Source organism: Podarcis muralis, chromosome 10 (assembly GCF_964188315.1).
Source record: "Podarcis muralis chromosome 10, rPodMur119.hap1.1, whole genome shotgun sequence".
NCBI lineage: Eukaryota > Metazoa > Chordata > Lepidosauria > Squamata > Lacertidae > Podarcis > Podarcis muralis.
In genome coordinates, this window is record NC_135664.1 from 77972270 (window position 1) to 78042868 (window position 70599).

The 70599-nt window shown below is 51.6% G+C and overlaps 1 protein-coding gene across 2 annotated transcripts; it reads left to right on the forward strand.

Annotated features, from left to right (window-relative positions):
• The first annotated feature begins 1612 nt into the window (after window positions 1-1612).
• On the forward strand, window positions 1613-33021 carry LOC144329026 (putative cation-transporting ATPase 13A5). Of its 2 annotated transcripts, XR_013394463.1 has the most exons (3): window positions 1613-3471; window positions 3926-4100; window positions 32525-33021. XR_013394463.1 is itself a non-coding variant. In XM_077935427.1 (2 exons), exons 1-2 carry the CDS (start codon window positions 30228-30230, stop codon window positions 32723-32725), a joined length of 240 nt encoding a protein of 79 aa, XP_077791553.1. In that variant the 5' UTR covers window positions 29831-30227; the 3' UTR covers window positions 32726-33021. The 2 variants fall into 2 exon arrangements, 1 of the variants encoding a protein (XP_077791553.1); XM_077935427.1 differs by lacking the exons at window positions 1613-3471; window positions 3926-4100 and adding an exon at window positions 29831-30266.
• The last annotated feature ends 37578 nt before the right edge of the window (window positions 33022-70599 follow it).

Here is a 70599-nt window from a genome sequence, read left to right on the forward strand (position 1 = left end):
ACCTGTGCTGCTTCCACTGCCTCCTCTGCCTGTCAAAGCCTCAACAACATGTGCTGCTGCCGCTGCCCCTTCTGGATGTCAAAGCCTCGACGACCTGTGCTGCTGCCACTGCCTCTTCTGGCTGTCAAAGCCTCGATGACCTGTGCTGCTGCTGCCGCTGCCTCTGCTGGCTGTCAAAGCCTCAACGACCTGCGCTGCTCCCTCTGCCTCCTCTGCCTGTCAAAGCCTCAACAACATGCGCTGCTGCTGCTGCCGCTGCCCCTTCTGGATGTCAAAGCCTCGACGATCTGTGCTGCTGCCACTGCCTCTTCTGGCTGTCAAAGCCTCGATGACCTGTGCTGCTGTCACTGCCCCTTCTGTTTATCAAAGCCTCGATGAGCTATGCTGCTGCCACTGCCTCTTCTGGCTGCCAAAGCGTCAACAACCGGTGCTGCTACCACTGCCTCTTCTGGCTGTCAAAGCCTCAACAACCTGTGCTGCTGCTGCTGCCTCTTCTGGCTGTCAAAGCCTCGATGACCTGTGCTGCTGCCGCAGCCCCTTCTGGCTGTCAAAGCCTCAACGACCTGCGCTGCTGCCCCTGCCTCTTCAGGCTGTCAAAGCCTCAACGACCTGTGCTGCTGCCAATGCCTCTTCTGGCTGTCAAAGCCTCGATGACCTGTGCTGCTTCCACTGCCTCTTCAGGCTGTCAAAGCCTCAACGACCTGCTTTGCTGCCGCAGCCCCTTCTGGCTGTCAAAGCCTCGACGACCTGCGCTGCTACCTCTGCCTCCTCTGCCTGTCAAAGCCTCAATAACATGTGCTGCTGCCGCTGCCCCTTCTGGATGTCAAAGCCTCGACGACCTGTGCTGCTGCCACTGCCTCTTCTGGCTGTCAAAGCCTCGATGACCTGTGCTGCTGCCACTGCCCCTTCTGTTTGTCAAAGCCTCGATGAGCTATGCTGCTGCCACTGCCTCTTCTGGCTGTCAAAGCCTTGATGACCAGCTCTGCTGCCGCAGTCGCTTCTGGCTGTCAAAGCCTCGATGACCTGTGCTGCTGCCGCTGCCTCCTCTGCCTGTCAAAGCCTCAACAACCTGCGCTGCTGCCGCTGCCCCTTCTGGCTGTCAAAGCCTCGATGACCTGTGCTGCTGCCACTGCCTCTTCTGGCTGTCAAAGCCTCGATGACCTGTGCTGCTGCCACTGCCTCTTCTGGCTGTCAAAGCCTCGATGACCTGTGCTGCTGCCGCTGCCTCTTCTGGCTGTCAAAGCCTCGATGACCTGTGCTGCTGCCACTGCCTCTTCTGGCTGTCAAAGCCTCGATGACCTGTGCTGCTGCCGCTGCCTCTTCTGGCTGTCAAAGCCTCAACGACCTGCGCTGCTACCTCTGCCTCCTCTGCCTGTCAAAGCCTCAACAACATGTGCTGCTGCTGCTGCCGCTGCCCCTTCTGGATGTCAAAGCCTCGACGACCTGTGCTGCTGTAACTGCCTCTTCTGGCTGTCAAAGCTTCGATGAGCTATGCTGCTGCCACTGCCTCTTCTGGCTGTCAAAGCCTCGATGACCTGTGCTGCTTCCACTGCCTCTTCTGGCTGTCAAAGCCTTGACGACCTGCTTTGCTGCCGCAGCCCCTTCTGGCTGTCAAAGCCTCGACGACCTGCGCTGCTGCCACTGCCTCTTCTGGCTGTCAAATCCTCGATGACCTGTGCTGCTGTCACTGCCCCTTCTGTTTGTCAAAGCCTCGATGAGCTATGCTGCTGCCACTGCCTCTTCTGGCTCTCAAAGCCTCGATGACCTGTGCTGCTGTCACTGCCCCTTCTGTTTGTCAAAGCCTCGATGAGCTATGCTGCTGCCACTGCCTCTTCTGGCTGTCAAAGCCTTGATGACCAGCTCTGCTGCCGCAGTCGCTTCTGGCTGTCAAAGCCTCGATGACCTGTGCTGCTGCCGCTGCCTCCTCTGCCTGTCAAAGCCTCAACAACCTGCGCTGCTGCCGCTGCCCCTTCTGGCTGTCAAAGCCTCAACAACCTGCTCTGCTGCCGCAGCCCCTTCTGGCTGTCAAAGCCTCGACGACCTGCTTTGCTGCCGCAGCCCCTTCTGGCTGTCAAAGCCTCAACGACCTGCGCTGCTACCTCTGCCTCCTCTGCCTGTCAAAGCCTCAACAACATGCGCTGCTGCCGCTGCCCCTTCTTGATGTCAAAGCCTCGATGACCTGGGATGGCCAGGGATTCATTCAGCCCAGCCTTTCGCATGATGAATTTTGCATATAAGTTAAATAAGCCGGGAGACAATATACAGCCTTGTCGTACTCCTTTCCCAATTTTGAACCAATCGGTTGTTCCATATCCAGTTCTAACTGTAGCTTCTTGTCCCACATAGAGATTTCTCAGGAGACAGATGAGGTGATCAGGCACTCCCATTTCTTTAAGAACTTGCCATAGTTTGCTGTGGTCGACACAGTCAAAGGCTTTTGCATAGTCAATGAAGCAGAAGTAGATGTCTTTCTGGAACTCTCTAGCTTTCTCCATAATCCAGCGCATGTTTGCAATTTGGTCTCTGGTTCCTCTGCCTCTTCTAAATCCAGCTTGCAGTTCTGGGAGTTCTCGGTTCACATACTGCTTGAGTCTTCCTTGTAGAATTTTAAGCATAACCTTGCTAGCGTGTGAAATGAGTGCAGTTGTGCGGTAGTTGGAGCATTCTTTGGCACTGCCCTTCTTTGGATCACGTTTGGTCCAAACTCTCCACTATGACCTGTCCATCTTGGGTGCCCTGCTTGGCATAGTTCATAGCTTCTCTGAGTTATTCAAGCCCCTTCGCCACGGCAAGGCAGTGATCCATGAAGGGGAATTCTAACAGTAAATTCAGCCAAAGGCCAAATGGTGGGTGACTGACAGCATGTGCCCCTAAACTGTAGTTCTAACTTGGAGGTAGACAGTGGCTTCAGTTGAAGAGAGTCCTTTCTTTCCTTATTTTTATTACTGTAATTAATTAATATACTAATACTATTAATTACATTCCCTCCAAGGAGCTCAAGGTGGTTTCTATCTTCTCCTCCTCACCCACAGCGAGCTGCATTTCTGAGTGAGGGATTTGGAACCCTGGTCTCTCCCCAGGTCACAGCCAGATCCTTGATCCACAGTGGTTCTCGTCTTTATAAAAAGCCTCCACCTAAAGGAGAAACGGGTTTGTTGCCTGGGATCCTGTAAGGCAGGGAAGTGATTTTGCCGCAATGGAGCGTGGACCCGTGTGTGAATCCAGTCCCAGCAAGACATCTTTGGGTGCCGTTGCAAAGCCCCGTAGACTCTCCCACTCGGTCTGAGTTAATTCCGTAACAATCCGAAGTAACAATCTGGGTAACAATCTGTCCACAAGCGGCAGGACTGAGAGCCCTCCGTGAACTCATTCTCTCTCTCTCTCTCTCTCTCTGCCCCACTTTTAGCAAATACAGATCTTTGGGAATATCCAGTACCTCCTTCAAGATCACCCTAGTCGTGTGCCTAACAAGTAAGCAGATCACTGTGTTATGGGGTTTGGGTTTGGGGCAGCTGCTACAAGGAAGGTGCACAGTCAGATGTGAAACACGCCAATTCCCTCTTGAGCTGAAGGGAGCCTGAATTTGACTTACCCCAACCTGAATGAGCAAGGGACACGGGTGGCGCTGTGGGTTAAACCACTGAGCCTCTTGGGCTTGCCGATCACAAGGTTGGCGGTTCAAATTCCTGCGACGGGGTGAGCTCCTGTTGCTCGAAAGCATGTCAAAGTGCAAGTAGATAAATAGGTCCCACTCCGGTGGGAAGGTAAACGGCGTTTCCGTGCGCTGCTCTGGTTCGACCAGAAGCGGCTTAGTCATGCTGGCCACATGACCCGGAAGCTGTACGCCGGCTCCCTCGGCCAATAAAGGGAAGGGCAACCTTTCTAAACTCTTCGCTTTCCCCATGCCATCTCTTCCTCCCCACAGTGAGCCTGACCCACGCCTACCCCAAGCTGGCCCCCAACCGACCCCTCAGGCGGCTCCTCTCCCCACCGCTCCTGCTCTCCATCATCCTCAACGTCCTCTTCACCCTCACCGTCCAGGTCTTCGCCTTCCTGTATGTGAAGCAGCAGCCCTGGTACTCTGTCCTGCGCAGCCACAGGTGAGGCCCCCATCCAAAGAGCGCACCTCCCAGGGAGAGGCTTAGAGGTGGGCTGGGGTGGGTGGCCAGGGGGTGCCATTTCCCTCTTGCTGGTGTCTAAGAATAGAGGCTCCCCTTATTCCCAGAGGCAGCAGTGGGAGGGTGGGGGCAAATTTGAAGCTCACCCAGGCTTCCTCTGCTCATGGAGAATACCCCCAATTTGCTCAAGGGGAAGTCATACGAGATCCTCTCTCGGTGGAGCCTTCCTTCTGATCTGTTTGTGGGGAGCTTAGATGCCTCATCCTTTTGAGCTGCAAAGTATCTCCTTAAAAGAAAGAATTGGGAGGTGGTGCTGGGTGCTGAAGGGGCAACAGGGTTTAGTGAGCAGGAAGAACCTGTGACAGGGGACAGTTCAGACTCTGAGGCTGGAGCAGAGGAGTGGGTTCAAGAGTCTGCTGCAGAATCCAGAGAGGCTGTGATATGTGATCCATGAGAGGCAGTCAAGTACAATGTTCATTCTAGTGCTAGAGAAGACATGCAGGGGAATGTTTGGTCCAGCCAGTTGAAACTTCCTGTTCCTCCTGGCTGGAGCATCCTTGCTTTGCATGTGACTAAAGGTGGGCTTCACCAAACCTGTCCAGGTAACAAAAGGACAAATCACCTCTGTCCTTTCGATTCCCATCTTTGTTTGACCAGCTTCTAGCTAGGACTGCTCTGCTAGCTCTCAGCTAGCAGAAGCACTGGGATTATTCCCCCATATGGGGTAGATCCACATGTACATATTTGTAAATAAGTCTGCCTTCAGGAATCCAACTGTGAACTGATGTGAGTAAACGTCTTTCATCATCTTTGAATAAGACTGTGGCATCTTTATACTTTTAAGAGGGATTCAAGGGAAGTTACCAGGAACGTACAATTCAATCTGAGACAGACTGAATTGTATGTTGGAGGGGGAGATTTCCAGCTGGTGGCAGAGGACAGAGTGACTCCAGGAGACATAGGTGTAAAAACCCAAACTAAAACGAAGACTTTATTACAAAATAATAAACACAAACTCTGGTGGGTGTTATTCCTGCAGGCAGGCTACAAAACTCAGCTTTTTTCCTTTATAGCAACAGCCAGCTGCAGCCAATTAATCCCAGAAACTTCTTAAAGGTATACACACATGTTTCTGTGCCGAATGTCCCCTAACACCCCCTCTCATTCAAACAGAAACAGAAACAGTACTTTAAACATAAACAGACATATTTACACATCACACACAACAATTCCTAATTTTGTCACCAGTTGTGCATGTTTTTCAAAAGTTAGTGCTTTTGTAAATACATCAGCCACATTTTGCATACTCTCACAATACTTCAGCGTTATCAGGTTTCGCTTCACATTCTCAGCCACATTTTGAAATTTAATTTCTAAATGTTTGGATTTGTTTCTAAACTGCTCAGACCCAGCCAAAGTTATTACAGCTTGATTGTCTTCCCATATTTGTTTTTTATATATATATATATAAATTTTTATTGGATTTTCACATACCAAGTCAATTTTGTTAACATAAAGAAAGAAAAAAGAAATAAACAGAAAGAAAAAATAAAAAAAATCAACTTTTCAAATAATTTTTGCAAAACCAACTGGACTTCCCGACATCTTCCGAGTCCAGCGTTCTTTACAATAAAAACATCAGCAATTTGTTACCTTGTTTCATACCTTACTGTATCTTTCAAATATTATGTTTCTAGATTCAAAATACTATTTCTCCATTACTTATACCTTAAAATAAACATAATAAAGTTGTTTCAAATCTCCACCTTGTCTTTCTTATAACTTAATTTCCAATTCACTAAATCAGTTTGCTGAAGCTATAATTTCCAAATCATGCACATTCTTAACATTCATACAATTTATAATGTTTTTGCAAATAGTCCTTAAATTTTTTCCAGTCCTCTTCCATTGTTTCCTCTCCCAAATCTCGGATTCTGCCAGTCATTTCAGCCAGTTCCATGTAGTCAATCAGTTGCGTCTGCCACTCCTCCAGCGCCAGCGTGGGCAAATCTTGTGTCTTCCAATACTTTGCGATAAGAATTCTTGCTGCTGTAGTTGCATACATAAACAAAGTTCTATCCTTCTTTAACACTTTCTGGTCGACAATGCCCAGAAGGAAGGCCTCTGGTTTCATAGGGAGGGTATACCTAAATACCGTTGATTGTCTTCCCATATTTGAACTGGATAATCACATAGTATATCTAAATCCTTGAGGATCTGAACATAATTTTTTATTTCATTACACAACTCTGATAAAGCACAGTATTCAGCCTCTGTTGAAGATGTGGCCACGATACCTTGCCTTTTGGACTTCCAACCTATCAAGGAATCCCCAAACTGAAAAACCATTCCAGAAATTGATTTTCTATCAGGCAGGTTGGCCCAATCGCTGTCAACGTAACACTGCAATTTTGTAGACCCTGAAGATGGTAGTCTTAAACAATAATCAAGTGTTTGCTTTAAATACCGGTGTCAGAGCTGGCTCCTGGTCCCAGCTCACAGAGGACCAACGCTAGCCGGTAGTAGTATACAAAAGTCTTTATTGAAGTACAGTTTCCATTTTCAAACCGGAGCGCCCCAGCTCTACGTCTTAGAGGCTAGACCGGCGAAGCTCCATCTGAGTCTCCACCCCCTGTACACCAACTCAAGACTCTAACCTTACTCCACCTCTTCCGTTTCTCCTTTCTCCTCTGGGTCCTTCTGCCCCCCGGGGTCTCCTCCTTTCTGGACTCCTCTGACGCTGACCCCCCTGACTCCTCCCCCTCTTTTTGGCGGGCTTTGGGACCTGGCTCTCTATCCGGGCTGCCAACTGCGCCGCCTTCCTGTACATTTGAACTTGGCGCTCGCGCCCAGCCTTCAACCTTCCTCTTGACCGTTTCCTCGCTCCCCGATGGAGGCGTGGCCAATCCTGACTCATGTCCTCCCGCTGGCGGTGAGCCGCCTGCTCCCGATCCCTGGGACTCCTCCCCCCTACTGCGCTCTGGTGGGGAAGCTGGTCCTGATTTCCAACTGCTGCTCTCTGAGTCCCCTCTGGCCCCTTCTTCCTGGGGTGTCCCCCTCGGCACCCCCCTTGCCCTGACCATGGGAGCCTCTTTCTGTGAATCTTCCGATTCGCTGGAAAGACTCAGAGACCTTGGGCCGCTGTCATCGCTAACATTTCCTTCGGATTCCTCCCCCTCGCTCTCTGTTTCCTCCCTTTCCTGTGCCTCTGCTCCTGAGCCCCTGACAACCGGAAAATACGTTTTAAACCTTTCCAGGCATTTTCTGTGGGACAGCTTACTAGTCTGCTCAGTATTCCAATTGCATAACTCAAATCTGGTCTACTCCACAATGAAATGTATAGTAAACTTCCAACTATTGAATGGTACATTTCAGGACTTACAGGTTCTGTGCATTCTCCTTCATCCTTGAAAAAACCTATTTCCATTGGGGTTTTTACTCCCTTGCAGTTTTGCATATTGTTTCTTTCAAGTAACTCCATTATTTTGTCTTTTTGACTCAACAAAAAACTTCCATCGTTTGTTCTTTGAATTTCTAGACCGAGATAATTTTTTACTGGACCCAAATCTCTTACTTTAAATTCCTTTCTTAGTTGTTCTGCAAACTTTTCCACTTGCTTGTCACCTTTTGTAGAGTAAAGCAAATCATCAACATAAGAAAGACATAATTCTTGTTTATACCCTTTCCTTTAGTGTACAAGCAGTTATCAGCTAAGCTTCTTTTAAAGCCAAGATTTTTTAAAGCATTATCAAGACATTCGTTCCAATTTCTAGCTGACTGTTTGAGCCCATAAATTTTTTTAACAGGCCAATCACATCACATTGATTCCAAATTATACAGCCAAATTTTAAATTTTGTTGGGGGTACCCATACATCAAGCTCAGCTCGAGTCCAAAACAGCATCACTTATCTTACTGCATTAATTAGACAGTTCTGTCCAGTTTGATCCGGAAAGTCCTTTGTTACTTCTCAGGGTGTCCTTCTAAATTCAGTCCATATCTTAATTTAATTCTCCATTCCTTAATTCAAGAGAAGAGAAGGGAGTGGTTAGTACTCTAGAAGCTTCCCTTAGAGTAGGATTATGACTTCATTCCAGTCTAATAATTATTGAAGCTTCTCTCAGTATGAAGCACTCTGTAGAGGTGTCTTTTTCAGCCTTCATTCAAAAAAAAAAAAAAAGACAGGGGAAAGGAGCTGAATAGTTGATAGTTACAGCTCAATTGAGGGCTTCTGTATTGTATTATGAGGTTTCTTCCTCTTTATTCTCTTCCCCTTAATACTCCATTATTGTTACTTTTAGCTTCTAGGAAGTTACTTTCGTATTCCCTCCGTTCCGTTTCCTACTTTGTTTCCTTCTTTGTTGCCAAAGTCTTTTCCTCCCCAAAAGAGGGTACAAAGTCTCTAAAAGTCAATAAAATCCCTTCTGTTATTCAGTTTTCCTTTGCCTCGTTTTCAAAAGAGAAAAAAACAATTACCGAGGTCTTTCTCTTTTCTCTTCTCTACAGCAGGTAATTGCTCATTTCCTCTCTCGCTCTTGCGACTGAATGTCCTGCGCCATTTTGCTCTGAGAGACAGGTCGGGTTCCTTATTTAACTTCTTTTACCTCCCGAATCCCCGTTGGAGTTATTTAGTTTAATTGTTATGCTCTTATAATCCTCAAACATAGGGGATTCGGCTCTGGAGTTACGGAGATTTGTCGCTTTAATCAGTAGGAGCTAGAGGCATCACTTCACGAGGTCCGCAGAGCTTACCATTCGCGTTTCTCAGTCCCGTCGTCTTCGAGCCCTTTTAAAAAAAAAAAAACCCGAAAAAACTTCGGGACTCCGCCGATGCTGCTTGGTAGCTTATCCCTCAAGGACGCCCGCCTTGAGCTTTTCGGGGGTCGCAGTGCCTTTGCGTCGCCCCCAAACCCCCGTGAAGTTCGGAAAAGCTCACAGCGACTTTTCCGCGCTCCCTGCTGCTTGCGATCCCAAACTGGAAGTCCCTCCTTCCTTTGCGATCTCTGATGATTTTCACAAGCAGGTTAACAGCTGGCATTTTATGTGGATTTTGTACTTTTCCAAAAATCATATCGATCCGGGACAGCCTCTGTACAACACTTCCATAAACAAAATTAATCTCCAGTCTGTCCTTTATTTTTCTCAGGCTTACCAAATAAATCAAATGAGTCTGGGGGTTCTGTCAGGTCAAACTTACATTCCAGCATTCCTTCTCTTTCAAACAATCCTGATTCTCCTCCCCCAGTCCTTCTTCCTCGGCAAACCTGTCATGGCGAGACGCAATTTTTTAAATGCGTCATGAAAATTTTCTTCTTTTCTCACCGTTCTCCAGTCTTCTTTCCTGCTATACTCCGTCCCACATAGTTCTTAAAATCCTGCCTGTGATTCATAGAACCGCAACGATCTTGTTTCTATCTGGGGTGAAGGGTTATTAATGTCACATCATGCAGAAAAAAAAGAGTTTTTTCCTCCACCCCCCCTTCATTCCAAACATACAGTCTCCTTATGGTGATTCATCAGAAGATTTACTTATCCATCCGTCACTCCTGGTCGCAGAGATCCATTAATCAGCAGCCTTATCAGTCGAGCTTTACTTGATGTATGTGCTTTCAGCTTCGTTTCCAAACGTATGTTTCCAATTATAATTCCAAGCTGCAGCAACCAGCACGCGCTAATTGGAATCGGCGTCAGGAAGATCTGACTTCACCAAGGGCCTTTTGCCAAGTGTTCGGCACCCCCATCACTCGTTTCAGGGGGTGCATTGTGAACACTGCTGGCAGGACAGTTCTCCTCCACATCCTGGGGGAGAATAGGAAGGCTGCATACTTCCCATATCAGCCCCTTAGTACCTCGTATGGGTCAGAGAGATGTTATTGTCGGCCATCTTCCAACGCGCCACCTGGTGGCCCCTGTTTGAGCCCATAAATTGCTTTGTTCAGCCTATATACAGAATTCTGTTCGCCTGTCTCAAAACCTGGCACTTGATTCATAAAAATTTCTTCTTGCAGATTTGCGTTAAGATAAGCTGTCTCAATATCAAAATGGTTTACCTTTAACCCACGTTGTGCTGCAAGAGCTAGCAATAAGCGCACACTTTCCTTGCAGTAGGAGAAAAGGTTTCATCAAAGCTTTCACCTTTTATTTGAGTAAAGCCTCATGCTACCAGCTTAGCTTTGTACTTAACACCACCATCTGCCAAGTGTTTTATTTTATACACCCATCTACAGCCCACTGCCTTTTTTCCTTCTGGCAATGGCTCAATGGTGAACACATTGTGTTCTGCCAAAAATTTCATTTCTGCTTTCATTGCATTTTTCCACCTTACTATTTCCTGGTGTGGTAACTTTAAAACCTCCTCATAATCACAAGGTTCTTTCTTCACAGCAACAGTTTTAACTTCTTGTATAGTAAACCTTTCTGGAGGTACCCCCTTATTGCTTCTTTGTGATCTTCTAACTTGAACACTCTCCCCCTCTGAACTATCTTCCCCTTCTGATTCATCCTGCTCAGGAGAAATTGGTTCAGCTTTAGGAGATTGTGTACTGGGACCCTCATCCCTTGAATCCTCATCACTGCCTCTTTTAGAACTTTCTTTAATTTGTGGCTTTTCTTCCTCAGATTTCACAAATTTATCTGTATCATCAGAAGATAAAACAACTTCTGAATTTCCATGTAAACGGGCCCAACCATCTTGCTCACAAAACTCTGCATGTCTTGATATCACAACTCTGCCATGCCCTAGTGCAAAACGATACCCCTTTGACCAAGTTTGATAGCCAACAAGCCTAAGTTTCCTTGCCTTGGGTTCTCCTTTCCTTCTCTGTCCTTTTGGGATGTGAACCCAAGCCCAACAACCAAAAGTTTTAACATGGTCTAAAAAGGGTTTTCCCCCCCCATAAAGCAAAAAATGAGGGGTATTATTTATGGTAGAATGAAACAACCTGTTCTGTATGTAGTTAGCACACAGAATTCCTTTCCCCAATACTTCCTAGATAAGCTAGAATCACATAGCATAGAATCTAGCATTGTTTGTAAAGACCTTATCTTGCGTTCTGCAACTGAATTTTCTTCAGGCGAAAAAGGACACGATTTACGGTGACTAATACCACGCTTTTTTAACCAGACCTGGAGGGCTTCAGACATGAACTCGCCTCCACGGTCACTCTGCAATTGGGTAACTTTGTAGGGAAACTGCCTTTCTATATAGTTGACCCAATTCTTAATCAGATGACCAGTTTCACTTTTGTGTTTTAACTAGTATACCCAAGTATACCGGCTATAATCATCCACAAGAACAAAAAAAAAACTTTGCTCCTCCTTCAGACTCTGCAAATGGCCCACAAAGGTCTGAGTGTACTAAAGCAAATGGCCTCTTGCTAATTCTAGTACTTTCAGGATAGGACCCCCACTTACTTTTAGACTCCTTGCAGGTATTGCAGTCCAGAAAAACTGAGCATTTTTTCATTTTAATTTCCTTACTTAATTCTGGCATTTTTGCAATACTGCAGAAATTGGCATGCCCCAAACGACGATGCCACAGATGCTGGCACTCATCATGCAAGGCTCTATTACAGGCTTTAACACATGCCCCAGACTCACTTACTAGCTGGTCTTTCAAAACAAACAAACCATTTTTTAGTGACGCTGTAACCACTTTTCCAGCTTTCTCTATTTTGCAGCCTGAACCAGAGAAGGTTACTTTAAATCCCTGTTTAACAATACTTGTAACTGAAAACAAATTATTTTCTAAACTTGGTACACATAAAACATTGGTAAACTTGGTACTTAAACAGTTGATATTCACACTACCCTTTCCAGCTGACTCATGCACTGTTCCATCAGCTAGTACTACATTTACAGATTTACAAGGGTTTGTGCAGACTTAACAAAAATGTTTGTCGCTGCTGAGTCTAAAATCCAGTCTTGTCCAACGTCGTGACTGGTGCCTCGAACTGCTGCAGAAACATACTGGACTCGACTCTTCCTGTCTCCTCGCTTCCCAGAAAATGCAGGCCGCCCTTTTCTTGTGTTTTCTCCCACAGACACACTGACGTACTAAATGCTTAGTTGACCCACAACGATAGCATCTTCTGACTGTGAAAGCTGCTTCCTCTCTGTGGTCAACAACCTCTTTAGGTTGCCGCTCCTCATCAGTTGCATATCTTTTACTGGACTGCCTCCCATTTCTGGAGTTACGGTGAGGGGTTGTGGCCTTCCTCTCATGGCGTCTTTGTGAGGAGAATCAGAACTTACAGGGTTAAACAGTTCTGTGTGACGTCTCACATTCTGAGGCATGGTTTGGTTCACATACGGGAATCTTTCTTTGTGTGTGAGTTTCCTTTCGTTTTTGGCTGAGAGACGAAAGAATGTCCGCTCTCTCGCCTGGCTGATTTATGATGTTTTTCTTCTCATTAAAGGCTGTGGCACTGAGGGTTGCAAGATGAAAGCATGTGATAAATTTTTGGATTGTAGGGCATGCAAAAGAGCAAAGATAAAAAGGTGCAGTTATCCCAGATCAGAGAGGGTAACCACAAGGCCTTTTGAGCTTGTGCATACAGACCTTTGTGGACCCATGCCAGTGCCGAGTCTGGGCGGAACCAGGTATGCGCTCACGCTGACAGATGATTTTTCGAGGAACGGCTGGATCTTCTCGCTGAAACAGAAAAGCGAGGTGGCACAACTGATCAAAGACTGGGTTGCGGCGGTGGAACTACAGTTTCCCACCAAGGTGCAGAGCTTTCAGAGCGACTGAGGCGGAGAGTTCACCAGGTCTGCTCTGCAGAGTTTCTTCCGCCAGAAGGGGATAAGTCACAGGTTGACGGTTGCTTTTTCTCCTCAGGAGAATGGCGTAGCAGAACGTAGGAACAGAACGCTAGCTGAGGCAGCTGACGCTCTACTGTTTGACTCTGGTTTGCCTCAGAGCTTTTGGGCTGAAGCTTGGAAAGCTGCCAGCTTCACGTTGAACAGGTCCTATAGCTCTGTTGTAGGAGACACGCCCTATTTTCTGCTGCACCGGAAGAAGCCAAAGGTGCATTTCTTCCGTGTGTTTGGTTGAGAAGCTTGGGTGCTTGTGCCAAAGGCTCAATGCAAGAAAGGTGACCCGAGGTCCCGGAAAATGATCTTTTGCGGGTACGAGCCTGGGACAAAAGGGTGGAGGTTTGCCTATCCAGAAGGCGATCAGTCCAGGATTCTAGTCAGCAGAAGTGCTGAGTTCTGTGAGCAGAGTGGTTGGTCAAGGATCCATGCAAATCCTGACGTTCTCTCAGAGTGTCTGTCTGATTCTGCTGAGGAGGGAGAGTTAGAAGCTGAACCTGTTGATGAGGACCAGGTCTCTGACCAGGGTCAAGAACAGGGAGGGGCATCTCCACAGGCTGTTAAAAGAGAGCCCAAAAGTGAGCCTTCATCTCCCGTTAGTCAAGTGCAGAAGGCCAGAAGACGCAGTAAGTCAGAGGGGGAGTCTTCTGATAACAAGGACACACTTGCTGGCCCCAGTGGGTCAGAGGGAGCACCTGAGACAGTGCTCAGACGTTCCACACGCACCACAAAGGGGGTACCACCTGAGAGGTTTGAGGTCACCAGTGTGTGGGTTGGTTTAGCGCAGTGCGAACCAGAGAGTTTTGAGGAGGTTCAACAGTTGCCTGAAGCAGAAGCCAGGAAGTGGCAAGAGGCAATGGGAAAGGAGTTGAACTCAATGAGGTCCTTAGGTGTGTTCTCCACCACGAAGCTGCCAGAGGGCAAGCAGGCCGTGAGCTGTCGTTGGGTTTACAGGATTAAGCCCACAGCGTCTGGAGAACCACAGTATAAGGCGAGGCTTGTAGCCAGAGGGTTCACGCAGAGAAGGGGGCTGCATTACACCGAAGTGTATGTTCCTACTTCCTGGAGTGAGACTGCGCGTGCTTTTAGCAGTAGCTGCTCAAAGAGGGCACCAAGTGCACCACTTTGATGTGGATGTGGCTTATTTGAACTCGGATCTGAAGGAGGATCTGTACATGCTACCTCCTCCAGGGTTTGAGGGCAATGAGCCAGGTGTTGTGTGGAAGCTGCACAAGTCAATTTATGGTTTGAAACAGTCAGCCAGAAATTGGAACATGTGCCTGAATGAAGCTCTGGAAGGTTTGGGTTTCCAGAAGAGTCTTGCAGACAGTTGCCTGTTCCTGAAGGGGTCAGGAGAGACACAGGAAGCGATTCTGGTGTTCGTAGATGATATTCTGTACGTGGCACAGACAGGTAGACAGGTGCAAGGTTTTGCCAAAGAGCTTGGTAAGAAGTTTAAGCTCAAAAACCTTGGTCCCATTCAGGTTTATCTAGGCGTTAGGATAGACAGGTCAGAGAATGGGAGTTTCTTGCTCAGTCAGAAAGGCAAGATTGAGCAGTTGCTTGAGAAGTTCCGGATGTCTGACTGTGCAGGGGTCAGAACTGTTATTCTAAAGCACCAATGCTGCAGCAAGCAAAGGCTCCAGCAGTTCAGTCTGCTGATTGTGGCTGGAAAGCCAGACAGGATGTTTGTGACTGTTGCCATGGGAACAAAGGGGCAGTCCATTCTGTACTGAGCACCGGATGTTAGCTCAGTGTGTGTGTCATATGACCAGTACTGGATGTACTTGGGAGGAGTTTCTTCTTACTGTTGCCAAGTGCAGACATGTTTCTCTGTACTGATATGAGAGGCAGAAAATAAAGGATGTAAATAGTTTTCTGTCTGCTTCTTTCCCCTCCCTGGGGACACCAAAGGGGAGAGAGGAAGAACGGTGTGTTCCTCTCAAACATCTGAGAAGAATCGCCGGGACCTCGCCTGCTTATCAGAGAGTGGAGACGCGGGGAGGTCGACAGGAATATCTGCCGGTGCCTACGCTATGGCACATTCCTTTGACCCAGGCAGAATTCCAACAGTGGTAGCAGAGGATGGTTGCGATTCATCGGACATCTGGATGAGAGGCTGGTGAATTGTCCTCCATTGCTCCATGGAAGCCTGTTGTGAGAGGCTGATTCTCTGCAGCCAGAAGCTGACAAGAAGAAGCTGACAGCAAAGCCACGATGCCCAAGGTATGAGATTTTAAGGGCTTAAAAGAGTGAATGCAGATTGATTCATTCTCTGCTTCACGGAGAGCGTGTGTGGGAAAAGCAGCTCCACCTTAGAAGAGGCCCGCATTCCAAGCATTCTTGTGGTTTCCTGTCCGAGGAAAGATATGCGCTGTTGCTAAAGCAACGTCCTTCAGTGAAGGAGAACTGGAAAGTTGATCGAGAGGGCTGGGCAGTCAGTCTATGCCTCAGAGAGGCGAAAACAAAGTTTTGTTATGACTAGGTCCTCACGAACTGCTGGAAGGGACTTTCCAACACAGCCAGTGTCAGAGCTGCCAGGTGTCAAGAGTGTAAACAAGCCAGCTATTGGATTTTAGAGGCTTGTGTTTTAGAGTCAATGCAAGGACTCAAAATGGATGCTAAGAAGGGGGGAGGCTTGCCTTCTCCACCCCTCCTGACCAATGACAATTATTCATCTTGGTCTGTAAAGATGAAGGTCCTGTTGCAGAATCAGAGACTGTTTGGGGTGATTGAGAACCCCATCCCTGCAGCACCAACGCGTGCTTGGGAAACACAGAATGTGAAGGCTAGGACTGCTATAATTCTGTGCGTCTCAGATGATCAATCGGTGCATATTCAGCATTTAGAACATGCGCGAGAGGTTTGGGATACGCTGCGTACAAAGCATCAGAGAGATGCCGGTTCTTCAGCGTTGCTGTATTTTGAGAAGTTGACCAATCTGAGATTAGCGCCTGATGGAGATGTTCAAGCGCACCTGACAGAAATGAAGTTTTTGCGTCAACAGATGGTGGAACGCAATTTCCGTCTACAGGAGGAAGTGTTTTGCTTCATGATGATAAACAGCCTGAACCGGACTTACAAATCCGTTGCCAGTCAGCTTGGTTCGCTACCGGCTCAAGACCTGACTTCGGAGAGAGTGTGTGCGGTGGTCCTCAACGAACACGACAGACTTGCTGCACTGGAAGTGAAGGACAGGGGGAGGCAAGAACAGAGTTCAAATCTTCCCACTGCTGATGCTACTGGAGAGCATGCTGTAGCATTGAGCGCCGTCAGATGCTACAATTGTGGACAGACTGGGCATCTACAACGGAACTGTAGAAAGCCGCGACAGTCAAAAGGAGCCAAGAACAGCTCTACGAAGCCTGAGGCGTCAAGCAAAAGCCGTACCAAGTGCGAGGTGAAACCTGCAAAGGCTATGATGGCGAAAGGAACCACGCCAGATGTTGGGAACGCATTCATAATCGATACGGGGGCAACGAAGCATCTCTGCCCACACAGACAACTGTTTTCGACGTTGAAGAAGCAAAGCTTCACTGTGAAACAAGCCAACGGTCAAGAACTGGAAGCGACCGGAATTGGAACTGTGTATCTTGAGAGTCTGAACTTGACTATAAGTGATGTTTACCTCAGTTCCAGAACTGAGATTTAGTCTGCTGAGTGCTTCGCAGATTGCAAAGAAAGGGCTAAAACTGTACTATGATGCTAATAGATGCAAGATCTACAAAGATGGAGAACTGTTTCTTACCGCTAAAGAGAAAGATGGACTGTATGTGGGGGTGGGATGGATGTTTGGTTGGGCTTGGGGAATTATTTTTTATTTTGATGTTTTTGTAATTTTTACATTTTTTGTTTGTATTGTTTTATTGGTTTTGTTTGTTTGTTTAAGGTCTTATTTTGTTCTTAGGGGGAGGGGTCAGGGCTGCCAGGGAGTGGGCCCCAGCCCACAAAATGGCTGGGGCATGTTCCACAGGGGGGGATGCACTGGGGCAACCGATCTCAGTGATCACAGGTAGGAGGAGGAGTTACGCTAAGACCAGACCATGTCATTACAGAGGAGGCAGGTTTAGTCGTTGTCTGAGGACTATCCCTGCCTCCGGGTCTGGTACTGACCGGATGGATACTAGAATCAGCAAGGGATACCCACATGACCTGAAGGTGCTGCTGTGCAATGCCAGGTCAATGATTCATAAGACCACTGCCATCCATGACTTGATCATGGATGGAGGACTTGACCTGGCATGTGTAACAGAGACTTGGTTGGATGAAGCAGATGGGCCTGTCCTTGCCGCTGCTTGTCCACCAGGTTTCTCTTACGCACAGCAACCCAGGTCATGTGGGCGGGGAGGGGGGGGTTGCAGTGATTTTTAGGAAGTCATTAGTTTGCACCAGGCGTCCTATTGGGAAGACCCAGTTTTCCGAGTGCATGTTCTGGAAGTTGGGCAATAGGGGCAGTACAGGATTCCTTTTGGTGTACCGACCTCCCCGCTGCACCAAGGATTCCCTGCCCGAGCTGCTTCAGGTCGTAGCGGATGTTCTCCTGGAGACACCTAGCTTGGTGGTCCTAGGGGATTTTAACATCCATGCTGACACGACCTTACAAGGGGCCGCTCGGGACTTCGTGGAAAGCATGGCCTCCATGGGGCTGTCCCTGAATAAATCTGGCCCAACCCATAGCCACGGACATGCCTTGGACCTGGTGTTTACCTCTATGGATGTTGGTGATCTGACACTAAGTAAAAGCGAAATGAAAGAAGTGCCATGGTCAGATCACTTCCTGGTGCAACTGGACTTCTCTGCGACCCATCCCCTCTGCAGGGAGGTGGGACCGATTCGGATGGTCTGCCCCTGCCACTTAATGGATCCAAATGGTTTCCAGAGAGTAGTAGGGGATGCTCTATCCCATGTTGATGGCCTTTCAGCCAATTCCCTGGTGGCCCGCTGGAATGTGGAGTTAACCAGGGCTATTGACTGTTTGGCTCCGAAGCGCCCTCTCCGATTGCATGGAGCCCGGAGAGCCCCGTGGTTTTCCACGGATCTGAGGGCAATGAAACAATCGTTGAGACGGCTAGAGCGCCGGTGGCAGATAACTCATTCCGAATCTGACCGGACACAGGTTAGAGCTCAACGTCGAGCCTACCAAGTGGCGATAGCGACGGCGAAGAATTTCTTCACCGCCTCTATAGCATCTGCAGAAAACAGCAGCAGGAGACTTTTTCAGGTGGTTCACAATTTAGCGGAACCACCTGCAACATCGGGGCCCAGTACGGGCCACATGTTCTCCTGCAATGATTTTGCAAAGTTTTTTGCAGATAAAATCGCTCAGATTCGGGAAGAAGTAGACTCCACCGTGGGAGCAGGGCCAGGGCGGGAGAGTGCTAGAGTCCTGTCTAGTCAAGTTGTGTGGGATCAATTCCAATCTGTTACCTCTGAGGATGTGGACAGGCTGCTTGGATGAGTGAAACCAACCACCTGTCTCCTGGATCCTTGCCCATCCTGGCTTATAAAAGCTAGCCGGGAAGGACTGGGCGATGGGCTTCGTGGGGTGGTGAATGCTTCCCTCCATGAGGGAGCCTTCCCAGACCCGCTGAAAGAGGCGGTTATTAAACCGCTTCTTAAAAAACCATCTTTAGATGCGGCCACAATGGCCAACTATCGCCCAGTCTCAAATCTTCCATTCTTGGGCAAGGTGATTGAGCGAGCGGTTGCCGAACAACTCCAGGCACGCCTGGAAGAAGCGGACCATTTGGATCCCTTCCAGTCGGGATTCAGGCCTCATCATGGGACTGAAACTGCCTTGGTCGCACTGGTTGATGATCTCCGGCGGGCTAGGGACAAAGGTGAGAGCTGTTTCCTAGTTCTGCTGGATCTCTCAGTGGCGTTTCATACCATCGACCATAACATCCTTCTGGACCGTCTTCAGGGGCTGGGAGCTGGAGGCACTGTCCTACAGTGGTTCCGCTCCTTCCTCCTGGGCCGTGTTCAGAAAGTGGGGGGGGGGATGAGTGTTCAGACCCCTGGGCTCTCACTTGTGGGGTGCCTCAGGGTTCTGTTCTCTCCCCTATGCTTTTCAACATTTACATGCAGCGGCTGGGAGAGATCATCAGGAGGTTTGGGCTGGGTGTTCATCAGTATGCGGATGATACCCAGCTCTATCTCTCTTTTAAATCAGAACCAGTGAGGGCGGTGAAGGTCCTGTGCGAGTGTCTGGAGGCGGTTGGAGGATGGATGGCGGCTAACAGATTGAGGTTGAATCCTGACAAGACAGAAGTACTGTTTTGGGGGGACAGGAGGCGGGCAGGTGTGGAGGATTCCCTGGTCCTGAATGGGGTAACTGTGCCCCTGAAGGACCAGGTGCACAGCCTGGGAGTCATTTTGGACTCACAGCTGTCCATGGAGGCACAGGTCAAATCTGTGTCCAGGGCAGCTGTTTACCAGCTCCATCTGGTACGTAGGCTGAGACCCTATCTGCCTGCGAACTGTCTCGCCAGAGTGGTGCATGCTCTGGTTATCTCCCGCTTGGACTAAAGCAATGCACTCTACGTGGGGCTACCTTTGAAGGTGACTCGGAAACTACAACTAATCCAGAATGCGGCAGCTAGACTGGTGACTGGGGGCGGCCACCGAGACCATATAACACCGGTCTTGAAAGACCTACATTGGCTCCCAGTACGTTTCCGAGCACAATTCAAAGTGTTGGTGCTGACCTTTAAAGGCCCAAACGGCCTCGGTCCAGTATACCTGAAGGAGCGTCTCCACCCCCATCATTCTGCCCGGACACTGAGGTCCAGCGCCGAGGGCCTTCTGGCGGTTCCCTCATTGCGAGAAGCAAAGCTACAGGGAACCAGGCAGAGGGCCTTCTCGGTGGTGGCGCCCGCCCTGTGGAACGCCCTTCCAGCAGATGTCAAAGCGATAAACAACTACCTGACATTCAGAAGACATCTTAAGGCAGCCCTGTTCAGGGAAGTTTTTAACGTGTGATATTTTACTGTATTTTTGGTTTTTATGGAAGCCGCCCAGAGTGGCTGGGGAGGCCCAGCCAGATGGGCGGGGTATAAATAATAAATTATTATTATTTTTATTTGTCAGAGCTGCCCGAGGTCCCAGCTCACAAAGGACCAACGCCAGTTCGTTGTTATATACAAAAGTCTTTATTGAAGTTCAGTTTCGCTTTCACAGCCGCAGCGCGCAGCTCTACGTCTCAAACTCTAGACCGCTGAAGCTCCGTCTGAATCTCCTCCCCCCAGACACCAGTTTAAGACTCTAGCCTTGCTCCACCTCTTCCTTTGCTCTTTCCTCCTCTGGTTCCGCCTGTCCGCTGGGGTCTTGCCCTTCCTAGACTCTTCTGACGCTGAGTCCCCTGAGTCTTCCCCCTGCCTCCGGCGGGCTTTGGGACCTGGTTCCCAATCCGGGTTTTCTGCTGTCCCGCGCGCCTGTACATTCGAACTTGGTGCGCGCGCCCAGCCGGCAACCTTCCTCCTGACCGTTACACTGCTCCTGTCACTGCTTCCCCCTTCGGGGAGGCTAGCTGGACCTGACCTCCCCTCCGTTCCCCCACTCTCCGATAGAGGTGTGGTCAGCCCTGACTCATCTTCTCTCCCTGCTGGAGGAGACGCTGGCCCTGACACATGGGACTCTTCCCCCTCACTACGCTCTGGTGGGGAAGCTGGTCCTGATCTCCCACTGCTGCTTTGGGAGTCCCCGCTGGCCCCTTGTTTCTGGTGCGTCCCCCCTGGGACCCCCCTTGCCCTGACCATTGGCGCCTCCTTCTGGGAATCTTCTGATTCGCTGGAGAAGCTCATGGAATCTCTCGGGTCACTGTCATACTCCCCTACGCTGCCCTCAGATTCTTCCCCTTCGCTCTCCATTTCCTCTCTCCCTTGTGCCTCTGCTCCTGAGCCCCTGACATTATTATTTAACTGTGAAAATAAATCACGCATTCTTTGAAGGTGTGTTGAAACACATTCACCCTCACTTAGTCTGGCTCGGTACAGAGCTCTCATTAGAGTAATTTTGCTGCCAGCAGTGTCTGTAATGTGTATCGTTCTCAGTGCTTGCCAAATCTCACTTGCTGTTTCAAGGTCTCGCACATGAGATAACTCAGATTTCTCTAAACTCAAAATTAAATTGGCATAGGCTTTGTCCTCCAGCCTTTGGTCTGCTTCATCTACTTCTTCATCCTCCTCTTTTACAGGAGGGTTAACAATAACAGTCCATCATTGTTCTTTCTTTAAAAACGCCTGCATCTGTAAACTCCATGACATATAATTGGACTCTCCCAGTTTCTCTACTGGAAAATATGAAGCTCCCCCTTGAGCTCCAGCTCCAAGTCCAGCCATGGCTCCACCCAGCTTTCAGCTTTCCACTCAGTCCTTACTCACACATGGCTTGAAGAAATGTTCGGCTCCTGGTCTCAAACAGACACTCCCTGCCGACGCCTTCACATAGCCAGCCGTTTGAGAAACGCTGAGTCGCTTCCAGTCTCTGGGTTCTTTTCATGCTCTGTCTCTGCCCACTCAGGACTGGGGACTGGCCCCATAACCTGTTGGAGGGGGAGATTTCCAGATAGTGGCAGAGGACAGAGTGACTCCAGGACACATAGGTGTAAAAACCCAAACTAAAACGAAGACTTTATTACAAAATAATAAACACAAACTCTGGTGGGTGTTATTCCTGCAGGGAGGCTACAAAACTCAGCTTTTTTCCTATATAGCAATGGCCAGCTGCAGCCAATTAATCCCAGAAACTTCTTAAAGGTATACACACATGTTTCTGTGCCGAATGTACCCTAACATTGTATAATAGTGAGAGGCTCACACGAGCCTGCAACCAGCTATCTGCTATGCGTGTAAGAAGGGGAATGTAAACTCTGCTAAGTAAAGGATCTTGCTAGCACAAGTTAGGAAGGATATTAATTGTCAGAGCTGGCTCCTGGTCCCAGCTCACAGAGGACCAACGCTACCCGGTAGTAATAAACAAAAGTCTTTATTGAAGTACAGTTTCCATTTCCAAACCGGAGCGCCCCAGCTTTACGTCTTAGAGGCTAGACCGGCGAAGCTCCATCTGAGTCTCCACCCCCTGTACACCAACTTAATACTTTAACCTTACTCCACCTCTTCCGTCTCTCCTTTCTCCTCTGGGTCCTTCTGCCCCCCGGGGTCTCCTCCTTTCTGGACTCTTCTGACGCTGACCCCCCTGACTCCTCCCCCTCTTTTCGGCGGGCTTTGGGACCTGGCTCCCTATCCGGGCTGCCAACTGCGCCGCCTTCCTGTACATTTGAACTTGGCGCTCGCGCCCAGCCTTCAACCTTCCTCTTGACCGTTTCCTCGCTCCCCGATGGAGGCGTGGCCAATCCTGACTCATGTCCTCCCGCTGGCGGTGAGCCGCCTGCTCCCGATCCCTGGGACTCCTCCCCCCTACTGCACTCTGGTGGGGAAGCTGGTCCTGATTCCCAACTGCTGCTCTCTGAGTCCCCTCTGGCCCCTTCTTCCTGGGGTGTCCCCCTCGGCACCCCCTTGCTCTGACCATGGGAGCCTCTTTCTGTGAATCTTCCGATTCACTGGAAAGACTCAGAGACCTCGGACCGCTGTCATCGCTAACATTTCCTTCGGATTCCTCCCCCTCGCTCTCTATTTCCTCCCTTTCCTGTGCCTCTGCTCCTGAACCCCTAACATCCATCCCCCCTTGAAGCCCACCCTTCCCCCTCCCCTCCTTCAGGTGTGGGTACTGGGTGCTCCGTTGTTCTGGGGGTGAGTGCCGGATACAGTTCGTCCCCCGTGGCGTGCATCCAGCCGGATAAGTCCGGCTCGTCCTCCGTGCTCTCGCCGACGTCGATCTCCTCCGCTTCCATCTCTTTGCCTCCGTGCTCGAACCCCAGGTCCTCCCCCAACACGTCCATGTCCGTCTCTCCCCCGATCTCCTCTGGGGACGTTGCCTGCCAAGGACCCCCCAGCCACTTCTTGCGCCACTGCTCCTCTGGTCGATCGTCCCACCAATAAGAGCGGTCTGAGGCAGACCCCGAGGGTGATCCCTCCGGGGAACGTGTGCCTAGTGCCTGTTCCTCGTCCGAGGTGAACCCCTGGAATGTGCTGGCTGAAAGTGTGGGTGTGAAAAGCCAGTCGTCGAAATACTCGGCTGGCATGGGCCTGTGTGGGAAAAGGGCATGAAACTCGTCCTTGAGCAGCGGCTCGTCCAAAGCATAGTCCGGCACCCAACTGTTGGCGCTGGCCGGGGTACCTTCTCTGGCTAGCAGATATTCTACTCCTTCTTCCCCCCATCTCGAGTCTAAAATCTCTGTGACCTCGTTGATGGGTTCCCCCCTTGGCGACCCCCCCTTGTGGGCGTTTCCCTGAGCGGGTCTGGTGCCGTGCCTGGCTCCTGAAATCTGTGAGGTGCTTTGTAGGGCGTGAGCACTGATCTATGGAAAACTGGGTGCATTCTGGATCCCTCCGGAAGTGTCAACCGGAAAGCCACTGGATTAACCTGTGCCTCGACTTGGTAAGGCCCTAGCTGCTTATGTCCGAGCTTCTTCTTCGCTAACGATCTGGCCGGCACTGCCTGGGCTGCTAACCAAACCCAGTCTCCCACCCCTATGTTTTCCCCAACCCTTCTGTGTCTGTCAGCCTGCAGTTTGTATGCGTGCTTTGCTAGTTCTAACTGCCTCCGAAGCTGTTCGTGGACCTCCTGCAGCTCTGATGCTAAGGCTTCCGCTGCCTGTGGCTCCCCCTCCCCCACTCTCTTCCCGGGAAGGTTCTGGGATGCCTCCCGTTGTTGGTGAAGAACGGTGTCACCCCCGTGGACACGTGCTTCGTGTTGTTGTAGGCGAACTCGGCGAGCGGCAGGTAGTCCACCCATGTTGCAGGCTGCTGATTTGCGTAGCATCTCAGGTACTGCTGCATGACGCCGTTGACCCGCTCCGCTTGTCCGTTGGTTTGCGGGTGTCTCGCCGACGCTAGGTTGATCTTGACGTTCAGGATGCCCATCAGCTTCTGCCAGAAGTTTGAGATGAACTGTCGCCCCCGGTCGGACAGAATAGACCGTGGTAGACCATGAACCCTGAACACGTGGTCTATGAACAGTTTGGCGGTCTGTTCCGCCGTGGCCACCTTCGCACACGGAATGAAGTGGGCCATTTTGGTGAACATGTCCACCACCACTAGCACTGCTGTCTTGCCCCTCGAGCTGGGCAGATCCGTGACAAAGTCCAGGGCCACCCTCTCCCACGGTTCGATCGGTGTCTGCAGCGGTTCCAGCAGTCCCGCTGGCGGTTTGTGCACTGACTTGGCCCTTTGGCAGGTGTCGCACCTCGAGACGTAATCCGCGACTTCCCCCCGCATCTTGGGCCACCAAAAATCTCTGGCTACTAACTCTACAGTCTTCTCTTTGCCAAAGTGCCCGGCGGTGGGTGCGTCGTGCAACTGCTGCAGTACCTTCGCGCGGAGGTGGTCTCCCGGTACGTAGAGGGCCCCTTTGCGGATGAGCAATCCATCGCGTATCTGGAACTCGGCATCCTTCGCCGTGCCCCTGTGCACCTCCTTCATCTTGGCTTGTGCGAAGGGGTCTTCCTGCAGCGCGCGACCTACAGCATGCAGGTCCACGGTTGCCGAAGCGCACGCCCACGCTTTCGGTGCGAAATGTGCTTGGCCGCCGCTGGTGCCGCCTCCTCGAGGTATTGCGGCTTCCTGGACAGTGCATCCGCCATGACGTTGTTGTCGCCTGGGATGTACTCTATCCTGAAGTCGAAGTCTGCAAAGAACTCCGCCCAGCGTATGTGCCTCTGGTTCAGGAACCTCGCCGTGCGCCAGTACTCCAGGTTCTTATGGTCTGTGCGGACCTGCACTGTGTGTTTGGCTCCGATAAGGAAGTGCCGCCACGCCTTGAATGCTGCATGAATGGCTAGCAACTCCCTGTCCCAGATGGTGTAGTTCTGCTCTGACTTGCTGAGCTTCCTGGAGTAGAAGGCGCACGGTCACCAGTCCCCCTGCGGGTCTTGCTGCAACAGTACTGCTCCCACGGCCCTGTCTGAGGCGTCCGTTTCAACCCTCATCGGTCTGCTGGGATTCACGTGCAGTAGCTGCTCTTCTGACGAGAAGAGACGCTTGAGTTTCTGAAAGGACTGCTCCGCTTGCTCCGTCCAGATGAACTTCTTCTTCTTGGAGCTGAGCGTGTCGGTAATGGCCGCCGTCTGCATCGCGAACCCCTTGATGAACTTGCGGTAAAAGTTAGCAAAGCCAACAAACCTCTGGACCTCCTTCCGATTGCGCGGGCTCTTCCAGTCCAACACTGAGCGAACCTTGGCGCTGTCCATGGCGAGCCCCTTGTCCGACAATTTGTAGCCCAGGAAATCCACCTCCGTCATGTCGAACTGGCACTTCTCCAGCTTGGCGTACAGTCTGTGCTCCTGCAGCCTCTGCAGGACTTCCTTGACGTCTCTCTCGTGAGCCTCCTGCGATTCTGAGAATATCAGGATGTCGTCCAGGAAGCAGACGCACTTCTTGTAGAGGAGTCCCGCTAACAGGTGATGCATGAAGGCTTGAAAACAGTGGGAGCCTTTTTGTAATCCAAAGGGCATGACCCTGTATTCATAGGTGCCCAGGGGCGTGAACATGGCCGTCTTCCACTCATCGCCTTCCCATATGCGAATCAGGTTGTACGCCCCTCGCAGATCCAACTTGGTGAAAACGCGTCCTTTTCTCACCGTCGCGAGCAGGTCGTCGATCTTGGGTATGGGGAAGGCTGTGGGCTTTGTTTTCGAGTTCAAAATTCGATAGTCCACTACAAGCCTTTTTTGGGGCGTGTCCTTTTTCTTCACAAAGAATACTGGACTGCCCCCCACTGCCCTGGATTCCCGGATGAAGCCGCGCTTCAAGTTGTGATCTATGAACTCCCTGAGTTCCTGCAGTTCGTCTTCAGACATGGAATACAGTTTCCCTGTCGGCAGCGTCGCCCCCGGCAGGAGGTCAATCTTGCAGTCATAAGGTCTGTGGGGAGGTAGCTTGTCCGCCTCCTTCTCGCAGAAAACCTCCAAAAACGCTGCGTACTTGATGGGCACTGCTTGCAGCGTGCCTAATTGTAGCTGCGGGTCATCCTCTTCCCCTTCCGTGCTAGGCAGAATGCAATGTTCCGCACAGTAGGATGAACCGAAAGTCAGTTGGCGCTGGTACCACGCCAATGTAGGGCTTTGCCTGTGCAGCCAACTCATGCCTAATACTACAGGCGTGTCCGACAGTTGGGTGACATTGAAGCTGATGACTTCTCGGTGATTCCCAATTTGCATCACCATCGGAGGCGTTTGCTTCACCACCTGCCCCCCTAGCAATTCCCTGCCATCCACCGTGACAACCTTCAGGGGCAGCGTGGCTGGCAGTAGCGCTATGCTGTGTTGTTGAATGAAATCCAGTCCTATAAAGTCTGCATTACTGCCAGAGTCAATGGTAATGGGTACTTCCATAGTGAGTCCATTGGGTAGCTGGAGCGATGCGGTGAGCTGCACCACTGGTTTGGGCGGGAGGGGGTCTGTGGGCTGCAAAATCTCTGGGGACTGCTTCACTGACTCGTCTGGCTGGGCCCCAGTGCCTCTTCCTCCAGCCAGACTCCGTCGTTTCCCTGCTGTGGTTCTCTCTGCTGGGTTGCTTCTGTTACTGCTGCGGAGGCTGCAGTGTGCCTGTGGAGCCTCTGGGGACACTCTTTCGCCATGTGCTGCGGATTGTCACAGATGTAACACTTCCTGTTCCCTCTAGGAGGCTTCGCTTTGACTGCTCCCGGTGCTAGGGCTCTGGTAGCTGACTGAGCCCTGGCGCCTCCAATCTCCATTGGTTCCTCTCCCCCTCCCTGCGGAGGCGTGGATTGTGCACGCGCTGCATCCTTGGGAAAGAGGGGAGGTGCTCTCGCTGGCGTGCGTCCCCAACGCCCTTCTTCTCTGCTCCATGGACGTTCTTCCAGGCGCACCCCAATTGACAGCGCCCTCTGTACCACCTCCTGAGTGGTCTGTGGTCTCTCCCCCCTTGCCATTTCGTCTTTCACATTTGCATTCAAGCCTTCCCAAAAAAGGTCTCTGACTGGAACGGAATCTTTCTCCCATCCCAGCGCATGGACTAAGGCAAAAAAGCGGGAATGATACTGCCTTACACTGGCTCTCCCCTGTTTCAGCCCATGTATGTCTTTTCTGGCGATATCAACGTCTATATTTGATAAAAAACACGAATCCATCGCTTTAATGAATGCATCCGCACTTCGGAGCGCCGGATCCTTATCTCTCCACAGATTGCGCAGCCACGCTTTAGCTTCTCCATGCAAATGGGATAGGATAAACCCCACCTTCTCTTGCTCATCTCTAAAGTCTTTATCCAGCAGTTGCAGCGCAAACAGCACGTCTGCTCGGAAGTTAGGGTACTGCTGTAAATTCCCATCGAAATGAGATACAAGGCTGCCTCCTCTCTTCCCCAGCCCAATCCCCTCTGATTTGGGTCCCTGTTGTCCCTGCTTAGTAAGCACTTCCAACCTGGCTTGGAGATCCTTGCAGGCTGCAGCCGCTTCATCTTCCCTCTTCCTGGATGCGAGTATCTCCGCGTTGAGTTGTGTCACTGCATTTTGCAGGGCTGCTATTTGCTGTTCGGTAGTCATCTTGCCTGACTTTTGTGAGCTCGCGAAGCACCAATCTTCTTCCCTCGCTGCGTCCACTCACGCTGCGAGGTTTTCGGTGCAAAACTAGAGATGGAGCTTACTGTCAGAGCTGGCTCCTGGTCCCAGCTCACAGAGGACCAATGCTACCCGGTAGTAATATACAAAAGTCTTTATTGAAGTACAGTTTCCATTTCCAAACCGGAGCGCCCCAGCTCTACGTCTTAAGAGGCTAGACCGGCGAAGCTCCATCTGAGTCTCTGTAGCACCCTGCTTGTGGTTAACGCTTAGCTGGAATGAAATATTCAACGCAGCAATAGAGAAATTAAAATAATAATTTATTTGTCAGACAAATAAATGAGAGGCTCAGTGGTATATGGTTACCAAGCTCTGGCCTGGCCTCCTGCCATTATGGCCAGCACTTATATTCCCTCAGCCCAGCTCCCTTGCTCCTCCTTTGGCTGCCTCTGTCCAATCAGCCTGGTTGAAATTCCTATTGGCTGCCTGCTATATCCAATCACAAAAGATACACCCATATCCTCCTGTCCTTATATGGAACACAAAGAGCTATATATTGTTACATCTATAAATGACAAATAAGTAGTAATATATCTTACATGTGTCTCAACAAGGAATCTTAATTACCAGCTCACCTCTTGCCCTCCTTGCCCTATTGCCTTCTAAAACAAATGGTTAATCTTAAATTTTTATCTTAAACATATGTCAAGGATCTTGAGTTCACATCAACATTGAAAGATCTCCTTCATTTGAAGGTTTCCAAACAAATGCCTGACAACCATATATCAGGAGCGCTTGATGGCGTCCCCTGTCCGGCAGGGGGGCTAGGCTGGTGGCTGACTTAATTTCAGGATAAATACAACTCTTACAACTATATGAAATAAGAATCTAGCATTTCTTAAATCCTTTGCATAATTACATTTAAGCCAATATATTTAATACATAACATAGGTAGCCTTTTAAAAGGAATAAGGCCTTTGTAAAGTAAAAAAGGAACTCAGTAAAAAACAGCTTCAAAAGGAGCCTCTTCAGTTTACACCCCCCCTTCAGCCAGCGGCTTTTCCCATTAGCTCTTCCCAACATTTATTGCCCTTTAACTCTCTCAGTTTAAGAAAGAAACAGCTTTAGAAAAGACTTCCCAAAAATGCTCTCTTTCTGCCAGCTAGATGCTTCTCCATTGCTCTTGGCCTTTTTAACCTTAGGAAGAAGATCTGGCTCATTTTACTGGGAGGCACATTGGTATTATTTTACTATTTACCAACTCTTAATTATGTAGGGTCTGTAACCTTGCTCTTAGCCTGTAATTCCCTTTTTACGACTTTGAGAATTGTTTTCTGCTATAAATCAAGGGGCCCCTTGTCTAGGAGGAAAACATTGCCAAGGTTCTCTAAGCAGCTGGTCTTCTGCCTGGCATGAAACATTTGTGAATTTAAGCCCATTTTAGACTTTATGAACCTGATCAAAATATAAGTCAATATAAACCTTGATTAAAAATACAGTCTATATTCAGATGCCTCATCTCCACCCCCTGTACACCAACTTAATACTTTAACCTTACTCCACCTCTTCCGTCTCTCCTTTCTCCTCTGGGTCCTTCTGCCCCCCGGGGTCTCCTCCTTTCTGGACTCTTCTGACGCTGACCCCCCTGACTCCTCCCCCTCTTTTCGGCGGGCTTTGGGACCTGGCTCCCTATCCGGGCTGCCAACTGCGCCGCCCTCCTGTACATTTGAACTTGGCGCGCGCGCCCAGCCTTCAACCTTCCTCTTGACCGTTTCCTCGCTCCCCGATGGAGGCGTGGCCAATCCTGACTCATGTCCTCCCACTGGCGGCGAGCCGCCTGATCCCGATACCTGGGACTCCTCCCCCCTACTGTGCTCTGGTGGGGAAGCTGGTCCTGATTTCCAACTGCTGCTCTCTGAGTCCCCTCTGGCCCCTTCTTCCTGGGGTGTCCCCCTCGGCACCCCCCTTGCTCTGACCATGGGAGCCTCTTTCTGTGAATCTTCCGATTCGCTGGAAAGACTCAGAGACCTCGGACCGCTGTCATCGCTAACATTTCCTTCGGATTCCTCCCCCTCGCTCTCTATTTCCTCCCTTTCCTGTGCCTCTGCTCCTGAACCCCTGACATTAATTAACAATATATCCTCTCTTGCTACCCTGAACATTCCCACAAGCTCCCCTTCCCCTGTTCTCCCAGAATAAGGAGGGAAGCAGAACAGAGACCAGAGGTTCTCAGGCGCAGTTTGAGGCGGCTTGGGAAACATCCAGGAGAGGAGGAGCCTTAGGTGGAAGGCAGGGACCTTCAGCCTGGCAACTGCTCCATGGGGCCAAGACCTGCTGGGAAGGGTTGCTGAGACCACTAGGCTGAGTTGCCTGCCATTTCCTTGAATGAAGATTTAACTTGGCCAGCATCTGCCTCTGCCTCTTCATTGTGACCTGCATCTGACCAGGACAATGAGGCAGAGGAAGTAACTCCGGGTGGGGTGTGTGTCTTCCTTCCAGGGGGTGCCCTACTGCAGACCACCCTGTGTCCCTGGGCAATGGGACAGCCAGGAACGCCCCGGCCCCGGAGCACTCCGTCCTGAGCTATGAGGACACCACCCTCTGGCCACTGGTCACCGTCAACTGCACCCCAACCATCTGGAGGGTTTATGTGCTGCTGATGCTGCTGGTGGCCTTCTCCGTCTCGTTCTTCATGGAGGTGAGCAGGCGAGCATGATTTCAGGAAGCTGCCTTGCGCCAAGTCTGGCTGCTGGCCCATCTAGCCCAACGCTGTCTACACGGACGGGCAGCAGCTGTCCACAGTTTCAGGCAGGGGTCTCTCGGTCCCAGCGGGGATTGAACCTGAGAGCTTCTGCTTGCAAGGCCAACGCTCAGCCTCTGAGCTACAGCTTTTCATTTCCCCAGGAACTGGCTCAGAGTTTTCCCTTCCAGCAGAGCGCTCCCTCCTCCCAGTGCTTGTGGGAACCTGCTGGTGGTGGTTCAGGGGATGTGGAGGAGATTTGGGGGGTTAAAGAGGGTCGGGAAAGCGATCCCTCGGGCTCAGCATCCTCCTCCTGCTCACCAACAGATGATGATGATGATTAATTAAATTGATATACTGCCCTTCATCTGAAAATCATAGGGCGGTTTACAACATAACCAATACAAAATGAAGACACAAAATCCTAATCCTAATAATAACCCCAATAAGCCCCCTACCCCAAACACATTTTAAAGGGCATAGCATGTTGTTCATCCCAATGCCTGGTTGAAGAGGATCCTTTTCGCCTGGTGCCTAAACACGTGTAATGGAGGTGCCAGGTGAACTTCCCTGGGGAGAGCATTCCACAAGCGGGGAGCCACCACAGAAAAGGCCCTGTTCTCATGGGGCCACCCCTCTTGCGGAGCAGGCACACGACAACGGGCCTCAGAAGATGATCTTAGGATCCAGGTTGCTTCACGTGGGGAATATGGTGGTCCTGAGCCATTTCAGGCTTTAGAGGTCAAAAGCGGCGCTTTGAATGATGCCCGGAAACTAAGTGGCAGCCGGTGCAGTCGGGCCAGGATCGGTGCAATAGCCTTAAACCATCTTGGCCCAGTGATTAAACTAGCCACTGAATTCCCAAAGTGGCAACTTTCCCCCCATAAAACGCTGCAGCCTCGATGCCTCCAGATGCTTTTGGGATCAGAGGCAGCTCTGCTTTGGAAGGCCAGGAGGCTTGAAAGATGCTCTTGCGCTCGGACCCTGCCTGTGGGTTTCTCTCAGGGGCATTTGGTCAGCCACGGTGAGAACAGGATGCTAGACTGGATGGGCCCCTTTCTCTTTTATATATATACATTTTTATTAGTTTTTTAACATGTCATTTTAATTAAACATACCGTATTTTTCGCCCTATAGGACACACTTTTCCCCCTCCAAAAATGAAGGGGAAATGTGTGTGTGTCCTATGGGGCGAATGCAGGCTTTCGCTGAAGCCTGGAGAGCGAGAGGGGTCGGTGCGCACTCTCCAGGCTTCGCGCACCTCTCCGCAAACAGCGGGAGCCCAGCGCTGGGCTCCTGCTGCTTGTGGAGAGTTGCCTGCATGCTGAAGCCTGCCCGCACTGAGCTCAGCACGTCCAGGCTTCGCGGACCTCTCAGCAAGCAGCGGGAGCCAGCGCTGGGCTCCCACGGCTTGCAGAGAGCTGCCTGTTTGGGGGCTGGGGTCGGGGGAAGCTCGGGCTTCCCCCGCCCCAGCCCCGCGCCTGGGGGGATAATAATTTCCCCCCCTTTATTTCCCCCCCAAAAAACTAGGTGCGCCTTATCGGACAGTGCGTCCTATAGGGCGAAAAATACGGTACTTTTACATCTTCTTCAATTTTTTTGACTTCCATCAGTCCTGCCTGAAAATTTTCCAATCTAATCTCTTAGTATGAATTTCTTATTTTCCCTATTACATTTCAAACTCATAACCAATATCTCTATCTTTTTCTACTTTGTAAGACTTTGTATATTTCTCCTTACAAAACTTCTTGTAGTCCTACTAGCGTAATTTGTTGATTACAGTTGCTCTTCAAATAATTCATATACTTCTTCCAATCTTCTGTAAATCTCTGGTCCGGCAAGTTTCAAATCCTTCCTGTCATGTTGTCCAGTTCTGCGTAGTCCATTAATTTCGTCTGCCATTCTTCTTTGGTCGGAATTTCTTCTTACTTCCATTTCTGGGCTAACAATACTCTTGCCGCTATTGTTGCATATAAGAACAGTTTGACATCTTGTCTATTAATACCTTGGCATATAATACCAAGTAAAAATGCTTCTGGTTTTTTTAAGAATGGATGGGCCCCTTTCTCATGCTCCCATGTTCTTCACTGGAAGCTGCCCAGTGTGGCTGGGGAAACTCCGCCAGATGGGCGGGGTATAAATAAATTATTATTATTTATCATTATCATTATCATTATCATTATCATTATCATTATCATTATCATTATCATTTGTAGGATGGCATCCTGCAGAACCACCGCCTCTGGCTTCTGATCAAGGCCCTCTTCCGCTTCCGCTCCTCCAGCCAGTACCGGAAGCTGCAGTGGCAGCTGGAGGAGGACGCAAAGTGGCCGCCCACCAGTCAGAAGGACTTTGCAGAAGAGCCCAAGAGTGGCGCTTACGTCAACCCCGTCTATGATGAGGCGGGAGAGAACTAGCTGGGGAGGCCGGAGGCTGGCCCAGGAGGACTTGCCAAAAGGGACTTTTTGTGTGCAGAGAGACTGATGGAAACCCACGGGAGATCGTGCTCCTAGGAAGCCCCTCTGACGGTGCGCACAGAGCCTGCCTTTGCTCATCCAGCTCAAGGAGGTTTGCCAGGGGGGCATTTTGCTGTTGGTTCTGCCTGAGTGGAGAAATCTAGGGCTTGATCCCTGTGCCCACGCAAGAGATTTCAGGCTCTTCCACAGGGATCCAGGCTGCTCCAGCGGAAGGGACACCCGAGGGAACACCATCCACTGTGTGGAAAATAAAGACAACTCTGTATTTTTGTTTTCCCAAAGAGAATAAAGTGGGTTTCCCCCCCCCCCCTTTTATGATCGTTGCCAGCCATTTATTTTGAGTTCTGCTACTTGCAAAAATGTGCCGCAGAGTTGGTGCATCTGTGTGTATATGGAGGGCAGGACAAGATTTGGGGGGTTTGGGGAGGAGAGGGAAGACTTCACGGGCATTAAGATGAACGTCATTGAGTTGTCGGGTTGGAAGGGACCCCAAGGGTCATCTAGTCCAACCCCCTGGACGGCAGGAATCTCAGTGACAGAATCCCTGAGAGATGGCCGTCCAACCTCTGCTTAAAAGCTTCCAAGGAAGGAGAGTCCTTCATCTCCCAAGGTCATCCGTTCCGCTGTCAAACAGCAATCACTGTCAGAAGCCTGATCCTGATGTTGGGTCGGAATCGCCCTTTTTGTAACTTGAAGCCCTGGGTTCAGGTCCTGCCTTCTGGGGCAGCAGAAAACCTTCCAAGGGGCAGTCCTTGAAGTGTTTGAAGACACTGGCTCTCGTCCTGCCTCTCAGTCTCCTTTTCTCCAGGCTTATCCCGACCCGACTCCTAATAAGGCTTCGGTCTTAAATTCAGTAATTCTCTCTCAAACAGTCAGAAAGTTGGTGTTTAGCGTGCTCATCCTCTGTGTAGAAATTCAAGGGTCTCAAATATAGAATAGGTAAAGGCAAAGGGACCCCTGACCGTTAGGTCCAGTCGTAGCTGACTCTGGGGTTACGGCGCTCATCTCACTTTACTGGCCAAGGGAAGCAGCGTACAGCTTCTGGGTCATGTGGCCAGCATGACTAAGCCGCTTCTGGTGAACCAGAGCAGCACACGGAAACGGCGTTTACCTTCCCGTCGGAGCGGTACCTATTTATCTACTTGCACTTTGACGTGCTTTTGAACTGCTAGGTTGGCAGGAGCAGGGACCGAGCAACGGGAGCTCACCCCGTCACAGGGATTCAAACCGCCGACCTTCCGATCAGCAAGCCCTAGACTCTGTGGTTTAATCCACAGCGCCACCCGCATTGATAATTGCACAAGGCAAACACACATACATAAGTATAGAAACCACATGTCTAGAGCAGTGCAGCAGAGAAATCCAAAAGCCATCTTGGCTCTCCGAAAGACCCCACGGAGGCAGAAAGCCATCCAGGGAAGTTCCTGAAGGGATTCCTCTCCTCGGCCTTAATGGTTGTGGTTTGCCCATTGCAAATGTTTTGTGTAAACTGTGGCTGGAACTAGGTGAAACTTGCTTAATCCTCAGGAATATCACCCCTTGGCCTGCCTGAGCCACAGGAACCTGGTGTGTGATGTGATTTCTGACTCTCCAGGCCAAAATGCCAAAGCCAACTATTATAAGAAACAAAATAAAAAAATTCCTTCCAGTAGCACCTTAGAAACCAGCTAAGTTTGTTATTGGTATGAGCTTTCGTGTGCATGCACACTGATATGCACATGGTATCTGAAGAGACCAACACGGCTACCTACCTGTTATAAGAAAAAAAACTTCTCCTTTATCCCTTATGGGGTACCTAAGAGCCTGTATAGAATTCCTTATGTAGGTTCTCTATCAGTAAGAGAAAAGAGGCCAAATAGAGAATATGGATTTGTTAAACACAATTGAAAGTTGATACCAGTGACTGGGGTGATAAGGCAATGGGTTAAGATCGGAAATATGAAATTGGGGAAAAACAAGAGAGGAAAAAGTAGGAACAAGTAAAAAAAACATTTCTCCCGATCAGCCAGAACATGGGAAGTCCCCTCAAAAATTTTAATTTGGAATGTATAATTGTCTTTATTATTTGTATTATGATGTGGCAAGATTTGATAGGTGATTAATTGGAATGTTATGAATGAAAAATGATTATTATTATTATTTTATTTATTTTTTTAAAGTAATATTTATTCAAATTTTCATCAATACATAAAGAATCCCCAACCCTAGCCCAAAAAATAAAAAATAAAAATTAAAAGGAAAAGAAAAAATACAAATCTCCAATTACAATTTTTCATTTGCTTAATTCTTGAACGTCCTCACACCTCCCCTTTTGTATTCTAGTTTAATTCGTTATTTCAGCAAATTCTTCCCTGTCAGGGGCTCAGGAGCAGAGGCACAGGAAAGGGAGGAAATAGAGAGCGAGGGGGAGGAATCCGAAGGAAATGTTAGCGATGACAGCGGCCCGAGGTCTCTGAGTCTTTCCAGCGAATCGGAAGATTCACAGAAAGGGGCGCCCATGGTCAGAGCAAGGGGGGTGCCTAGGGGGACACCCCAGGAAGAAGGGGCCAGAGAGCAGCAGTTGGAAATCAGGACCAGCTTCCAGCAAGGGGGGTGCCTAGGGGGACACCCCAGGAAGAAGGGACTCAGAGAGCAGCAGTTGGAAATCAGGACCAGCTTCCCCACCAGAGCGCAGTAGGGGGGAGGAGTCCCAGGGATCGGGAGCAGGCGGCTCACCGCCAGCGGGAGGACATGAGTCAGGATTGGCCACGCCTCCATCGGGGAGCGAGGAAACGGTCAAGAGGAAGGTTGAAGGCTGGGCGCGCGCGCCAAGTTCAAATGCACAGGAGGGCGGCACAGTGAGTAGCCCGGATAGGGAGCCAGGTCCTAAAGCCCGCCGAAAGGAGGGAGAAGAGTCAGGGGGGTCAGTGTCAGCGTCAGAAGAGTCCAGAAAGGATGAGACCACGGGGGGCAGAAGGACCCAGAGGAGAAAGGAGAGACGGAAGAGGTGGAGTAAGGTTAGAGTCTTAAGTTGGTGTACATGGGGTGGAGACTCAGACGGAGCTTCGCCGGTCTAGCTTCTAAGACGTAGAGCTGCGCGCTGCGGCTTGAAAATGGAAACTGTACTTCAATAAAGACTTTTGTACATTACTGCCGGCTAGCGTTGGTCCTCTGTGAGCTGGGACCTGGAGGCGGCTCTGACAGTAAGCTCCGTCTCCTTTTTGCACCAAAAACCTCGCAGCGTGAGTGGGCGCAGCGAGGGGCGAAGATTGGTGCTTCGCGAGCTCACGAAAGTCAGACAAGATGACTACCGAACAGCAAATAGCAGCCCTGCAAAATGCAGTGACACAACTCAACGCCGAGATACTCGCATCCAGGAAGAGGGAAGACGAAGCGGCTGCAGCCTGCAAGGATCTCCAAGCCAGGTTGGAAGTGCTTACTAAGCAGGGGCAACCGGGACCCAAATCAGAGGGAATTGGGCTGGGGAAAAGAGGAGGCAGCCTTGTATCTCATTTCGATGGGAATTTACAGCAGTACCCCAACTTCCGAGCAGACGTGCTGTTTGCGCTGCAACTGCTGGATAAAGACTTTAGAGATGAGCAAGAGAAGGTGGGGTTTATCTTATCTCATTTGCATGGAGAAGCGAAAGCGTGGCTGCGCAATCTGTGGAGAGATAGGGATCCGGCGCTCCGAAGTGCGGATGCCTTCATTAAAGCGATGGATTCGTGTTTTTTATCAAATATAGACATTGATATCGCCAGGAAAGAGATACATGGGCTGAAACAAGGGAGGGCCACTGTGAGGCAGTATCATTCCCGCTTTTTTTGCATTGATCAATGCCCTGGGATGGGAGAAAGATTCAGCTGCAGTCAGAGACCTTTTCTGGGAAGGGTTGAATGGAGCTGTAAAAGACGAAATTGCGAGGGGGGAGAGACCCCAGAGCACTCAGGAAGTCGTTCAGAGGGCGCTGACGATTGGGGTGCGCCTGGAAGAACGTCCATGGAGCAAAGACAAAGGGCGTTGGGGACGCGCGCCAGCGAGAGCCCCTTCCCTCTTTCCCAGGGATGCAGCGCGTGCGCAATCCACGCCTCCGCAGGGAGGGGGAGAGGAACCGATGGAGATTGGAGGTGCCAGGGCTCAGTCAGCAACCAGAGCCCTAACACCGGCAGCAGTCAAAGCGAAGCCTCCTAGAGGGAACAGGAAGTGCTACATCTGTGACAGTGCTCAGCACATGGCGAAAGAGTGTCCCCAGAGGCTCCACAAGCACACTGCAGCCTCCGCGACGGTAACAGAAGCAACTCAGCAGAGAGAACCACAGCAGGGAAACGACGGAGTCTGGCTGGAGGCAGAGGCACTGGGGCCCAGCCAGGCGAGTCAGTGAAGCAGTCCCCAGAGATTTTGCAGCCCACAGACCCCCTCCCGCCCAAACCAGTAGTGCAGCTCACCGCATCGCTCCAGCTACCCAATGGACTCACAATGGAAGTGCCAATTACCATTGACTCTGGTAGTAACGCAGACTTTATAGGACTGGATTTCATTAAGCAACACAGCATAGCGCTACTACCAGCCACGCTGCCCCTGAAGGTTGTCACGGTGGATGGCAGGGAATTGCTCGGGGGGCAGGTCGTGAAGCAAACGCCGCCAATGGTGATGCAAATTGGAAATCACCGGGAAGTCATCAGCTTCAATGTCACCCAACTGTTGGACACGCCTGTAGTATTGGGCATGAGTTGGCTGCACAGGCACAGCCCAGCATTGGCTTGGTACCAGCGCCAACTGACTTTCGGCTCCTCCTACTGTGCAGAACACTGCATTCTGCCCAGCCCGGAAGGGGAAGAGGATGACACACAGCTGCAATTAGGCACGCTGCAAGCAGTGCCCATCAAGTACGCAGCTTTTTTGGAGGTTTTCTGCGAGAAGGAAGCAGACAAGCTACCTCCCCACAGGTCCTATGACTGCAAGATTGACCTCCTGCCGGGGGCGACGCTGCCGACCGGGAAACTGTATTCCATGTCTGAAGATGAACTGCAGGAACTCAGGGAGTTCATAGATCACAACTTGAAGCGCGGTTTCATCCGGGAGTCCAGGGCAGTGGGGGGCAGTCCCGTATTCTTTGTGAAGAAAAAAGACACGCCCCAAAAAAGGCTTGTGGTGGACTATAGGATTTTGAACTCGAAAACCAAGCCCACGGCCTTCCCCATGCCCAAAATCGATGACCTGCTCGCAACGGTGCGAAAAGGACGCGTGTTCACCAAGTTGGATCTGCGAGGGGCGTACAACCTTATTCGCATACGGGAGGGCGACGAGTGGAAGACGGCCATGTTCACGCCCCTGGGCACCTATGAATACAAAGTTATGCCTTTTGGATTACAAAATGGCTTCCACTGTTTTCAAGCCTTCATGCATCACGTGTTAGCGGGACTCCTCTACAAGAAGTGCGTCTGCTTCCTGGACGACATCCTGATATTTTCAGAATCGCAGGAGGCTCACGAGAGAGACGTCAAGGAAGTTCTGCAGAGACTACAGGAGCACAGACTGTACGCCAAGCTGGAGAAGTGCCAGTTCGACATGACGGAGGTGGATTTCCTGGGCTACAAATTGTCAGACAAGGGGCTCGCCATGGACAGCGCCAAGGTTCGCTCAGTGTTGGACTGGAAGAGCCCGCGCAATTGGAAGGAGGTCCAGCGGTTTGTCGGCTTTGCAAACTTCTATCGCAAGTTCATCAAGGGGTTCGCTATGCAGACGGCGGCCATTACCGACACGCTCAGCTCCAAGAAGAAGAAGTTCATCTGGACGGAGCAAGCGGAGCAGTCCTTTCAGAAACTCAAGCGTCTCTTCTCGTCCGAAGAGCAGCTACTGCATGTAAATCCCAGCAGACCGATGAGGGTTGAAACAGACGCCTCAGACAGGGCCGTGGGAGCAGTCCTGTTGCAGCAAGACCCGCATGGGGACTGGAGGCCGTGCGCCTTCTACTCCAGGAAGCTCAGCAAGTCGGAGCAGAACTACACCATCTGGGACAGGGAGTTGCTAGCCATTCATGCAGCATTCAAGGCGTGGAGGCACTTCCTTATCGGAGCCAAACACACAGTGCAGGTCCGCACAGACCATAAGAACCTGGAGTACTGGCGCACGGCAAGGTTCCTGAACCAGAGGCACATACGCTGGGCGGAGTTCTTTGCAGACTTCGACTTCAGGATAGAGTACATCCCAGGCGACAACAACGTCATGGCGGATGCACTGTCCAGGAAGCCGCAATACCTCGAGGAGGCGGCACCAGCGGCGGCCAAGCACATTTTCGCACCGAAAGCGTGGGCGTGCGCTTCGGCAACCGTGGACCTGGATGCTGTACGTCGCGCGCTGCAGGAGGACTCCTTCGCGCAAGCAAAGATGGAGGAGGTGCACAGGGGCACGGCGAAGGACGACGAGTTCCAGATACGCGACGGATTGCTCATCCGCAAAGGGGCCCTCTACGTACCGGGAGACGACCTCCGCGCGAAGGTACTGCAGCAGTTGCACGACGCACCCACCGCCGGGCACTTTGGCAAAGAGAAGACTGTAGAGTTAGTAGCCAGAGATTTTTGGTGGCCCAAGATGCGGGGGGAAGTCGCGGATTACGTCTCGAGGTGCAACACCTGCCAAAGGGCCAAGTCAGTGCACAATCCGCCGGCGGGACTGCTGGAACCACTGCAGACACCGATCGAACCATGGGAGAGGGTGGCCCTGGACTTTGTCACGGATCTGTCCAGCTCGAGGGGCAAGACAGCAGTGCTAGTGGTGGTGGACATGTTCACCAAAATGGCCCACTTCATTCCGTGTGCGAAGGTGGCCACGGCGGAACAGACCGCCAAACTGTTCATAGACCACGTGTTCAGAGTTCATGGTCTACCACGGTCTATTCTGTCCGACCGGGGGCGACAGTTCATCTCAAACTTCTGGCAGAAGCTGATGGGCATCCTGAACGTCAAGATCAACCTAGCGTCGGCGAGACACCCGCAAACCAACGGACAAGCGGAGCGGGTCAACGGCGTCATGCAGCAGTACCTGAGATGCTACGCAAATCAGCAGCCTGCAACATGGGTGGACTACCTGCCGCTCGCCGAGTTCGCCTACAACAACACGAAGCACGTGTCCACGGGGGTGACACCGTTCTTCGCCAACAATGGGAGGCATCCCAGAACCTTCCCGGGAAGAGAGAGAGTGGGGGAGGGGGAGCCACAGGCAGCGGAAGCCTTAGCATCAGAGTTGCAGGAGGTCCACGAACAGCTTCGGAGGCAGTTAGAACTAGCAAAGCACGCATACAAACTGCAGGCTGACAGACACAGAAGGGTTGGGGAAAACATAGGGGTGGGAGACTGGGTTTGGTTAGCAGCCCAGGCAGTGCCGGCCAGATCGTTAGCGAAGAAGAAGCTCGGACATAAGCAGCTAGGGCCTTACCAAGTCGAGGCACAGGTTAATCCAGTGGCTTTCCGGTTGACACTTCCGGAGGGATCCAGAATGCACCCAGTTTTCCATAGATCAGTGCTCACGCCCTACAAAGCACCTCACAGATTTCAGGAGCCAGGCACGGCACCAGACCCGCTCAGGGAAATGCCCACAAGGGGGGGGGTCGCCAAGGGGGGAACCCATCAACGAGGTCACAGAGATTTTAGACTCGAGATGGGGGGAAGAAGGAGTAGAATATCTGCTAGCCAGAGAAGGTGCCCCGGCCAGCGCCAACAGTTGGGTGCCGGACTATGCTTTGGACGAGCCGCTGCTCAAGGACGAGTTTCATGCCCTTTTCCCACACAGGCCCATGCCAGCCGAGTATTTCGACGACTGGCTTTTCACACCCACACTTTCAGCCAGCACATTCCAGGGGTTCACCTCGGACGAGGAACAGGCACTAGACGCACGTTCCCCGGAGGGATCACCCTCGGGGTCTGCCTCAGACCGCTCTTATTGGTGGGACGATCGACCAGAGGAGCAGTGGCCCAAGAAGTGGCTGGGGGGTCCTTGGCAGGCAACGTCCCCAGAGGAGACCGGGGGAGAGACGGACATGAACGTGTTGGGGGAGGACCTGGGGTTCGAGCACGGAGGCCAAGAGATGGAAGCGGAGGAGATCGACGTCGGCGAGAGCACGGAGGACGAGCCAGACTTATCCGGCTGGATGCACGCCACGGGGGACGAACTGTATCAGGCACTCACCCCCACAACGACGGAGCACCCTGTACCCACACCTGAAGGAGGGGAGGGGGGAAGGGGGGGCTTCGAGGGGGGGATGGATGTCAGGGGCTCAGGAGCAGAGGCACAGGAAAGGGAGGAAATAGAGAGCGAGGGGGAGGAATCCGAAGGAAATGTTAGCGATGACAGCGGTCCGAGGTCTCTGAGTCTTTCCAGCGAATCGGAAGATTCACAGAAAGAGGCTCCCATGGTCAGAGCAAGGGGGGTGCCGAGGGGGACACCCCAGGAGGAAGGGTCCAGAGGGGACTCAGAGAGCAGCAGTTGGAAATCAGGACCAGCTTCCCCACCAGAGCACAGTAGGGGGGAGGAGTCCCAGGTATCGGGATCAGGCGGCTCACTGCCAGTGGGAGGACATGAGTCAGGATTGGCCACGCCTCCATCGGGGAGCGAGGAAACGGTCAAGAGGAAGGTTGAAGGCTGGGCGCGAGCGCCAAGTTCAAATGTACAGGAGGGTGGCGCAGTTGGCAGCCCGGATAGGGAGCCAGGTCCCAAAGCCCGCCGAAAAGAGGGGGAGGAGTCAGGGGGGTCAGCGTCAGAAGAGTCCAGAAAGGAGGAGACCCCGGGGGGCAGAAGGACCCAGAGGAGAAAGGAGAGACGGAAGAGGTGGAGTAAGGTTAAAGTATTAAGTTGGTGTACAGGGGGTGGAGACTCAGATGGAGCTTCGCCGGTCTAGCCTCTAAGACGTAGAGCTGGGGCACTCCGGTTTGGAAATGGAAACTGTACTTCAATAAAGACTTTTGTATATTACTACCGGGTAGCGTTGGTCCTCTGTGAGCTGGGACCAGGAGACAGCTCTGACAGATATGATCGAGTATTTAGACATGAAACCAAGTAAGAAGGTAGCCTTTGTTTTTGTGGACGTGGAAAAGGCGTTTGACAAAGTATCATGGAAATTTCTAAAAATATTATTAGACCAGATGGACATGGGAGACCAAATCACAAGAGGGTTAAAAGCAATTTATGAACAACAAGAAGCAAATATAATAATAAATAATGACACGACCGATTATTTTAAAATACAGAAGGGCACCAGACAAGGGTGCCCACTTTCACCTTTGTTATTCATTTTGGTTTTGGAAATATTAAATCAAGAAATCAGATTGGATCAAGAAATAAATGGAATATCCCTAGGAGAGAAAATATACAAAATAAGGGCATTTGCAGATGATTTAGTTTTAATGGTTGAAAATCCAAAGGAAAGCATAGCAAAGGCTCTAGAAAAAATGGAAAACTTTGGAAGGGTATCAGGTTTTGCTTTGAATAAAGAAAAACCGAAACTAATGGTAAAAAACATAGGAGATCAAGAGAAAAAGGAACTGGCAGAAAAATTTGGATTACAAATTGTAAAAAAAGTGAAATATTTAGGTATACAAATAACAATGAAAAATATAAATTTGTTTGAAGATAATTATAAAAAAATTTGGGAAGAAACAAAAAGAGAAATGGAAACTTGGACAAGATTGAAATGAACACTCTGGGGTAGAATTTCGGCTATTAAAATGAATATCTTACTGTCAGGGGCTCAGGGACAGAGCCACAGGGGAAAGAGGAGATGGAGAGCGAATAGGAAGGATCTGAGGGAAGCATAGGAGGGTATGACAGTGACCCGGGAGATTCTATGAGCCTCTCCAGTGAATCAGAAGATTCCCCGAAGGAGGCGCTCAGGGTCAGGGCAAGGGGGGCCAGCGGAGCTCAAAGCGGCAGCTGGAGATCAGGGCCACCAGAGCATAGCGGGGGGGAAGAAGCCCACAGATCAGGACCAGCATCTTCTCCGGCAGGGAGAGAGAGTGAGTCAGGACTGACCACGCCTCCGTCGGAGAGTGGAGGAGCGGAGGGGAGGTCAGTTCCAGCCAGCCCCCCGAAGGGGGAAGCAGTGACAGGAGCAGTGTAGCCGTTAGGAGGAAAGTGGGCGGCTGGGCGCGCGCGCCAAGTTCAAATGTGCAGGCGCGCGGGACAGCAGAAAATCCGGATTGGGAACCAGGTCCCAAAGCCCACCAGAAGCAGGGGGAGGAGTCAGAGGAATCCGCGTCCGAAGAGTCCAGGAAGGGCGAGACCCCAGCGGGCAGGAGGACCCAGAGGAGAAAGGAACAGAGGAAAAGGTGGAGCAAGGCGAGAGTCTTAAACTGGTGTATGGGGGGAGGAGATTCAGACGGAGCTTCGCCGGTCTAGGGATTCAGACGTAGAGCTGCGCGCCACGGCTGTTAAACCAATAATGAACTTCAATAAAGACTTTTGTATATAAAGAACAACTGGCGTTGGTCCTCTGTGAGCTGGGACCTGAGGCAGCTCTGACACTTACCAAAACTTCTGTTCCTTTTTCAAATGATTCCCATAATAGGTAAAGACGATTGTTTTAAAAAATGGAAAATGGACCTGTCAGAGCTGCCCTAGGTCCCAGCTCACAAAGGACCAACGCCAGTTCGTTGTTATATAAAACAGTCTTTATTGAAGCTCAGTTCCACTTTCACATCCGTGGCGCGCAGCTCTACGTCTCAAACTCTAGACCGCCGAAGCTCCGTCTGAATCTCCTCCCCCCCAGACACCAGTTTAAGACTCTAGCCTTGCTCCACCTCTTCCTCTGCTCTCTTCTCCTCTGGGCCCGCCTGTCCGCTGGGGTCTCGCCTCTCCTAGACTCTTCAGACGCTGAATCTCCTGATTCCTCCCCCTCCCTCCGGCGGGCTTTAGGACCTGGTTCCCAATCCGGGTTTCCCGCTGTGCCGCGCGCCTGTACATTCAAACTTGGCGCGCGCGCCCAGCCGGCCACCTTCCTCCTGACCGTTACACTGCTCCTGTCACTGCTTCCCCCTTCGGGGAGGCTAGCTGCACCTGACTCTCCCTCCGTTCCCTCACTCTGCGATGGAGGCGTGGCCACCTCTGACTCATCTTCTCTCCCTGCTGGAGCAGACGTTGGCCCTGACACATGGGACTCTTCCCCCCCGCTACGCTCTGGTGGGGAAGCTGGTCCCGATCTCCAGCTGCTGCCCTGGGAGTCCCCGCTGGCCCCCTGCTTCTGGTGCGTCCCCCCTGGGACCCCCCTTGCCCTGGCCATCGGCGCCCCCCTCTGGGAATCTTCTGAATCGCTGGAGAGACTCACGGAATCTCTCGGGCCACTTTCATACTCCCCTACGCTGCCCTCGGATTCTTCCCCTTCGCTCTCCATTTCCTCTCTCCCCTGTGCCTCTGCTCCTGAGCCCCTGACAGGACCTAACAAAGTTTATATGGCAAGGCAAAAAGCCACAGATCAAACATAAATTATTAACCGACATAAAAGAGCGGGGAGGTTTTGGACTCCCAGACCTGAGACTATATTACGATGCAGCATGCTTTACTTGGATCAATCATAGAATCATAGAATCATAGAGTTGGAAGAGACCACAAGGGCCATCGAGTCCAACCCCCTGCCAAGCAGGAAACACCATCAGAGCACTCCTGACATATGGTTGTCAAGCCTCTGCTTAAAGACCTCCAAAGACGGAGACTCCACCACACTCCTTGGCAGCAAATTCCACTGTCGAACAGCTCTTCCTGTCAGGAAGTTCTTGTTAGAGGACATTCGGCACAGAAACATGTGTGTATACCTTTAAGAAGTTTCTGGGATTAATTGGCTGCAGGTGACCGTTGCTATAAAGGAAAAAAGCTGAGTTTTGTTGCCTGCCTGCAGGAATAACATCCACCAGAGTTTGTGTTTATTTGCTTAGTAATAAAGTCTTCGTTTTAGTTTGGGTTTTTACACCTACGTCTCCTGGAGTCACTCTGTCCTCTGCCACCGGCTGGAAATCCCCCTCCAACAGGTTATGGGCCCAGTCCCCAGTCCTGAGTGGGCAGAGACAGAGCGTGAAAAGAACCCAGAGACCGGAAGCAACTCAGCGTTTCTCAAGCAGCTGGCTGTGTGAAGGCATCGGCAGGGAGTGTCTGTTTGGGACCAGGAGCCGAACATTTTTTCAAGCCACGTGTGAGTAAGAACTGAGTGGAAAGCTGAAAGCTGGGTGGCGCCATGGCTGGACTTGGAGCTGGAGCTCAAGGGGGAGCTTCCTATTTTCCAGTAGAGAAACTGGGAGAGTCCAATTATATGTCATGGAGTTTACAGATGCAGGCGTTTTTAAAGAAAGAACAATGTTGGACTGTTATTGTTAACCCTCCTGTAAAAGAGGAGGATGAAGAAGTAGATGAAGCAGACCAAAGGCTGGAGGACAAAGCCTATGCCAATTTAATTTTGAGTTTAGAGAAGTCTCAGTTATCTCATGTGCGAGACCTTGAAACAGCAAGTGAGATTTGGCAAGCACTGAGAGCAATACATATTAGAGACACTGCTGGCAGCAAAATTACTCTAATGAGAGCTCTGTACCGAGCCAGACTAAGTGAGGGTGAATGTGTTTCAACACACCTTCAAAGAATGTGTGATTTATTTTCACAGTTAAATGAACTTGGGGAACATTTTTCTGAACAGAGAAAGGTTTATATTGTGCTGTCTTCACTTCCTGAGTCATGGGACAATTTAGTGATGACTCTGGAAGCAATCCCAGAAAGCCAATTAACAATGCATTTCTTAACTGGGCGTTTGCTTGATGATGAGGAAAGACGCCATGAGAGGAAGGCCACAACCCCTCACCGTAACTCCAGAAATGGGAGGCAGTCCAGTAAAAGATATGCAACTGATGAGGAGCGGCAACCTAAAGAGGTTGTAGACCACAGAGAGGAAGCAGCTTTCACAGTTAGAAGATGCTATCGTTGTGGGTCAACCAAGCATTTAGTACGACAGTGCACTGTGTCTGTGGGAGAAAATACAAGACAAGGGCGGCCTGTGTTTGCTGGGAAGCGAGGAGACAGGAAGAGTCAAGTCCAGTATGTTTCTGCAGCAGTTCGAGGCACCAGTCACGACGTTGGACAAGACTGGATTTTAGACTCAGCAGCGACAAACATTTTTGTTAAGTCTGCACAAACCCTTGTAGAAAAGCAGCCTTGTAAATCTGTAAATGTAGTACTAGCTGATGGAACAGTGCATGAGTCAGCTGGAAAGGGTAGTGTGAATATCAACTGTTTAAGTACCAAGTTTACCAATGTTTTATGTGTACCAAGTTTAGAAAATAATTTGCTTTCAGTTACAAGTCTTGTTAAGCAGGGATTTAAAGTAACCTTTTCTGGTTCAGGCTGTAGAATAGAGAAAGCTGGAAAAGTGGTTACAGCATCGCTACAAAATGGTTTGTTTGTTTTGAAAGACCAGCTAGTAAGTGAGTCTGGGGCATGTGTTAAAGCCTGTAATAGAGCCTTGCATGATGAGTGCCAGCATCTGTGGCATCGTCGTTTGGGGCATGCCAATTTCCGCAGTATTGCAAAAATGCCAGAATTAAGCAAGGGAATTAAAATGAAAAAATGTTCAGTTTTTCTAGACTGCAATACCTGCAAGGAGTCTAAAAGTAAGCGAGGGTCTTATCCTGAAAGTACTAGAATTAGCAAGAGGCCATTTGCTTTAGTACATTCAGACCTTTGTGGGCCATTTGCAGAGTCTGAAGGAGGAGCAAAGTTTTTTTTGGTTCTTGTGGATGATTATAGCCGGTATACTTGGGTATATTTGTTAAAACACAAAAGTGAAACTGGTCAACTGATTAAGAATTGGGTCAACTATATAGAAAGGCAGTTTCCTTACAAAGTTACCCAGTTGCAAAGTGACCGTGGAGGCGAGTTCATGTCTGAAGCCCTCCAAGTTTGGTTGAAAAAGCGTGGTATTAGTCACCGTAAATCGTGTCCTTTTTCGCCTGAAGAAAATTCAGTTGCAGAACGCAAGATAAGATCTTTACAAACAATGCTAGATTCAATGCTATGTGATTCTGGCCTATCCAGGAAGTATTGGGGAGAAGGAATTCTGTGTGCTAACTACATACAGAACAGATTGTTTCATTCTACCATAAACAACACCCCTCATTTTTTGCTTTATGGAAAAAAACCCTTTTTGGACCATGTTAAAACTTTTGGTTGCTGGGCTTGGGTTCACATCCCAAAAGGACAGAGAAGGAAAGGAGAGCCCAAGGCAAAGAAACTTAGGTTTGTTGGCTATCAAACTTGGTCAAAGGGGTATCGTTTTGCACTAGGGCGTGGCAGAGTTGTAATATCAAGACATGCAGAGTTTTGTGAGCAAGATGGTTGGATACGTTTACATGGAAATTCAGAAGTTGTGTTATCTTCTGATGATACAGATAAATTTGTGAAATCTGAGGAAGAAAAGCCACAAATTAAAGAAAGTTCTGAAAGTGACAGTGATGAGGATTCGGGGGATAAGGATCCCAGTACACAATCTCCTAAAGCTGAACCAATTTCTCCTGAGCAGGATAAATCAGAAGGGGAAGATAGTTCAGAGGGGGAGAGTGTTCAAGTTAGAAGGTCACAAAGAAGCAATAAGGGGGTACCTCCAGAAAGGTTTACTATACAAGAAGCTAAAACTGTTGATGTGAAAAAGGAACCTCGTGATTATGAGGAAGTTTTAAAGTTACCACACCAGGAAATAGTAAGGTGGAAAAATGCAATGAAAGCAGAAATGAAATCTTTAGCAGAACACAATGTCTTTACCATTGAGCCATTGCCAGAAGGAAAAAAGGCAGTGGGCTGTAGATGGGTGTATAAAATAAAACACTTGGCAGATGGTGATGTTAAGTACAAAGCCAGACTGGTAGCACAAGGCTTTACTCAAAGAAAAGGTGAAAGCTTTGATGAAACCTTTTCTCCTACTGCAAGGAGTGAAAGTGTACGCTTATTGCTAGCTCTTGCAGCACAACGTGGGTTTAAGGTAAACCATTTTGATATTGAAACAGCTTATCTTAACGCAAATCTGCAAGAAGAAATTTTTATGAATCAAGCGCCAGGTTTTGAGGCAGGAGAACAGAATTCTGTATATAGGCTGAACAAAGCAATTTATGGGCTCAAACAGTCAGCTAGAAATTGGAACGAGTGTCTTGATAATGCTTTAAAAAATCTTGGTTTTAAAAGAAGCTTAGCTGATAACTGCTTGTACACTAAAGGAAAGGGTGATAAACAAGAATTGTGTTTGTGTTATGTTGATGATTTGCTTTACTCTACAAAAAGTGACAAGCAAGTGGAAAAATTTGCAGAACAACTAAGAAAGGTATTTAAAGTAAGAGATTTGGGTCCAGTAAAAAATTATCTCGGTTTAGAAATTCAAAGAACAAACGATGGAAGTTTTTTGTTGAGTCAAAAAGACAAAATAATGGAGCTACTTGAAAGAAACAATATGCAAAACTGCAAGGGAGTAAAAACCCCAATGGAAATAGGTTTTTTCAAAAATGGAGAATGCACAGAACCTGTAAATCCTGAAATGTACCATTCAATAATTGGAAGTTTATTATACATTTCATTGTGGAGCAGACCAGATTTGAGTTATGCAGTTGGAATACTAAGCAGACTAGTAAGCTGTCCTACAGAAAATGCCTGGAAAGGTTTAAAACGCATTTTCCGGTATCTAAAGCAAACACTTGATTATTGTTTAAGATTACCATCTTCAGGTTCCACAAAATTGCAGTGTTACGTTGACAGTGATTGGGCCAACCTGCCTGATAAAAAATCAATTTCTGGAATGGTATTTCAATTTGGGGATTCTTTGATAGGTTGGAAATCCAAAAAACAAAGTATCGTGGCCACATCATCAACAGAGGCCGAATACTGTGCATTGTCGGAATTATGTAATGAAATAAAATTTTATGTTCAGGTCCTCAAGGATATAAACGTACAGTGTAATTATCCCGTTCAAATTATGGAAGATAATCAAGCCGTAATAACCTTGTCTGGATCTGACCAGTTTAGAAACAAATCAAAGCATTTAGAAATTAAATATCAAAATGTAGCTGAAAATGTAAAACAGAACCAAATAATGCTGAAGTATTGTGAAAGTACACAAAATGTGGCGGATGTATTTACAAAAGCGTTAACCTTTGAAAAACATACATGACTGGTAGCAAAGTTGGGAGTTGCTGTGTGTGATATGTAAATATGTTCTGTTCTGTTTAAAATACTATTGTTTCTGTTTGAATGAGAGGGGGTGTTAGAGGACATTCGGCACAGAAACATGTGTGTATACCTTTAAGAAGTTTCTGGGATTAATTGGCTGCAGGTGACCGTTGCTATAAAGGAAAAAAGCTGAGTTTTGTTGCCTGCCTGCAGGAATAACATCCACCAGAGTTTGTGTTTATTTGCTTAGTAATAAAGTCTTCGTTTTAGTTTGGGTTTTTACACCTACGTCTCCTGGAGTCACTCTGTCCTCTGCCACCGGCTGGAAATCCCCCTCCAACAGTTCTTCCTAATGTTTAGGTGGAATCTTCTTTCTTGTAGTTTGGATCCATTGCTCCGTGTCTGCTTCTCTGGAGCAGCAGAAAACAACCTTTCTCCCTCCTCTATGTGACATCCTTTTATATATTTGAACATGGCTATCATATCACCCCTTAACCTCCTCTTCTCCAGGCTAAACATGCCCAGCTCCCTTAGCCGTTCCTCATAAGGCATCGTTTCCAGGCCTTTGACCATTTTGGTTGCCCTCCTCTGGACACATTCCAGTTTGTCAGTGTCCTTCTTGAACTGTGGTGCCCAGAACTGGACACAGGTGAGGTCTGACCAGAGCAGAATACAGTGGCACTATTACTTCCCTTGATCTAGATGCTATACTCCTATTGATGCAGCCCAGAATTGCATTGGCTTTTTTAGCTGCCGCGTCACACTGTTGGCTCATGTCAAGTTTGTGGTCAACCAAGACTCCTAGATCCTTTTCACATGTACTGCTCTCAAGCCAGGTGTCCCCCATCTTGTATTTGTGCCTCTCATTATTTTTTGCCCAAGTGCAATACTTTACATTTCTCCCTATTAAAGTTCATCTTGTTTGTTTTGGCCCAGTTCTCTAATCTGTTCTTGTTTGTACTTACACAGTTCTTTGTCAATTGTTAGTTTCTGTGGGAGTGGATTTCTGGGGGGTTCCATCCGGTAATAATTCCCATTTTTCTTCATCTTATTGTCTCTTTCCCCCTGTGGGAATGTTCTGGGGTGCAGGAGAGGATATATTGACTAATTATATCCTTATCCAACTTGTGCTAACAAGTTCCCAAAATATCAGCAGAGTTTATAAACATTCCCCTTTAAGTGCGCAATGGCAACGTGTGCACAGGTTCGCTAGAACCTCTATAATAATTACCCTGGTAATTTCCCCTTTTTGTTCCCTCTTAAAATACAAGACACGACACAGTCTTCATAAAAGTATAAAAGAGTTTACTCACGTCCTGTTCACAATGTGATCCCAGAAGGCACAGCTTAAAAAGGTTACATACATTTAGGATCTATCTTATAGCAAGATAGGCCTTATCTCCTCTCTTGGCTGGGAGCCAAGAGAGCATCCTTAGATGTTTCCTCATCGAAGGAAAATGGCAGAGAGAGAGAGGGTCTGCCTGCCCTGTGCTTTTGTCATTACCTGCACAGGTGAGGCCACACCCACCTCTGGTCACATGCGGAGGAAGTCCGTCCCCAGGAAGTTTACCTGCTTGCTGGACAGACATCCCCCCATGTTCTAAACATGTACACTCTAGGAATGTTGTCATTGACTGCTCCTGTGTTTACATCCCACATACCCCTTCTCAGGCAATACAACATATACAAAACATAAACAACTTTATTCAACCACCCAGAGTCCCAGCTTGACACGTAGATTCTGGAAACTCTCTCTTGGTAGGGGTTTCGTCAGGATGTCAGCAGTCATCTCTTGGGTGCTGCAGTAGGATAGTTCCACAAGTCCATCCTGGATCATCTGGCATATGTAGTGGTATTTAACCCCAATGTATTTTGTTCTGGCCAGGAACTTCTCACTCTGCGTCAGCTTCAGGCAACTTTGATTGTCCTCTAGCAAGCTGACAGGCCCTTTTCTCACCAACCCAAAGTCCTTTATGAGTTGATCAAGCCAGGCGATCTCTCTGCAGGCTTCTGTTGCTGCAACGTATTCTGATTCTGTGGAAGATAATGCTACACAGCTCTGTTTATAACTGCCCCATGCAACAGGTCCATCACCAAACATGAAAACATGACCACTTGTTGATTTATAATCAGCATTATCCCCAGCCCAATCCGCATCAGTATACCCAACCAACTTAGGGTCTCTGACGGCTGGTAACCTTAATTTACAATTCATGGTACCCTTCAAATATCGCACCACCCTCTTTACACCTGCCCAATCATGCTCAGTGGGAGAATTCACTTTTCTGCTAAGAATCCCCACAGCATTAGCTAAGTCAGGTCTACATGTGGTAACTAGATACAAAAGTTTACCAATCGCCGACCTGTAGTCATTGTTGTCTGGCAACTGCTTTGAATCCTGCTGATTCTTCAGGAAGTCAGTAGCCATCGGTGTAGCAACTGGATGTGCGTCTTGCATCTGCATGTGCTCAACTACCTCGTGGTTAGGGTTAGGGTTAGGGTTAGGGTTAGGGTTAGGGGTTAGGGGTTAGGGTTAGGGTTTAGGGTTAGGGTTTAGGGTTAGGGTTAGGGTTAGGGTTAGGGTTAGGGTTTTAGGGTTAGGGTTAGGGTTAGGATTAGGGTTAGGGTTAGGGTTAGTGTCAGGGGTTCAGGGACAGAGGCACAGGTGAGGGAGGAGACGGAGAGCGATGGGGGGGAATCCCAGGGCAGTGAGGAGGAGGATGACAATGACTCGAGGGATTCCATGAGTTTTTCAAGTGAATCAGAGGATTCCCAGAAGGGGGCGCCTGTGGTCAGGCCAAGGGGAGTAACAGGGGGGACCCATCAGGAGCAGGGGGCCAGCAGAGGATCCCAAGGTGGGAGCTGGGAGTCAGGACCGGCTTCCCCGCCGGAGCGCAGTGAAGGGGGTGGAGATTCCAGCGTGACAGGGGAAGCAGCTCCGTCAGCAGAGAAAGGGGGAAGGTCGGAGCAAGGCATCCTCCCGGAAAGGGAGGAGAGCAGTGGGGGGAGTAGTGTAACTGTCAAGAGGAAGGTTAGAAGTTGCAAACGCACGCCAAGTTCAAATGTGGAGGCGCGCGGAAGAACAGGGAATCCGGAGGAGGAGCCAGGTCCCAAAGCCCGCAGGAGGGGGCAAGAGCTGTCTGGGGATTCCGCGTCAGAGGAATCCAGGAGGGACGAAACCCCAGAGGGCAGAAGGACCCTGCGGAAAAGGAAGGACAGGAAGAGGTGGACTAGCACAAGCCTCTTAAACTGGTGTAGAGGCGGGACTGATTCAGAGGGGACTTCAACGGTCTAAGGGTTACAGACGTGGGGCTGAGCGCCTCGGCTGTGGAAGAAACAATGTACTTCAAATAAAGACTTTTGTAAATAAAGTGGACTTGGCATTGGTCTCTTGTGAGCTGGGATCTCGGGCAGCCCTGACAGTAAGTCCCCTCTGAAAAAAAAAGAACGCAAATGTCAGGGGCTCAGGAGCAGAGGCATAGGAAAGGGAGGAAATAGAGAGTGAGGGGGAGGAGTCCGAAGGAAATGTTAGCGATGACAGCGGTCCGAGGTCTCTGAGTCTTTCCAGCGAATCGGAAGATTCACAGAAAGAGGCTCCCATGGTCAGAGCAAGGGGGGTGCCGAGGGGGACACCCCAGGAAGAAGGGGCCAGAGGGGACTCAGAGAGCAGCAGTTGGAAATCAGGACCAGCTTCCCCACCAGAGCACAGTAGGGGGGAGGAGTCCCAGGTATCGGGATCAGGCGGCTCACCGCCGGTGGGAGGACATGAGTCAGGATTGGCCACGCCTCCATCGGGGAGCGAGGAAACGGTCAAGAGGAAGGTTGAAGGCTGGGCGCGCGCGCCAAGTTCAAATGTACAGGAGGGCGGCGCAGTTGGCAGCCCGGATAGGGAGCCAGGTCCCAAAGCCCGACGAAAAGAGGGGGAGGAGTCAGGGGGGTCAGCCTCAGAAGAGTCCAGAAAGGAGGAGACCCCGGGGGGCAGAAGGACCCAGAGGAGAAAGGAGAGACGGAAGAGGTGGAGTAAGGTTAAAGTATTAAGTTGGTGTACCGGGGGTGGAGACTCAGATGGAGCTTCGCCGGTCTAGCCTCTAAGACGTAGAGCTGGGGCGCTCCGGTTTGGAAATGGAAACTGTACTTCAATAAAGACTTTTGGATATTACTACCGGGTAGCGTTGGTCCTCTGTGAGCTGGGACCAGGAGCCAGCTCTGACAGCAAATTTTTTTTTTTGCAAAGCTCACGAAGTGTGGCAACCATGAGTGCAGAAGAACAGTTGAATGCACTGCGGAATGCAGTCTCCGAGCTGTCCACTGCGGTAGTGGTCTCCCAGAAGAAGAGTGAAGAAGCGGAGGCGAGATGTCACGACCTGCAAACCAGGTGGGAACGTGCGTGCAAGGAGGGGTTCCCGGGGTCCAGATCAGAGGGAATCGGACTCGGAAGGCGGGGGGGAAATTTAGTAGCCCCCTTCGATGGGAACCTGAAGCACTACCCCAGTTTCAGAGCAGACGTCATGTATGCACTGCATTTGCTTCTCAATGACTTTAAAGATGAGGAGGAGAGAGTGGGGTTTATTGTGTCTCATTTGCATGGAGATGCCAGAGCGTGGCTGCGCAATTTGTGGCGTGAAGATGGTCCTGCCCGCTGCGATTCTAATGAATTTATTAAAGCGATGGACGCTTGTTTCCAGTCCACCGTGGATGTTGATATTGCGCGCCAACAGATGCACGGACTCAGACAAGGCAAAGCCACTGTGCGTCAGTACCATTCGTGTTTTTTTTGCATTGCTGACTGTATTGGGCTGGGAGAAAGACTCCAAACCAGTGAGAGATTTGTTCTGGGAGGGACTCCACAGCTCCATAAAAGATGAATTGGCCAGGGGTGACAGACCTCAAACCCTAGCAGACGTAGTGCAGAGGGCTCTGGCGATTGGAATACGACACGAAGAACGTCCTTGGCACAATGAGGAGGGGCGCCAAGTGCGTGCACCAGCTAGAGCGCCTCCTTTTATTCCCAGAGACCTGGGACGTACGCATCCCTCGCCTCTGCTGAGGGAGGGGGAGGAACCAATGGAACTTGGTGTTGCAAAGGCTCAGACAGCTGCCGGAGCCCCAGCGCCTGGAGCAGTCAAGGCGAAGCCTCCTAGAGGGACCAGGAAGTGTTACATCTGTGACTCTCCGCAGCACATGGCCAAAGAATGTCCCCAGAGGCTCCAGCAGCACATTGCAGCCTCAGCAACAGTAAAACAAACAGCGCTCCAAGGAGAGCAGTTTCAGGGAAATGAAGATGCCTGGCTGCAAGCAGAAATGCTGGGGCTCAGCCAGGCGGGTCAGTGAAGCAGTCCCCAGCGCTTTTGCAGCCTACAGACCCCTTGCCTCCCAAGCCAGTGGTGCAGCTCACTGCAACTCTCCAGCTGCCCAATGGACTCACCCTGGAAGTTCCCATTACAATTGACTCAGGGAGCAACGCAGACTTCGTGGGGGTGCAGTTCATCAAGCAGCATCGCATAGAGCTTCTACCAGCCACGCTACCCCTGAACGTCGTCACGGTGGATGGCAGGAAGTTGCTGGGAGGGCAAGTGGTGCAACAGACACCTCCCATGGTGATGCAGATTGGGAACCATCGCGAGGTCATCAGTTTCAACGTCACCCGCCTGTCAGACACGCCTATAGTGTTAGGCATGAGTTGGCTGGATAGACATAGCCCATCCTTAGCGTGGTACCAGCGGCAGCTCACTTTTGGCTCATCCTACTGCGCACAACATTGCATGCAGACCGGCCAGGAGGAGGAAGACCAGGAAGACGTGCAGCAGTTGCATTTGGGCATGCTGCAGGGGGTCCCCCACAAGTACAAGGAGTTCTTGGAGGTCTTCTGCGAGAAGGAAGCTGACCAGTTGCCACCCCACCGGCCCTACGATTGTGCAATTGATCTCTTACCAGGAGCGACGCTGCCGACTGCAAAGCTGTATTCCATGTCTGAGGATGAGAGGCAAGAGCTCAGGGAGTTCATAGAGCACAATTTGAAGCAGGGATTCATCCGAGAATCCAAAGCAGTGGGGGGCAGTCCTGTGTTTTTTGTGAAGAAAAAGGACACGCCCCAACGGAGACTCATTGTGGATTACAGGGCCGTGAACTCAATGACAAAGCCCAAGGCCTTTCCCATGCCCAAGATTGACGACCTCCTAGCAACCGTGCGGAAGGGGAGGATCTTCACCAAGTTGGATTTGCGCGGAGCGTACAATCTCATACGCATGCATGAGGGCGATGAGTGGAAGACGGCCATGTTCACGCCTCTGGGCACGTATGAATACAGAGTTATGCCTTTTGGTCTCCAAAATGGATCCCACTGCTTCCAAGCATTTATGCATCACGTGCTAGCGGGACTCCTCTACAAGAAGTGCGTGTGTGTCAGGGGTTCAGGAGCAGAGGGACAGGAAAGGGAGGAATTAGAGACCGAGGGAGAGGAATCCGAGGGAGAGGTCAGCGATGATAGCCGTCCGAGGTCTCTAAGTCTCTCCAGCGAATCAGAGGATTCACAGAAAGGGGCTCCCGTGGTCAGAGCTAGGGGGTTGCCAGAGGGAACACCTCAGGAAGGAGGGGCCAGAGGGGACTCAGAGAGCAGCAGCTGGAAATCGGGACCAGCTTCCCCACCGGAGAGCAGTAGGGGGGAGGAGCCCCAGGCATCGGCAGCAGGCAGCTTTCCGTCAGCGGAAGGACATGAGTCAGGGTTAGCCACGCCTGCATCAGAGAGCGAGGAAACGGTCAAAAGGAAGGTCAGAGGCAGCGCGCGCGCGCCAAGTTCAAATGTACAAGAGGGTGGTGCAATGAGCAGCCCGGAGAGGGAGCCAGGTCCCAAAGCCCGCCGAAGAGAGGGGGAGGAGTCCGAGGGGTCCGCCTCCGAGGCGTCCAGGAAGGAAGGCACCCCGGGGGGTAGTAGGACCCAGAGGCGGAAGGAGAAACGAAGAAGGTGGAGTAAGGCTAGAGTCTTAAGCTGGTGTACAGGGGGCGGAGACTCAGACGAGGCTTCGCTGGTCTAGGGTCTAGACGTAGAGACGCACGCTAGGGCTTGAAAATGGAAACTAAGCTTCAATAAAGACTTTTGTACAGTTCTACTGGCTAGCGTTGGTCTTCGGTGAGCTGGGACCTGGAGGCAGTCTCTGACAGTGTGTTTCCTCGACGACATCCTGATATTCTCAGAATCGCCGGAGGCTCACGAGAGAGACGTAAAGGAGGTCCTGCAGAGACTACGGGAACACAGACTCTATGCCAAGTTGGAGAAGTGCCAGTTCGATGCGACGGAGGTGGATTTCCTGGGCTACAAGCTGTCCGACAGGGGGCTGGCCATGGACAGCGCCAAGGTCCGCGCGGTGTTGGACTGGAAGAGCCCGCGCAATCGGAAGGAGGTCCAGAGGTTCATCGGTTTAGCCAACTTTTACCGCAAGTTCATCAGGGGTTTCGCGAAGGAGACAGCAGCAATCACGGACACTCTCAGTTCCAAGAAGAAGAAGTTCACTTAGACGGACCAGGCGGAGCGCTCCTTTCAGAAGCTTAAAAGCCTCTTCGCCTCCGAGGAACAGCTGCTGCACGTGAATCCCGGCAGACCCATGCGGGTCGAGACGGACGCATCAGACAGAGCGGTAGGGGCCGTCCTTTTGCAGGAAGATCCGCAAGGGCACTGGAGGCCCTGTGCTTTCTACTCCCGGAAGCTCAGCAAGGCGGAACAGAACTACACCATCTGGGAGAGGGAGTTGTTGGCCATTCACGCCGCTTTCAAAGTGTGGCGGCACTTCCTCATAGGAGCCAAGCACACCGTGCAGGTCCGCACAGACCACAAGAACTTAGAGTATTGGCGCACGGCGAAGCTCCAGAGCCAGAGGCACATGCGCTGGGCGGAATTCTTCGCGGATTTCGACTTCCGAATAGAGTACATCCCGGGGGACTCCAATGTCATAGCTGATGCGCTCTCAAGGAAACCGCAATATCTTGAGGAAGTGGCAACAGTAGCAGCCAAGCACATTTTTGCACCGCAGGCGTGGGCGTGCGCTTCAGTCGCCGTCGACCTGGACGCGGTGCGACGCGCGCTGCAGACGGATCAGTTTGCACAATCCAAGATGGAAGAGCTGCGCAGAGGTACAACGAGAGACGAGTTCCAGATACGCGACGGGCTGTTAACTCGCAAGGGTGCCCTCTACGTGCCAGGGGACGAGCTCCGCGCAAAGGTTCTGCACCAGTTGCACGACGCACCCAGCGCGGGTCATTTCGGCAAGGAGAAGACAGCGGAACTGGTAGCCAGGGACTTTTGGTGGCCCCAAATGCGAGGAGAGGTCGTGGATTACGTCGCCAGATGTGACACCTGTCAAAGGTCCAAGCCAGTGCACCAGAAGCCAGCTGGACTCCTGGAACCGCTGGAGACGCCACTGCAACTGTGGGAGCGGGTAGCGCTGGACTTTGTTACTGATCTGCCCAGCTCCCGAGGCAAGACGGCGGTACTGGTGGTTGTGGACCTGTTCACCAAGATGGCGCACTTCATTCCTTGCGCGAAGGTGGTGACGGCGGAACAGACCGCCAAACTCTTCATCGACCACGTGTTCAAAGTGCATGGACTTCCACGGTCTATCCTGTCCAACAGGGGGCGCCAGTTTGTTTCCAGTTTCTGGCAGAAGCTCCTAGGTATCCTGCACGTCAAGATCAACCTATCGTCGGCGAGACATCCACAGACCAACGGCCAAGCAGAGAGGGTCAACGCTATCATGCAGCAGTACCTGAGATGTTACGCCAATCAGCGACCCGCAGCTTGGGTGGATTACCTGCCGATGGCTGAGTTTGCCTACAACAACACGAAGCACGCGTCGACGGGGGTGACGCCGTTCTTCGCTAACAATGGACGACATCCCAGAACCTTCCTGGGGTTCGTAACGACGGGGGAGGGGGTGCCGCAGGGGGCCGACCATTTCACAGCAGAACTGCAAGAGGTGCATGAGGAGCTGCGGAGACATTTGGAGCTAGCTAAACAAGCCTGTAAGGTGCAGGCGGACAAACACAGGAGGGCGGGAGAATACATCCAGGTGGGGGACTGGGTATGGTTAGCGGCCCAAGCGGTGCCGGCCAAGTCGTTAGCTAAGAAGAAGCTAGGACACAGGCAGCTAGGGCCATACCAAGTTGAGGCCAGGATCAATCCCGTAGCGTTTCGACTGGCCCTCCCCGAAGGTTCCAGAATGCACCCGGTCTTTCATAGGTCGGTGCTCACCCCCTACAAGGCCCCACACAGATTTCAGGAGTCAGGGACGGCACCAGAACCACACAGAGAGTCACCCAAGAGGGAGAGGTCACCTAGGGCCGAACCAATCAACGAGGTCACAGAGATTCTGGACTCGAGATGGGGGGAAGAGGTAGAATATTTTCTCGCCAGAGAGGGTACCCCAGCCAGCGCCAACAGTTGGGTGCCGGACTACGCTTTGGACGAGCCTCTTCTCAAGGACGAGTTCCATGCCCTTTTCCCACACAGGCCCATGCCAGCGGAGTATTTCGACGACTGGCTTTTTACGCCCACGCTTTCAGCCAGCACTTTCCGGGGGTTCTCCTCCGCAGAGGAGACGACGCCAGAGTCGAGCCCTCCAAGGGGATCGTGCTCGGGGGTGGACACCGACCCCTCTTACTGGTGGGACGACCAACCAGAAGAGGACTGACGCGGGCGGTGGCGGCTGGGGCCTTGGCAAGCAGACCCCACCCAAGGAACAGGGGGAGAGGAGGACGTGAACATGTTGGGGGAGGACCATGGGTTTGAGCACACATACATTGAACTGGAAGCAGAGGAGATCGACGTCGACGACCTGTGCCCAGCATCGACCCCCGCAACGACGGAGCTCCCAGAACCTGCGCCAGAGCAGCGGGAGGGGGGAAGGGGGGGCTTCGAGGGGGGATGGATGTCAGGGGTTCAGGGACAGAGGCACAGGTGAGGGAGGAGACGGAGAGCGATGGGGGGGAATCCCAGGGCAGTGAGGAGGAGGATGACAATGACTCGAGGGATTCCATGAGTCTTTCAAGTGAATCGGAGGATTCCCAGAAGGGGGCGCCTGTGGTCAGGCCAAGGGGAGTCACAGGGGGGACCCATCAGGAGCAGGGGGCCAGCAGAGGATCCCAAGGTGGGAGCTGGGAGTCAGGACTGGCTTCCCCGCTGGAGCGCAGTGAAGGGGGTGGAGATTCCAGCGTGACAGGGGAAGCAGCTCCGTCAGCAGAGAAAGGGGGAAGGTCGGAGCAAGGCATCCTCCCGGAAAGGGAGGAGAGCAGTGGGGGGAGTAGTGTAACTGTCAAGAGGAAGGTTAGAGGTTGCGAACGCGCGCCAAGTTCAAATGTGGAGGCGCGCAGAAGAACAGGGAGTCTGGAGGAGGAGCCAGGTCCCAAAGCCCGCAGAAGGGGGCAAGAGCTGTCTGGGGATTCCGCGTCAGAGGAATCCAGGAGGGACGAAACCCCAGAGGGCAGAAGGACCCTGCGGAAAAGGAAGGACAGGAAGAGGTGGACTAGCACAAGCCTCTTAAACTGGTGTAGAGGCGGGACTGATTCAGAGGGGACTTCAACGGTCTAAGGGTTACAGACGTGGGGCTGCGCGCCTCGGCTGTGGAAGAAACAATGTACTTCAAATAAAGACTTTTGTAAATAAAGTGGACTTGGCGTTGGTCTCTTGTGAGCTGGGACCTTGGGCAGCCCTGACAGTTAGGGTTAGGGTTAGGGTTAGGGGTTAGGGGTTAGGGTTAGGGTTAGGGTTAGGGTTAGGGTTAGGGTTAGGGTTAGGGTTAGTGTCAGGGGTTCAGGGACAGAGGCACAGGTGAGGGAGGAGACGGAGAGCGATGGGGGGGAATCCCAGGGCAGTGAGGAGGAGGAGGACAATGACTCGAGGGATTCCATGAGTCTTTCAAGTGAATCGGAGGATTCCCAGAAGGGGGTTTGAAAACAGTGAGAGCCATTTTGTAATCCGAAGGGCATAACTCTGTATTCGTAGGTGCCCAGTGGCGTGAACATGGCCGTCTTCCACTCGTCGCCCTCCCGCATGCGAATCAGGTTGTATGCCCCTCGCAGATCCAACTTGGTAAAAACGCGTCCTTTCCGCACCGTCGCGAGCAGGTCGTCTATCTTGGGCATGGGGAAGGCCGAGGGCTTGGTTTTCGAGTTCAAAATTCTATAGTCCACCACAAGTCTTTTTTGGGGCGTATCCCGCTTCTTCACAAAGAATACTGGGCTGCCTCCCACCGCTTTCGACTCCCGGATGAACCTGCGCTTCAAATTGTGATCTAGGAACTCCCTGAGTTCCTGCAGTTCATCCTCAGTCATGGAATACAGTTTCCCGGTTGGCAGCGTCGCCCCTGGCAGGAGGTCAATCTTGCAGTCATAGGGTCTGTGCGGAGGTAGCTTGTCCGCCTCCTTCTCACAGAATACCTCCCAAAATTCCGCATACTTGAGAGGCACTGCTTGCAGCGTGCCCAAATGTAGCTGCGGGTCATCCTCTTCCCCTTCTGGGCTAGGTAGGATGCAATGTTCCGCACAGTAGGATGAGCCAAAAGTCAGTTGGCGTTGATACCAAGCCAATGCTGGGCTGTGCCTGTGCAGCCAACTCATGCCCAAAACTACGGGCGTGTCCGACAATTGGGTGACATTGAAGCTGATGACTTCCCGGTGATTCCCAATTTGCATCACCATAGGTGGTGTCTGCTGTACCACCTGCCCCCCCAGCAGTTCCCTGCCATCTACTGTGACCACCTTCAGGGGCAGCGTGGCTGGCAGTAGCGCTATGTTGTGTTGCTGAATAAACTCCAGTCCTATAAAGTCCGCATTACTGCCAGAGTCAATCGTAATAGGCACTTCTAAGGTGAGTCCATTGGGCAGCTGGAGCGATGCGGTGAGCTGCACCACTGGTTTGGGCGGGAGGGGGTCTGTGGGCTGCAAAATCTCTGGGGACTTCTTCACTGACTCGTCTGGCTGGGCCCCAGTGCCTCCGTTTCCAGCCAGACTCCGTCGTTTCCCTGCTGTGGTCCTCTCTGCTGAGTTGCTTCCATTACTGTCAATGAAGCTGCAGTGTGCTTGTGGAGCCTCTGGGGACACTCTTTCGCCATGTGCTGTCCACTGTCGCAGATATAGCACTTCCTGTTCCCTCTAGGCGGCTTCGTTTTGACTGCTCCCGGTGTTAAGGCTCTGGTTGCTGAGTGAGCCCTAGCACCGCCAATCTCCATCGGCTCTTCGCCCCCTCCCTGTGGAGGTGTGGACTGCACACGCGCGACATCCCTGGGCAAGAGGGGGGGCCCTCTCGCTGGTGTGCGTCCCCAACGCCCTTCTTCTTTGCTCCATGGGCGTTCTTCCAGCCGCACACCCACCGTTAGCGCTCTTTCAACCACTTGCTGAGTGCTTTTGGGTCTCTCACCCCTTGCGATCTCATCCTTGACCTGCGGGTTCAATCCCTCCCAAAAGAGGTCTCTAACAGGCGGAGAATCCTTATCCCAACCCAGGACGTTGACCAATGCAAAAAAGCGGGAATGAAACTGCCTTACGCTGGCTTTCCCTTGTCTTAGCCCAAATATGTCCTTCCGGGCAATGTCAATGTCAATGTTTGATAAAAAGCAGGAGTCCATTGCTTTAATGAATGCATCTGCGCTCCGGAGCGCTGGATCCTTATCTCTCCACAGATTGCGCAGCCATGCTTTCGCGTCCCCTTGCAAATGGGACAGGATAAACCCCACCTTCTCTTGCTCATCTCTAAAGTCTTTTTCCAGCAGTTTCAGCGCAAACTGCACGTCTGCTCGGAAATTGGGGTACTGCTGTAAATTCCCATCGAACTGAGATACAAGGCTGCCTCCTCTCTTCCCCAACCCAATCCCCTCGGATCTGGGTCCCGGTTGCCCCTGCTTCGCAAGCACTTCCAACCTGGCTTGGAGATCTCTGCAGGCAGCAGCCGCTTCGTCTTCTCTCTTCCTGGATGCGATTACCTCCGCGTTGAGTTGTGTCACCGCATTTTGCAAGGCAGCTATTTGCTGTTCGGTAGTCATTTCGCCTGACTCTTGTGAGCTCGCGAGGCACCAGTCTTCTTCCCGCGCTGCGTATACTCACACAGCGACTCCTTCGGTGAAGAAAACTGATGAAATATGTGAGACGGAGCTTACTGTCAGAGACTGCCTCCAGGTCCCAGCTCACAGAGGACCAACGCTAGCCAGCGGTAATGTACAAAAGTCTTTATTAAAGTACATTATCCATTTTCAAACCCTAGCGTGCGTCTCTACGTCTGGACACTAGACCGGCGAAGCTCCGTCTGAGTCTCCGCCCCCTGTACACCAGCTTAAGACTCTAGCCTTACTCCACCTTTTCCGTCTCTCCTTCCGCCTCTGGGTCCTACCACCCCCCGGGGTCCCTTCCTTCCTGGACGCTTCGGAGGCGGACCCCTCGGACTCTTCCCCCTCCCTTCGGCGGGCTTTAGGACCTGGCTCCCTATCCGGGCTGCTCATTGCGCCACCCTCTTGTACATTTGAACTTGGCGCGCGCGCGCTGCCTCCGACCTTCCTTTTGACCGTTTCCTCACTCTCTGATGCAGGCGTGGCTAACCCTGACTCATGTCCTTCCGCTGACGGAAAGCTGCCTGATGCCGATGCCTGGGACTCCTCCCCCCTACTGCTCTCCGGTGGGGAAGCTGGTCCCGATTTCCAGCTGCTGCTCTCTGAGTCCCCTCTGGCCCCTCCTTCCTGAGGTGTTCCCTCTGGCAACCCCCTAGCTCTGACCACGGGAGCCCCTTTCTGTGAATCCTCCGATTCGCTGGAGAGACTTAGAGACCTCGGGCGGCTCTCATCGCTCACTTCCCCCTCGGATTCCTCCCCCTCGGTCTCTAATTCCTCCCTTTCCTGTCCCTCTGCTCCTGAGCCCCTGACACTCACGAAGTTTGGCAGCCATGAATATGGAGGAGCAGATAACAGCCCTGCGCAGCGCAGTCTCCGAGCTTACCACTGCGGTAGTGGTCTCCCAGAAGAAGGGGGAAGAGGCGGAAAAGCGATGCCAGGATCTGCAAGCCAGGTGGGATCATGCATGCCAAGTGGGGTTCCCGGGATCCAGATCTGCAGGAGTAGGACTGGGCCGAAGGGGGGGCAATCTGGTAGCCCACTTCGATGGGAACCTGAAGCAGTACCCCAGTTTTCCAGCAGACGTCGAATATGCATTGCATTTGCTTCGCGACGACTTTAAGGATGAGGAGGAAAAGGTGGGTTTCATTGTGTCCCACTTGCATGGGGAAGCGAGGGCTTGGCTGCGCAATCTGTGGCGCGAGGATTGCCCTGCTCGAAGGGACTCCGATGAATTTATCAAATGCATGGACGCTTGTTTCCAATCTACCGTGGATGTGGACGTAGCACGCAAAGAGATGCATGGTTTAAGGCAAGGCAAGGCTACAGTGCGTCAGTACCATGCTCGCTTTTTCGCCTTGCTGAATGTACTGAGATGGGAGAAAGACTCCCTGGCAATAAGAGACTTGTTTTGGGAGGGGTTGTCTGGCCCTGTAAAAGATGAATTGGCAAGGGGGGACAGACCTCAAACCCTAGCAGAAGTTGTGCAGCGGGCGCTCGCCATTGGAGTACGCCACGAAGAACGCCCTTGGCGCAATGAGGAGGGTAGCCAGCTTCACGCACCGTCTAGAGTGCCTCCTTTTATTCCCGGGAACCTGGGACGTACGCATCCCTCGCCTCTGCTGAGGGAGGGGGAGGAACCAATGGAACTTGGTGTTGCAAAGGCTCAGAGAGCTGCCGGAGCCCCAGCGCCTGGAGCAGTCAAGGCGAAGCCTCCTAGAGGGACCAGGAAGTGTTACATCTGTGACTCTCCGCAGCACATGGCCAAAGAGTGTCCCCAGAGGCTCCAGCAGCACATTGCAGCCTCAGCAACAGTAAAACAAACAGCGCTCCAAGGAGAGCAGTTTCAGGGAAACGAAGATGCCTGGCTGCAAGCAGAAATGCTGGGGCTCAGCCAGGCGGGTCAGTGAAGCAGTCCCCAGCGCTTTTGCAGCCTACAGACCCCTTGCCTCCCAAGCCAGTGGTGCAGCTCACTGCAACTCTCCAGCTGCCCAATGGACTCACCCTGGAAGTTCCCATTACAATTGACTCAGGGAGCGACGCAGACTTCGTGGGGGTGCAGTTCATCAAGCAGCATCGCATAGAGCTTCTATGGTGAAGGAGGCTGACCAGTTGCCACCCCACCGGCCCTACGATTGCGCAATTGACCTCTTGCCAGGGACAACGCTACCGACTGCGAAGCTGTATTCCATGTCCGAGGATGAGATGCAGGAGCTCAGGGAGTTCACAGATCACAACCTGCAGCGGGGATTCATCCGAGAATCAAAGGCTGTAGGGGGCAGTCCTGTGTTTTTCGTGAAGAAGAAGGACACGCCCCAAAAGAGGCTGATCGTAGACTTCAGATTCATAAACTCGAAGACAAAGCCAGCGGCCTTTCCCATGCCCAAGATTGACGACCTGCTCGCGACGGTGAGGAAAGGGAATATCTTCACCAAGTTGGATCTCCGCGGCGCATACAATCTCCTACGCGTGCGAGAGGGTGATGAGTGGAAGACGGCCATGTTCACGCCGTTGGGCACCTACGAATACAGAGTTATGCCGTTTGGTCTCCAAAATGGCTCCCACTATTTCCAAGCTTTTATGCATCACGTGCTAGCGGGACTCCTCTACAAGAAGTGCGTATGTTTCCTCGACGACATTCTGATCTTCTCGGAATCGCCGGAGGCTCACGAGAGCGACGTGAAGGAGGTCCTGCAGAGGCTACGGGAGCACAGGCTCTACGCCAAGCTGGAGAAGTGCCAATTCGACGTGACGGAGGTGGATTTTCTGGGCTATAGGCTGTCCGACAGGGGACTAGCCATGGACAGTGCCAAGGTCCGTGCGGTGTTGGACTGGAAGAGCCCGCGGAATCGGAAGGAGGTCCAGAGGTTCGTCGGCTTCGCCAACTTTTACCGCAAGTTCATCAGGGGTTTCGCCAAGGAGACGGCAGCTATCACTGACACTCTCAGCTCCAAAAAGAAGAAGTTCACCTGGACGGACCAGGCGGAGCAGTCCTTCAGGAGACTTAAGAGTCTCTTCGCGTCCGAAGAACAGCTGCTACACGTGAATCCTGGCAGGCCCATGAGGGTTGAGACTGACGCATCTGACAGAGCGGTGGGGGCCGTCCTCTTACAGGAAGACTCGCAAGGGAACTGGAGGCCCTACGCTTTCTACTCCCGGAAGCTCAGCAAGTCGGAACAGAACTACACCATCTGGGACAGGGAGTTGTTGGCCATCCACGCAGCTTTCAAGGCGTGGAGGCGCTTCCTCATCGGAGCCAAGCACACCGTGCAGGTCCGCACGGACCACAAGAACCTAGAGTACTGGCGCACGGCGAAGCTACAGAGCCAGAGGCACATACGCTGGGCAGAGTTCTTTGCGGACTTCGATTTCAGGATAGAGTACATCCCAGGCGACAACAATGTCATAGCAGATGCGCTCTCCAGGAAACCGCAGTATCTCGAGGAAGCGGCACCGGTGGCTGCCAAGCACATTTTTGCACCGCAGGCGTGGGTGTGCGCTTCAGCCGCTGTGGACCTGGAGGCGGTGCGTCGCGCGCTGCAGACGGATCCGTTTGCACAGTCCAAGATGGAAGAGGTGCGGAGAGGCACAGCGAAGGACGACGAGTTCCAGATACGCGACGGCCTGCTAACCCGTAAAGGTGCTCTCTACGTGCCGGGAGACGATCTCCGCGCGAAGGTTCTGCAGCAGTTGCACGACGCACCCAGCGCTGGCCACTTCGGCAAGGAAAAAATGGCGGAATTAGTGGCCAGAGACTTTTGGTGGCCCCAGATGCGAGGGGAGGTCGCGGATTACGTCGCCAGGTGTGACACTTGCCAAAGGTCCAAGCCAGTGCACCAGAAGCCAGCGGGACTGCTGGAACCGTTGGAGACGCCACTGCAACCGTGGGAGAGGGTGGCGCTGGACTTTGTCACTGATCTGCCCAGTTCGCGAGGCAAGACGGCGGTGCTTGTGGTTGTAGACCTGTTCACCAAGATGGCGCACTTCATTCCTTGCGCGAAGGTGGCGACAGCGGAACAGACCGCCAAACTCTTCATCGACCACGTGTTCAAGGTGCATGGGCTGCCACGGTCCATTCTGTTCGACAGGGGGCGGCAGTTTGTTTCCAGTTTCTGGCAGAAGCTCCTAGGCATCCTGCACGTCAAAATCAACCTATCGTCGGCGAGACATCCGCAGACCAACGGCCAAGCAAAGAGGGTCAACGCTATCATGCAGCAGTACCTGAGATGTTACGCCAATCAGCGACCCGCAGCTTGGGTGGATTACCTGCCGATGGCTGAGTTAGGGTTAGGGTTAGGGTTAGGGTTAGGGTTAGGGTTAGGGTTAGGGCTAGGGCTAGGGCTAGGGCTTGGGTTTGGTTAGGGTTAGGGTTAGGGTTAGGGGTTAGGGTTAGGGTTAGGGTTAGGGTTAGGGGTTAGGGTTAGGGTTAGGGTTAGGGTTAGGGTTAGGGTTAGGGTTAGGGGTTAGGGTTAGGGTTAGGGTTAGGGTTAGGGTCAGGGGTTCAGGGACAGAGGCACAGGTGAGGGAGGAGACGGAGAGCGATGGGGGGGAATCCCAGGGCAGTGAGGAGGAGGATGACAATGACTCGAGGGATTCCATGAGTCTTTCAAGTGAATCGGAGGATTCCCAGAAGGGGGCGCCTGTGGTCAGGCCAAGGGGAGTCACAGGGGGGACTCATCAGGAGCAGGGGGCCAGCAGAGGATCCCAAGGTGGGAGCTGGGAGTCAGGACCGGCTTCCCCGCCAGAGCGCAGTGAAGGGGGTGGAGATTCCAGCGTGACAGGGGCAGCAGCTCCGTCAGCAGAGAAAGGGGGAAGGTCGGAGCAAGGCATCCTCCCGGAAAGGGAGGAGAGCAGTGGGGAGTAGTGTAACTGTCAAGAGGAAGGTTAGAGGTTGTGAACGCGCGCCAAGTTCAAATGTGGAGGCGCGCTATCAGGGGTTCAGGAGCAGAGGCGAGGGCAAGGGAGGAAACAGAGAGCGAGGGGGAGGAGTCCGAAGAAAGGATGAGTGATGACGACGACCCGAGATCTCCGAGTCTTTCCAGTGAATCAGAAGATTCACAGAAAGGAGCGCCAGTGGCCAGAGCAAAGGGGGGGCCTAGGGGGACACCCCAGGAGGAAGCGACCAGCGGGGGTTCAGAGGGCAGCAGTTGGAAATCGGGGCCAGCGTCCCCACCAGAGCGCAGTGGAGAGGAAGGATGTCAGGGATCGAGCCCTGGCAGCTCGCAGCAGGGAGGAGGGCATGAGTCAGGAGTGACCACACCCCCATCGGGGAGAGAAGAAACGGTCAAGCGGAAAGTGGAAGGTTGGGCGCACGCGCCAAGTTCAAATGCACAGGAAGGCGGCGCAGTAAGCAGCCCGGAGAGGGAGCCAGGTCCTAAAGCCCGATGCAAGGAGACAGGAGGGTCCGGGGGGTCAGCGTCAGAGGAGTCCCGGAAGGAAGAGACCACGGGGGGCAGAGGGACCCAGAGAAGGACGGTCAGGCGGAAAAGGTGGAGTAAGGCGAGGATATTAAGTTGGTGTACAAGGGGCGGAGACTCAGACGGAGCTTCGCCGGTCTAGCCATTAGACGTAGAGTTGCAAGCAGCAGCTTGGAAATGGAAACTGTAACTCAATAAAGACTTTTATAAAGCGAACGCTGGCTAGCGTGATCCTCTGTGAGCTAGGATCGGAGAGCAGCTCTGACAGTAAGCTCCGTCTCCACTGTGGGCATCTAAAGCCTAGCGGAGAGGAGAGAAGGCTGGTGCCTACTAGAGAGCTCACGAACGGCAGACAAGATGACAGCCGAACAACAGATAGCGGATCTCAGAGAAGCAGTGACACAACTGAATGCCGAGGTACTTGCATCCAGGAAGAGAGAGGAGGACGCAACTGCCGCCTACAGAGATCTCCAGGTCAGATTGGAAATGCTTTCGAAGCAAGGGCAACTGACACCCAGACCGGAGGGGATTGGGTTGGGGAGACGAGCAGGCGGTCTAGTCTCTCACTTCGATGGGAATTTGCAACAGTACCCCAACTTTAGAGCAGATGTAAAGTGTGCACTGCAACTGCCAGAAAAGGACTTTAGAGATGAGCAAGAGAAGGTGGGGTTTATCATGTCCCATTTGCATGGAGATGCTAAAGCATGGCTGCGCAATTTGTGGAGAGATAAGGATCCGGCGCTCCAAAATGCGGATGCCTTCATTAAAGCGATGGATGGGTGCTTCTTATCAAGCATAGACGTGGATCTTGCCCGGAAGGAGGTGCATGGACTTAAGCAGGGGAGGGCCAGTGTACGGCAGTATCATGCCCGCTTTTTTGCATTGGTCAGTGCCCTGGAATGGGACAGAGATTCAGCTCCAGTCAGAGACCTGTTTTGGGAAGGCTTGAGCGGCCCGGTTAAAGACGAAATTGCGAGGGGGGAGAGACCCCGGAGCACGCAGGAGATCGTTCAGAGGGCGCTCGCTGTGGGGGTCCGTCTGGAGGAACGTCCTTGGAGCAAGGACGAAGGGCGCGGAGGGCGCGAACCAGCCAGAGGCTACTCCTTCGTTCCCAGAGAAGCAGCGCGTGCGCAATCCACGCCTCCGCCAGGAGGAGGAGCGGAACCTATGGAGGTTGGAGGTGCAAGGGCTCAGTCAGCAACCAGAGCCCTAGCACCGGGAGCAGTGAAAGCAAAGCCTCCTAGAGGGAACCGGAAGTGCTACATCTGCGAAAATCCCCAGCACATGGCGAAAGAGTGTCCCCTGAGGCTCCACAAGCACACTGCAGCCTCAGCAATGGTAACTGCAGCGACTCAGCAAGGAGAACCACAGCAGGGAAACGAAGGAGTCTGGCTGGAGACAGAGGCACTGGGGCCCAGCCAGACGTGTCAGTGAAGCAGTCCCCAGAGATGTTGCAGCCCACGGACCCCCTCCCGCCCAAACCAGTAGTGCGGCTCACCGCATCGCTCCAACTACCCAATGGACTCACCATGGACGTGCCAATCACTATTGACTCAGGAAGCAATGCGGACTTTATAGGGCAAGACTTTGTCGACCAGCACGATATACAGTTGCTGCCTGCCACACTGCCCCTGCAGGTCGTCACGGTGGATGGCAGGGAGCTGCTCGGGGGGCAAGTCGTGAAGCAAACGCCACCAATGGTGATGCGACTTGGGAACCATAGGGAAGTCATCAGCTTCAATGTCACTCAATTATCGGACACGCCCATTGTACTGGGCATGAGTTGGCTGGACAAGCACAGCCCGGCGATGGCGTGGAACCAGAGGCAGCTGACTTTCGGCTCTTCCTATTGTGCTGAACACTGCATCCTGCCCCAGCAGGAGGGAGAGGAAGAGGAGTCACAGCTGCAGCTTGGGACGCTGCAAGCTGTTTCCCACAAGTACGCAGACTTTTTGGAGGTTTTCTGCGAGAAGGAGGTGGACAAACTACCCCCCCACAGACCATACGACTGCAAGATCGACCTCCTACCAGGGGCGGCATTGCCAAAGGGGAAACTGTACTCCATGTCTGAGGACGAACTACAGGACCTCAAAGAGTTCATAGATCACAATCTGGAGCGCGGTTTCATCCGAGAGTCCAAGGCACTGGGGGGCAGTCCGGTATTCTTTGTCAAGAAGAAAAACACGCCCCAAAAAAGGCTCGTGGTGGACTATCGGACTTTGAACGCTGTGACCAAGCCATCGGACTTCCCCATGCCCAGGATCGACGACCTCCTCGCGACGGTGCGCAAAGGACGTGTCTTCACCAAGTTGGACCTGCGAGGGGCGTACAACCTCATTCGTATGCGGGAGGGCGATGAGTGGAAGACAGCCATGTTCACGCCCCTGGGCACCTACGAATACAGAGTTATGCCTTTTGGATTACAAAATGGCTACCACTGTTTTCAAGCTTTTATGCATCACGTCTTGGCAGGGCTGCTCTACAAGAAGTGTGTCTGTTTCCTGGATGACATACTCATCTTTTCTGAATCGCAGCACGATCACGACAGAGACGTCAAAGAAGTGCTGAGCAGACTGCAGCAGCATAGGCTCTACGCCAAGCTGGAAAAATGCCAGTTCGATGTGTCGGAGGTGGACTTCCTGGGCTACAGGTTGTCAGACAAAGGGCTCGCAATGGACAGCGCCAAGGTTCGCGCAGTTTTGGATTGGAAAAGTCCACGCAACCGGAAGGAGGTCCAGCGGTTTGTGGGCTTTGCGAACTTCTATCGCAAGTTCATCAAGGGGTTCGCGATGCAGACGGCGGCCATCACCGACACACTCAGCTCCAAGAAGAAGAAATTCATCTGGACGGCGCAAGCAGAGCAGTCCTTTCAGGCACTCAAGCGTCTCTTCGCGTCGGAGGAGCAGCTACTACACGTCAACCCCAGCAGACCAATGAGGGTGGAGACGGACGCTTCAGACAGAGCCGTAGGAGCAGTTCTGTTGCAGCAAGACCCGCAGGGGGCTTGGAGGCTGGGAGCGTTCTACTCCAGGAAGCTCACCAAGTCAGAACAGAACTACACCATCTGGGACAGGGAGCTGTTAGCCATTCATGCAGCCTTCAAGGCGTGGAGGCACTTCCTGATCGGAGCCAAGCACACGGTGCAGGTCCGCACGGACCACAA

What these genes read in the sequence shown, in the direction of transcription:
- LOC144329026 (XM_077935427.1), top strand. Translation starts at nt 30,228, where the DNA reads ATGCTGCTGGTGGCCTTCTCCGTCTCGTTCTTCATGGAG. An exon ending in CCGTCTCGTTCTTCATGGAG is followed by an intron (nt 30,267 to 32,524) that starts GTGAGCAGGCGA and finishes TATCATTTGTAG; the next exon opens with GATGGCATCCTGCAGAACCA.